General features: G+C 39.1%; 3 protein-coding genes across 10 annotated transcripts; 2 read left to right on the top strand and 1 right to left on the bottom strand.

The window, feature by feature from the left end:
- The first annotated feature begins 23,298 nt into the window (after positions 1-23,298).
- Positions 23,299-31,291, top strand: LOC107781837 (LEAF RUST 10 DISEASE-RESISTANCE LOCUS RECEPTOR-LIKE PROTEIN KINASE-like 2.5). The gene is made up of 4 exons (XM_016602627.2): positions 23,299-24,329; positions 29,457-29,477; positions 29,677-29,709; positions 29,813-31,291. Exons 1-4 carry the CDS (start codon positions 23,552-23,554, stop codon positions 30,913-30,915), a joined length of 1,935 nt encoding a protein of 644 aa, XP_016458113.2. The 5' UTR covers positions 23,299-23,551; the 3' UTR covers positions 30,916-31,291.
- On the bottom strand, positions 27,602-33,774 carry LOC107781838 (rust resistance kinase Lr10). Of its 8 annotated transcripts, none has more exons than XR_012710785.1 (4): positions 32,884-33,774; positions 31,544-32,708; positions 30,969-31,049; positions 27,602-28,335 (listed from the first exon to the last, which is right to left on the bottom strand). XR_012710785.1 is itself a non-coding variant. In XM_016602629.2 (3 exons), the coding sequence occupies exons 1-2, from the start codon at positions 33,626-33,628 to the stop codon at positions 31,555-31,557; spliced, it is 1,899 nt and encodes a 632-aa protein (XP_016458115.1). In that variant the 5' UTR covers positions 33,629-33,773; the 3' UTR covers positions 29,992-31,069; positions 31,544-31,554. The 8 variants fall into 8 exon arrangements, 3 of the variants coding, with proteins under 3 accessions (XP_016458115.1, XP_016458118.1, XP_016458117.1); XR_012710784.1 differs by having other exon boundaries at positions 30,969-31,041; XR_012710783.1 differs by having other exon boundaries at positions 30,969-31,069; positions 32,884-33,773.
- A 303-nt stretch (positions 33,775-34,077) lies between these two features.
- Positions 34,078-35,670, top strand: LOC107781839 (uncharacterized). Its single transcript, XM_016602633.2, has 3 exons — positions 34,078-35,010; positions 35,133-35,165; positions 35,258-35,670. The coding sequence occupies exons 1-3, from the start codon at positions 34,227-34,229 to the stop codon at positions 35,368-35,370; spliced, it is 930 nt and encodes a 309-aa protein (XP_016458119.1). The 5' UTR covers positions 34,078-34,226; the 3' UTR covers positions 35,371-35,670.
- Positions 35,671-72,089: the final 36,419 nt, after the last annotated feature.

Below are 72,089 nucleotides of genomic sequence, written 5' to 3'. Positions count from 1 at the left end.
GTTTACGATGTTGGAATATTGCGAATGGTTCAGATGTATAACTATGTTACATGTAATGTCATTTTATTAAATCATTTTGTAGATTAGTTCTCTTTCCAAACAACAAATGGTCCATTTATTTAAGAAACTTGTTTAACTCATTTCTTAAAAATAGTATATAAAAAATAATGTCAATAATTTTTACAAAGTGTAGATTTAGTGTTTGTAAATAGCTTGCATAGGCCGAGAATAAAAATTGGTTTGATTTTATCTATCCCAAACTCAATCATCGTAAGCGAATTAATCAAATAATTAGAACTTTGGACTAAGAACAAGTTGATGAGAAAGGGGTGAGATTTATAAATACGAATTGCAACATTTTAAGTCAAAGATATACAAAAAGAATCTGTTCCGAATAGAACAATGAAAATTCTTCGAAAACTATTAGTTTGCTTATCAATTATTTTTTATCCTAGTTTTTATACGTAATTCGCTTTTGGTAAGTTTTCGAATGTATACACTTAGTCTTAAGCCTAGGAAAATAACAGACAAATTGTGCATATAATTATCAAGTACTAAAAATACATAAACAAAATACGGATATTATATTCACGATAAAAATGGTAGTTTTAGTTGCACGTTGTTTGTTTTTCATATCATTAATTCTTTAAATTTGAATTGTTTTGAGGTATATAATTCATACGTGTAAAATATGACCTGCGGTCAACACCTAATAAATTTTGAATTCTTTTCAAGAAATTTGGAGGCGTCCCAATCGGTGATTTCCCATGACTTTCACATTTAAAAATAGATGGACATAATAAACATTTGCAGAGAATTTATATTACCATCAAGAATATTTTGTGTAATTAGGGATGCGTTCGCGTGACCTGATTATACTTATAAAGGCAATTCGGATTATGCGTTCGCACAAATTCGAGCAAAATTTTTAAATAAAAAGGGGTTCTTCAGAGGATATTAAATTAATTTCATATAACCCGAGATGTGCAGTTCACTATTTAGTCATACAAGAGCGACAAACGTTCTTAACTTTATTTTAAGCACAATTTCGAACACAAGTTTTTTTTATATAATAAAAAATATAAAAAAATATTATCAATCTTATTGTGTACTTGTATGCGTGACATGATTCTTTACATTTATAAAAATGTATAATACGAATATATGTACGCGTGATTCGTTTTAAGAAGGGTCTATAATTGTAAACAATCTAAACAAAAGCGGTAACAAAATCAGGCAACAAGAAAAATGTATTTAATAAATCGAGATAATCAAGCCAAGTATAAAAATGGTTAAGCGACCGTGCTAGAAACACGAAATTCGGGAATGCCTAACACCTTCTCCTGAATTAACAGAATTCCTTACTCGGATTTCTGGTTCGCAGAATGACAAACAGAGTCATATTCTCCTCGATTCGGGATTAAAACCGGTGACTTGGGACGCCATAAAATTCCCAGGCGGCGACTCTGAAATAAATAAACAAATCCCGTTTCGACTGTCCTTTAATTGGAGAAAACTCCTTATACCCTCGCGGGGCCGGAAGAAGGAGGTGTGACATTCCCTGACTGAGAACACCTCGATTAAAGTCTATTAGACCCCAATCTGTTGTTGATTTGGACGGGACCTCATGGATTCGATTTTTAGGGTTCTTGAGCTCAGATTTGGGGTTCGAAGAGTTCTACCTAGATTCGACCGGAACCAAAGGCATCTGGGGTATGAGGGAGGCCAAGGGGTGTTGTGGTGCAAGTTTGGAGTCAGTTGGGTCAGATTTGTGTTTGGCTCAAACCTTAGAATGATTATTCGAGACGTTCTAGGAAGATTCGAGCCAAACCATCACCATATCGGGGTTGAGGGTGGTCTTGTGTCTTAAGGGTGTTAGTCTGGTGGTCATCGGCGTTGTTGCCGCCGGGTTTGCATGAAAGGGGAGCTACGACGGCTGCTAGGGTTTGGGGTGTTTGGGATTGTCTCTGGGAGATGATGAAACCGGGGGGGTGTTTGGATAGATAGGGGGCGGGGTAACAGGGTTGGGTTTATATATGACTTAGGGGTTTAGATCCTGGCCGTTGGATCAAGTGAGATCGATGGCCAGGATCTATTCACTAAAGAGGGATGACGTTGTTTGGGTGTGATGGTGGGTGAGACCGGATAGGGGAATGGATCGGATCAAGTCAACGGGTCTAGGGGATGTGATCCTGGCCGTCGATCCATTTGAGATCAACGGCCCTGCTCAACTGGGACAGAAACGGTGTCGTTCGGGCACCTCTGAGGAGACGGACCAGTTTAACTCATTGGGCCAGCTCGTTTGGGCCAATTTTTATTTTAATTTCTTGGCCCAAACCGAGTATTCTTACTATTTTTAACTCTTTTTCTTTTCTACTTTAATTAACAAACCACAAAATTCTAAAAATATTTTTTTGTAAAACCAAAATTAACCTACAACAATGTTAAACCTTAACAACAATTAACACACAAGGTCCCATATTTAATTAAAAATAAAATTACACCACGACACACATAAATGACAAAATACAACAAAAATGCATATTTTTGTGATTTTCTTTCTTTTAAAATAAAACAGGTTTTAATTGACTCCACAATGCACAATTAAATCTTGAATGTGTATGCAACATGTATTTATATATATATCAATCACACCAACGGCAAGCTTTTACGGACCAAATAATTACCAAAATGTCACGTAAATTCTAAAAATCGTACACAGATGGATTTTGTTACCAACGGAAAGCTTTTACGGACCAAATAATTACCAAAATGTCACGTAAATTCTAAAAATCGTACACAGATGGATTATGTTTTTATTTTTTGATTTCTTTTGGAGTAATTTCCGTGATGCAAAAATCACATGCTCATAGCTGCCCCTCTTTGCCTGAAAGCACAAAGAGCTTTCGCGCAAAGATAAAGTGAGAATCTATGAGTGATTTTGCCCTGTTGGAGTACTCCGTGTGAAGCATTTTTTGAAAAAATAAAATAAAAAATTAACCGAACCTTTGCTTCAAAGGTCTCCTACATATCCCCGGCTAAAAGGGAATCAGGTTAATGTAGTTCGGGAAGTTTTGGTAGCTGGGACTACCATGTGACTGTAGTGCTTGCTGCTGTTGCTGTTGTATGCCGTTACTGTTGATCTACTGGTCTCCTTATTACACCGTGCTAAAAAGAAAACAAAATGCTAGACTAGACTACGGATCACAAGATCTTATCTATCTTCAACTTGTTTTTGTTGTCTTGCTTTCTTGTCGGCTTGTGTTTCTTCTGGTGCTTCTCTTTTCTGACAATTGCTAGTGATGACACTGGTCTTTTGCTTTTCCGAATACCAGTATTCATCATTTTGTTCTGTCCGCTGAGGATGCGGTTTTCTTCATTCTGCTAGGGACTTTTGTTGTAACCTTCTGCCTTCCGGTGGGTTACTGCTTGATCTTGTAAGATATTCCTCTGTTCTGCAGGCGGGCTCCTGACTTCATCAATCTTCAACATATAACAACCTCCGTTCTACAGGCAGGCTCCTGACTTCAACAACTTGAATTTAACAACCTCCGTTCTACAGGCGGGCTCCTGACTCCAACAACTTTCTCAAAATAATTCAACCTCCATTCTCCAAGCGGGCTCCTGACTTCACCAATTTTCTTAAAATAGTTCACCTCCATTCTCCAGGCGGGCTCCTGACTTCTTCAACTTCTTAAAATAAAACAGCCTCCACTCTCCAGGCGGGCTCCTGACTTCTTCAACTTCTTAAAATAAACACCTCCATTCTCCAGGCAGGCTCCTGACTTCTACAACTTCTTAAAATAAATCAGCCTCCATTCTCCAGGCGGGCTCCTGACTTCGACGATTTCCTATATTCTATCACCTCCATTCTCCAGGCGGGCTCCTGACTTCTACAACTTCTTAAAATAAATCAGCCTCCATTCTCTAGGCGGGCTCCTGACTTCTTCAACTTCTTAAAATAAAACGGCCTCCATTCTCCAGGCGGTCTCCTGACTTCTACAACTTCTTAAAATAAAACGGCCTCCATTCTCCAGGCGGGCTCCTGACCTCTACAACTTCTTAAAATAAACACCTCCATTCTCCAGGCGGGCTCCTGACTTCTACAACTTCTTAAAATAAATCAGCCTCCATTCTCCATGCGGGCTCCTGACTTCTTCAACTTCTTAAAATAAAACGGCCTCCATTCTCCAGGCGGGCTCCTGACTTCACCAATTTCTTAAAATAAAACGGCCTCCATTCTCCAGGCGGGCTCCTGACTTCTACAACTTCTTAAAATAAACACCTCCATTCTCCAGGCGGGCTCCTGACTTCTACAACTTCTTAAAATAAATCAGCCTCCATTCTCCAGGCGGGCTCCTGACTTCTTCAACTTCTTAAAATAAATCGGCCTCCATTCTCCAGGCGGGCTCCTGACTTCACCAATTTCTTAAAATAAAACGGCCTCCATTCTCCAGGCGGGCTCCTGACTTCTACAACTTCTTAAAATAAACACCTCCATTCTCCAGGCGGGCTCCTGACTTCTACAACTTCTTAAAATAAATCAGCCTCCATTCTCCAGGCGGGCTCCTGACTTCTTCAACTTCTTAAAATAAAACGGCCTCCATTCTCCAGGCGAGCTCCTGACTTCTACAACTTCTTAAAATAAAACGGCCTCCATTCTCCAGGCGGGTTCCTGACTTCACCAATTTCTTAATCTATCACCTCCATTCTCCAGGCGGGCTCCTGACTTCTACAACTTCTTATTGAGAGAAAATTTTCGTAATGGGAGAAAATTTTCCTGCCCCAGTTTGATAATCTGCTTTGTGACTCTGTCTTCCTGCGGTCAATAATATTTCTTTTCCCTGTTTCAAATCAAAGAAAAATTTGTTAGTTTAACATGGGGCGAGGGGTCGTGTCACTTCTGCTGAGGATGGTTTTTCCCTTTTCTTTTCCTTGTATTGCTATAAAACTTGCTGGGGCTGATATTCCCGCTGGGGATGGTCGTCGGAGTTGTTCTCGTATCTTGCAAATATCTTGCGGATCATCTTGGAATTTGATCCATAACTTCCCTTGGAAATTTGGGCCTTTTAGGATCTAGACCCATTCATTATTTGGTCTTTGCGACAAACTTCTTTTGTTTCGTCGCCTTATCTTGGGCTTGTCCTTTTCGCATTTCGCCTTGCACCATTTTGGCAGCTGGTAGTAGACTCTGAAAATCTTTTTTCAAAAATAAATTGTTGGGGGGGGGGGGGGGGGAATAAAATCCAAAAATGAAAGAGTGATAATTTTAAAGATAGAAAAAGAAATCTTTCTGAACAAACGCTGGGAAAAAGAAAAGAAAAGAACTTATCTGAATGATATAACTAATCCCAACGATCAAGTCGTGCATTCCAGATTGATCAACCCAGTCTATTTGTATCAATCGACTTTTCGTATGGTCTCATCTCGCTGGGGATAAATTAATATTCGACTTTTGCCAAAGGCGGACCCTTTCCGTCAATCTTGCCTTGTCGCCTCATAGTGCCCTTCGAGGGGTTTTCACTAATAAGACTCTCTCATTTCTCTCAACTCATGTCGCCTCATGGTGCCCGTGAAGGTTTTCACCAATGAGACTCTCTCATTTTATTTTATTTTTCAGCTGGGGATTGGAGCGTGTCGATACGACGCTCTTTGGTGGGGATTCTTTCGGCTATCAGTTCATTTCCAGTTTTTTGATCCTTTTCTCTGCTGGGGATCAGAGTGTTGCTCCTGACTTCCACGTGCATGAACTTGGCACTTCTCGAATACTGATCGGGAGGTCTTTTTTGGATATCAATATGGTTTTTTGTGTATGGCTAAAAAAGGAAAATGGGTATCAAAAGGCTCAAAATAATTTTGACGGGTAAAATATTACAACTCTTGGAATCCAACTTTCCTTCCCAAAATTATAAACACAACTTCTACCCCAGTTTTCTTGCTTGGGGATTCTTATTTTCTGTTACACTATGTTGAGCTATGCGCATTATGCACACTATGACCGAGCCGTGAGGCGCCTACGTATCCTTCTTCGAGGAATCATGTCAAACGTAGTTCCCATTTTCTTTGTTTTTTTCTTGTGATTTTTCTTTTGTCTTTATTATTGTTTTTCTCTCTTTTTATCTTTTGTTTTAATTTCTGATCTCCAAAAGAGGGATATGAAAGAATAAATAAGGCTCAAAAAGGGTAAGCAAGGGTTAAAGTGTTTTGATAGAAGAAAGAAATGCCTCCGTCATCTCATTCTCCGATAAATGCCAACCCCAAACAAATGTCAATTACAATCAAAAGAGATCATACATAATATCTCTTAACTGCGTCGGAATTGATAGCCATGTCGACGCATTTTCCTTCGATATCTGTTAGACATAGAGCGCCATTGGACAATACTCTGGTTACAATGAATGGTCCTTGCCAATTCGGAGCGAACTTGCCTTTTGCTTCCGCTTGGTGTGGCAGGATTCGTTTCAACACTTGTTGCCCCACTTCAAATTTTCTGGGGCGCACCCTCTTGTTGTAGACTCTTGCCATTCTCCTTTGATATAACTGGCCATGACATACGGCTGCCAATCTCTTTTCATCAATCAATCTCAACTGTTCCAAACGGGTTTTGACCCACTCATCATCATCAATCTCAGCCTCGGCGACAATCCGAAGGGATGGAATTTCCACTTCCGCCGGTATTACTGCTTCAGTTCCATACACCAACAAATAAGGGGTTGCACCTACTGAAGTTCGGACGGCAGTGCGATAACCCAACAATGCGAATGGTAATTTTTCATTCCATTGCCTGGATCCTTCTACCATCTTCCTCAGTATCTTTTTGATGTTCTTGTTGGCCGCTTCAACAGCTCTATTTGCCTTGGGACGATATGGTGTGGAATTACGGTGTGTAATCTTAAACTGTTCGCATACTTCTCTCATCAAACTGCTGTTAAGATTAGCACCATTGTCCGTGATTATCACTTTCGGGATCCCAAATCTATAGATGATATGGGAATGGACAAAATCCACCACTGCCTTCTTGGTGATTGACTTGAAAGTTTTGGATTCAACCCACTTAGTAAAATAATCGATGGTCACCAGAATGAACCTGTGAATGTTCGAAGCTGCCGGCTTAATAGGCCCAATGACGTCCATCCTCCATGCCACAAATGGCCATGGTGCTGACATTGTGTGCAATTCCGTTGGTAGAGAATGAATCAGATCGCCGTGTATCTGACACTGATGGCATTTCCGCACGAATTTGATACAATCATGCTCCATGGTGAGCCAATAATACCCTGCTCGAAGAATCTTCTTCGCCAATACATATCCGCTCATATGGGCCCCACAACTCCAGTATGTACCTCTGTCATAACCGTCGTGGCTTGCCTGGCGTCTACACATCTCAGCAATCCCAAATCTGGGGTTCTCTTGTATAACACTCCTCCACTGAGGAAGAAACCACTAGACAATCGCCGAATGGCTCTTTTTTGGTCTCCGGTGGCCTGCTCCGGGTATATCCCCATCCTGAGATATTCTTTGACGTCATAAAACCATGGCTCGCCATCCACTTCTTCCTCTATCATGTTGCAATAGGCATGCTGATCGTGAACCTGGATGTGCAATGGGTCAACATGAATTTTGTCTGGGTGGTGCAACATTGATGCTAAAGTGGCCAATGCACCGACAACCTCATTGTGAACTCTCGGGATGTTTCTGAACTCTACTGATCGAAATCGCTTGCTCAGATCGTGCAAACATTGTCGATATGGTATGAGCTTCAAATCCCGTGTTTCCCATTCACCCTGAATTTGATGCAACAGGAGGTCCGAGTCTCCCAAGACCAAGCCGTCCTGGACGTCCATGTCTGCCGCTAATCGCAAACCCAAAATGCATGCCTCGTACTCAGCCATGTTGTTGGTACAATAGAAATGCAGTTGGGCTGTAACAGGGTAATGATGTCCTGTTTTAGAAATAAGCACTGCTCTTATTCCAACTCCTTTCGCATTTGCGGCTCCATCAAAGAAAAGCTTCCAACCGGGTTCCTCAGGTAACTCCAACTCATCTATCTGCATTACTTCCTCGTCGGGAAAATACGTCTTCAAAGGCTCGTATTCTTCGTCAACAGGATTCTCAGCCAAGTGATCTGCCAATGCTTGGGCCTTCATGGCTGTCCTCGTTACATAGATAATATCGAACTCCGTGAGTAATATTTGCCATTTTTCTAACCTTCTTATGGGCATAGGTTTCTGGAAAATATACTTTAACGGATCCAAGCGGGAAATGAGATAAGTAGTATATGAGGATAAATAATGTTTCAACTTCTGGGCCACCCAAGTTAGGGCGCAACATGTCTTCTCGAGTTGAGTGTACTTAACCTCATATACTGTAAACTTCTTGCTGAGATAATAGATGGCTTGCTGTTTTCTTCCCGTAATGTCGTGTTGCCCCAACACGCAGCCAAAAGAATTCTCCAAGACCGTCAGATAAAGAATTAACGGTCTTTCCGGCTCAGGGGGAACCAATACAGGTGGATTTGATAAATATTCTTTGATCTGGTCGAATGCCACCTGGCATTCCGCCGTCCATCCTATTGCAGCATCCTTCTTCAACAACTAAAAAATGGGTTCACAGGTTGCTGTGAGTTGAGCAATAAATCTGCTGATGTAATTCAACCTTCCCAACAGACTCATTACTTCTGTTTTGTTCTTCGGCGGTGGAAACTCTTGGATAGATTTGATTTTTGATGGATTCAGTTCAATACCTCGCCAACTGACAATGAATCCCAAAAGCTTCCCAGATGGAACACCAAATGCGCATTTGGCCGGGTTGAGCTTAATATCATACCTTCGAAGTCTTTGAAAGAACTTCCTTAGGTCTGCTACGTGGTCTTCCTGATGTTTGGACTTTATGATTACATCGTCTACGTACACTTAAATTTCTTTGTGTATCATGTCATGAAACACAGTAGTCATTGCTCTCATGTATGTTGCCCCAGCATTCTTCAAACCAAATGGCATTACCCGGTAGCAATAAGTTCCCCACGGCGTAATGAAGGCTGTCTTTTCCGCATCTTCCTCATCCATCAGAATCTGATGATACCCAACATAGCAATCCACAAAAGATCCGATCTCACGTCCAGCACAATTGTCGATTAAGATATGGATGTTGGGTAAAGGAAAGTTGTCTTTAGGGCTTGCCCTGTTCAGATTGCGGTAATCGACACATACCCTGATCCTTCCATCTTTCTTTGGTACCGGCACCACATTAGCCAACCAATCAGGATATCGAGTAACACGAATAACCTTTGCTTGCAGCTGCTTGGTTACTTCTTCTTTGATCTTCACACTCATATCCGTTTTGAATTTCCTCAATTTTTGCTTGACGGGAGGGCACGCCGGGTCAGTGGGCAATTTATGAACCACTAAATCTGTGCTTAACCCCGGTATGTCATCATACGACCATGCAAAAACATCTTTGAACTCAATAAGTGTTTTGACCAATTCCTCCCTGATATTTGGTGCAATGTGGATGCTTATTTTAGTTTCTCTGATATCGCCGACATCCCCTAAATTGATGGCTTCTGTGTCATTTAAGTTGGGTTTGTATTTTTCTTCAAACTGGCTCAACTCCCTGTTTATCTCCTCGAATGCTTCATCCTCATTGTATTCCGATTCATTATCATAATCGACCTCTTGTATGTTTAGCTCGGAATTAGATTGATCTTTTAGACTAGGTTGAAGATCTGTTGTGCATGCCATGTCATTAGAATCAATATGAAAAGAACTGTTCAGAGAAAGAAATGAAAGAAACAAAATTAAAATAAATAAATAAAAGAAGATAAGAAATAAAGAAGAAACTCTTCGTTTTATTGAATTACAGGATAACAAGGTTTCACACTGTATTTGATATAATAAAAAAAAATCTGGATTACAACCCTGTATAATCCAGAAAACAGAAAAGGAAAATTAGAGTCAACTACCAAGACTCCCTCCAGGTAGGAAGAGGAGTAGCCATCCAATTGTTGACCTTGACCTTGGGACCCACAAACTGTATGTCTTCCTTACTGGAACCCTCTCCAGCTTCTATCATGTTGACGTCGGCAAACACTCTTCCAAAGCTTTCATTCAAATCTCCGTTTGGCCCCATCAGAGGTCCAAGAACTTCCGGGACTGACAACTTTCTGCACCCTGCTTTGACAAATGACCTGGACAGGCGTGGGACTGGTTTAGGAAGGACCCAAACTCTTTTCTTCAATTTGTAGGCTCGCTTCACATCCGCTGCGGTGGGCTTGAATCCCAACACAAAAGTTTCCAAGTTCTTAGGCAGAGAAACTGGCTGGATCATTCCCTGCAGATCAACCCCCAGACCTTTCCCTGGTACAAACCCGTTATTCAACATTTCTGACGCTATCATGACGGTTGCGGCTGTGATTCTGGGAAGTGGAAGGCCCTTGCCCTCAGGAATTTTGTCCACCGAGACTGCATCAAAAACCTGATAAACCCATGGGCCCTTATCGTCTTCGATTTCTATCAATGACACAATAGTATCACTGGCGGCGTGTGTGCTGTCATCCCCGTGTACCACAATCTCTTGTCTATCCCACTCAAATTTGACCACCTGATGTAGCGTAGAAGGCACTGCCTTAGCTTCATGGATCCATGGTCGCCCCAACAAAAGATTGTACGACACTGCCACATCTATTACTTGAAATTCCATGGTGAACTCGACTGGGCCAATGGTTAGTTCCAGTACGATATCACCTACTGTGTTAATGCCTCCCCCGTCAAAACCTCGGACGCAGATACTGTTCTGGTGGATCCTATCATCAGCAACCTTTAGCTTGTTGAGAGTGGCCAGAGGACAGATATTGGCACTTGACCCGTTATCAATTAATGCTCGAGTGACCACCGATTCTTCGCACTTTACCGTCAGATAGAGTGCTCTTTTGTGTTCAGTACCCTCTACCGGTTACTCATCGTCCGAGAATGTCACTCGGTTTGCTTCAAAGATCTTGTGCGCTACTTTCTCCAAATGGTTCACTGAGAGCTTGTCCGGGACATAGGCCTCGTTCAGAATCTTCATTAAGGCCTGACAGTGATCGTTTGAATGGATTAACAAGGATAGCAACGAAATCTAGGCTGGGGTCTTTCTCAATTGCTCTATAATTGAGTAATCCCGTGCCTTCATCTTCTTCAGAAATTCCTCTGCCTCTTCCTCTGTTACAGGTTTCTTTATTGCTTCAGGATTGACCTTTCTCAACTCTGCGGGAGCAAAACACCTTCCCGATCGAGTTAACCCTTGTGCTTCGCATACGTCTTCCACAACCTCCTTCCCCTTATGCGTCACCGTCACTTGACTGTAGTTCCACGGCACAACCTTCTCACTTGTCATCGGCAACTGTATGACTGGCCTGATAGCAACTGGTCCCACATGGACCCCTTTTACTACCAACCTTGGTTTGTTTGCTACTCCCTGCAACACTGCGCTGACTGACTCTGGCCTCTTCGCAGTAATAGATGACCCTTTCCCTGCTATCACAAAGGGCTTGTCATATACCTCCCCCGATTGTACCACTGCCTTTCCACTGGTCGACTCTTCATTATTACTGGCGCGAATCATCATTACCGTTTGTGAGGGTGTCTTGGGTTTCCCTCCCTCGTGCACTAGTTTGATCATGTGAGCTTCATGGTGCATCGGTAACGGATTTTCATTGATGTTGGGTGCCCCTGGTGCCTGAACCTCGATCCTATTTGTGTCAATAAGATCTTGTATGGCAGTCTTCAACCTCCAACATTTCTCAGTATCATGCCCGGGAGCACCCGAACAATATTCGCAACTCACTGAATGGTTCAGATTTCCGGGGAGGGGACTTGGCAATTTGGCTTAAACAGGACTTAGTAGGCCTATCTGCTTCAACTTGTGAAACAGAGTAGTATAGGTTTCTCCCAACGGGGTGAATGTTCTTGGCTTCTGCATCCTTTCATTCCTGAAAGCCTGATTTCCGCGGAAGCTCGGCCCTGAAGGATTCCTGTAGGTCCTTGGCGGCGGATACGTGTTTTGTGAAGGTGAATGTGTGTTTTGTGGAGGTGGATATGTATGTTGGGGAGCCGGTGCACGCCATTGCAGACGAGCCGGAGGCTAGGTGTAAGTTTGGGCGTGATGGACGGAAAAATGTTGTTCTTGTGGTGGGTAGTAGGGTTGTGGCGGGCTGTATGGGTAGTTTGGCCTGTGGGGTCTGGGTTGGTTGTAGTGTGGTTTGCCGGACCTGGACCAACTGCTTGCCTCAATCATGGCAATTTTTTCCTTCTTCCTCCTTCCTAACGCACCTCCTGTGCCGCTCTGAATAGCCTAGGTCGTTGCCTTGAGCGCTGAGTAATTCAGGATTTTGTCAGACCTCAGACCCTCCTCTATCATGACCCCTATCTTTACTACTTCATTGAAGGATTTTCCAACCGTCGTCACCAAGTGACCAAAGTAAGTTAGATCCAGTGTTTGCAAGAAATAGTCCACCATTTCTCCCTCTCTGATGGGAGGATCAACTCTGGCTGCTTGTTCTCTCCAGCGGAAACCGAACTCACGAAAGCTTTCCCCAGGCTTCTTTCCGGTCCTCAGCAATGTGATACGGTCAGGGACTATCTCGAGATTGTATTGAAAGTGACCCGCGAAAGCTTGCGCCAGATCATCCCAAGTGTATCATCTGCTGGAATCTTGCCTGGTATACCATTCCAGTGCCGATCCAGTTAAGCTTTGACCGAAATAAGCTATCAGTAGCTCATCTTTGCCGCCTGCCCCTCTCATTTTGCTACAAAAGCCCCGCAAATGTGCCATAGGATCACCGTGCCCTTCATATAAATCAAACTTAGGCATCTTGAACCCAACCGGGAGTTGGACGTCCAGGAAAGGGCATAGATCCTTGTAGGCGACGCTGACCTGGTTGCCCAATCCGTGCAGGTTCCTGAAGGACTGCTCCAGGCTTTTGAACTTCCTCATTACCTCATCTTGTTCTGGGACCTTAACTGGTTTTTCAATTTCCGCCGGTACCTCCAAGTGTGGATTGTAAGTGTGGGGTTTTGGTGCATGGAATGTGGGCTCAGGGGGATAGTATTGCGTATCGTGAGCCTGAAACAACGGCTCACTGGTTGATCTTTGCAGGGTGGCTGAGGTGGGTCCCATAAAAGTGGGAACATTTGGTGTTGGGAGAGGTTGATGTGGTGATGGAGCTTGGGAATCATGGGGGTTTCTCTCCTGATGATAACAGTGATTTGGGAGGCTTGTTGAAGGGCCGGAGTGAGGGTATTCCGGCATGTGCCCCAGTGGCTCAGGGCTCTTTTGTGCTTTGGCTAGAGCTAACTGCATTGCATTCATCTCTAGTCCCATCCTTTCTATCTTCTTCGTCGCTTCTTTTAACAACTGGCTCAACGGCCTTTCTTCCTCGGTACTATTTTCTGAAGTAGTCATGCTCGTTGTTACCGGTCCTTTGGATCTGGTTTGGTAAGGGTGTGTTGCCAGAATGCTTTAACAACTAACTATCTGGATGTTGTGGAAAACAACAAACTGGTCAGCGTTAGAGTTTAACAGATTTGATAACAGCACATTGTGGATGCAATGCTCCTAGGCAGTAAACCATTTCTAAAATGCTTTGCTTCAAACCCATGCGTCATCCCGGCTTGCTTATTTGCCCCTTTAAAATACTTTGGGAACCCCTGTATTATTATTTTATTTTTATATTTTCTTCTTCTTTCTTTTCTCTCTTTTTATTAATGGCGGTCGAATCTTATGTGTATTGCCTACGTATCACGTCACCGCGTGAATCAGACCGGGCGTAGTTCTGCCCTAAAGTAAAGACACACACAAATTCTTTTGGAATCAATTAATTCATCATCAAAATTTGCTATTACAGATTACTTATCTTAAACCAAGAACAACAATAGTACAGATTCCAAAGTTCTTAACCGGACTCGACGAAAGAAAAGAAAACAACACATAGGAAGACAACAAAGCTAATTAAACAAGACTTGAACTAGGGGCTACAATTCCAACTTAAGGGCTCACGAGGCATCGTTCGGCCATTCCGCAGCCTTTGGTGTAAGGTCTCTCTGCAAGCTCTTCAACTCATTCATGATCTGGTGAACACAGCCCATGATGGAAGCAAGGAGGGTTTTCCGAGGTATTTGCTCACATGCTAGGCATCTCATGTAGATGTAGTGCCCAATCTCATCAATCCTTCCTCGAATGTTGTCCCTTTCCGCGAACAATTGTTCTATGCGCCGGTTCTTTAATCCTAGTGCTTGAGCATTGTCGGCGAGTTGATCCTGGAACTTCTCCATTTGTCTTTTCATTCTGGTCATCGCCTCGTAACAGCGTCTTCTGTCTGCTTGGGCATCTCGTGTTTGCTTGAAGATCCGCTCCTGAAGAGTGGAGTTCGTTTCCCTTAATATCCCGATGCTCAGTTCATAATCCCTTATGATTTGTTGCAGACGCTGCCTACGGGCCATTGTACCTTTTTCCCATTTGGTCCGTAATCTTGCCACGCTAGCTTTGGACCTTTCCAAATCTTTCTGGCCTTTAGCAACCTGATTCCTTAACCTTGCTATCAACCTTTTATCAGCCCGGCTTCTCAGTTGGTTGTCGGCATCCCTTTTCATCTTTCGGATCTGGGCTTTGAGGATCTCGCTTTCTCTGGCTAATCTGTTCTTTTCTCCCTTGTTGGCAGCAAACTGCACTTGGTTTTCAAACTTCATATCCTGAATCTGTTGTTTCAGTTTGCCTGCTTCGGCAAGATATTCTTGCTCTTTTGCCAACCAGCCCCAATGCTCTTGTGAGGACCTGACAAATTCTTGAAGGTGAGGTCTTTTAGCCGGCCTTCCCGATGACATTTCCCCTTTGTACCAAGCCTGATATCCGGGCGAAACTTCCCCTTTTGCCCGGTTCAATACACAAGTATTTGCCTCTAAGTATTGACATTGGCTCCAAATCTGGCGGACCCTTGCTTCAGGAAACTGGCCATCAGAACTGATCTCAATCACTTGGGTGCTTAGATCCTCGTCTTTTGGCACTATATAACACCTCCCAAGTTGCCTTAAAACCCGATGCGGCGCATAAGGTTGAATGCTCTTAAGTCCCATCAAGAGAAAATGGGGCCTGGCTGCTGGCATGTATATGACTTCGTCGATCGGTAACCACCCCAGCGTCCACTGTATTTGACTGGCGTTGAGGGTCCGAAAATATGGGGTCCATGCTGAGACTCTTTCAGGTAGGTAGGCCTCATTAATTCTGGTATAGAACTCCTTTATGCAGGTCTTTTCAGAGGATCCATGGCTCAGAAACTGGGCTCGATGACATAGGTGTTCAGTCATCCACATTTGCAACAACAAGTTGCAACCTTCGAAAAAGTTTCCTCCGGCTTTGCAGGCCGTGAGAGCTTGGAACATATCAAATACAATCATGGGTTCCAGCGTGCTATCTTTCTGCGTGAGCAAAGTACTGACGACCCCCGCTATCTTTATGTCGATATTCCTGTCTTTTCTTGGGAATACTAGAGCCCTAAGAAAGTTATCATGAAAGCAACTCGTCTATGTTCATCCCACTTTCGACGGTTACTTTTGCTGCACAACTGGTTTTCTGGCTTGTCGAATCCTCCTATGTGACCATATCTTTGGTATATGAAACTCATAGTGCAAAAACCTTTTGCCAAGTCAGGGTTATGAATTGTTCTGACTATCTTTAATGAGTCCAGAAACCGGTGTACCGCCACGACTCTTGGAGCAACCGGGTATTTATGCCTCAATGGAACCTCAGCACTGCCGATGTACCCTGCTATTTCCTCTAAAGTTGGGGTAAGTTCAAAGTCCGAGAAGTGGAAGACATTGTGCGCAGGATCCCAGTGAGGGACCAGTGCCCTTATAATATCTTCTCGCGGCCTGATATCCAACAAACTCGTGAGGCCTTTCAGATGTTTCTTGATTTAGTCATGCCCTTCTTTACCTAAATCATTCCACAGAGCCGCAATTGGAGGGGAATTTTATTCATGATTGAAAAGGGCTCATTTTGAGTCGTTCTCATTCTGCACATTTATTAATAAGATTTAACAAACGAAATTTATTTGACAAAACAAAAAAACATATGATCATTTTTCTCAAAAAGGATTTATGAACACGACCTCTCAGCACTTCAGGGACGAAGATTTTAAGGTTGTGCGATTTAACCAAAAATAAATAAGAAGTGTCCGTTTGTACAAAGGCAGCCTTCCGGAGTTCTTTTTGGGAACATTTGGCTATTTTTGATATAAACGTCATCACCCGACTCTATGACAGAAAAATACAACTTTTGACATTTTCACCATTTATTAATATTTTACAAAATAGGAGGTTGGACCCGACGAGGGTTGCCTACGTATCTCACACCCTATGAGAATCAAACCGGCATAGTTCGCCCAACACAAACTTAAACTTGTAAACAAGGTTTTTTTTTTTCGAACTAAAAACATATTCATTTTTTCCAAAATTTCGACAGGGTTTTGATACTACTCGGACATCGGTTTTATTTTCTAAAAGTAGTTATCTCCATACACTGCTATTTTTCTCCTCCTTATTTTCAGAAATTCTTGATTTCAGAAACCGGTCAGCATGCAGATCTGAAACAAACAAATGCGTACAACACATATGATGCAGCAGGATGGTCTTTTTCCATTTCAGGTTGCTAGTCCTAGACGAACCCAACCCCTGTGTTGAGTCCCCTAAGTCAAATGCAACATGATGCAAATAAGCGTTCCTATGAGGGATCCGACATGAAGTCACGTTATTCTATGTTCAAAACCTGGGTCTTTGTTCTAGACAGTGTACCCGAGCGGACAACTCGAGCTGAGGAAGGATCTCCTTTCCGGGAACCAAAAGGCCAGCCGGCTTAGAAACTTTCTGAGCCTCTTTTATTTCAAGGTATGACATTAACAGAATAGGGAGTCTCAACCAGTAAGCACATCCCCGGAGGTAAAAAGAGAAAGGTTTCGGCACAGTTTATATACAATTCAAATAATATCAAAGCGGTAAAAGCATCATTTAGCACATTGAGCCCAAACATATAACAAAATCAGGTAAAACCAAATATAACAATTTATCTAAGCTCAAATTTCTAACCCTGAACCAGAGATTCTGGGTATCTAGTCCCCAGCAGAGTCGCCAGAGCTGTCACACCTCCTTTTTCCGCCCCGCGGGGGCGTAGGAGTTTTTTCCAGTTAAAGGACAATCGAAACGGAATTTGTTTGTTTATTTCAGAGTCGCCACTTGGGAGATTTTAGGATGTCCCAAGTCACTAATTTAATCCCGAATCGAGGAAAAGAATGACTCCATATTACAGTCTGCGTACCAGAAATCCGGATAAGGAATTCTGTTAACCCAGGAGAAGGTGTAAGGCATTCCCGAGTTCCGTGGTTCTAGCACGGTCGCTCAACTGTCATATTCGGCTTGATTATCTGATTTTATACAAGTATAACTTATGTGCAAAATTTCACTTTTAACCGCTTTTATCATTTACTGTTATTTTTATCACGAATTGCAACATCGTGGAAACATATCTCGAACCACGTCACAATCAATGTACCCGTGATTATTGACACATCTCGACTCTGTTGATATTTGGATTTGGGTCACATAAATGTGCACCCGAGTTTAAGAAAATTAAATTATTAAAGGCGCACCTAAAGTGACTAGCGTATCATTTACTTTGGGTAGGGCCATGGAATTTTGCTAAATGGTCCATCCCGAAGTCTAAGAAATTTTAAAATCAAATATTTACTAAGGCCCCCGCAATTTTGTATTTTTCATTCGACGAGGCTCATCTCATTCTTATTTTTCTTTTAAAAGGAATTTGCAACGTCATGGACACGCATCTCGAACCACGTCACAATCAATGTACCCGTGATTAGAGACGCATTTCGATTCTGTTGAGATTTGGATTTGGGTCACATAAATGTGCACCCGAGTTTAAGAAGGTAAGATTTATTAAAGCGCGTCCTAAAGAGACTAACATATTGTTATTTTGGGAAAACCGTGAAATTTGCTAAACGGCTCGTCCCGAAGGCTAAATAATTAAAGCAATACATTTTGTGAGGGCCCCGCAATCTACGCGTTTTATTTGGCGAGGCTCGTCTCATTTTTATTTTAAAAGGATATCCTAAAATGACTACATTTTCTCTATTAAATCCGTCTCTGGAATAAAACAAACGGGAAGTACTTTTCAATTACCTGCTCGCAAAATGTGATAACCAGTTGATTGGATCGGAAAAGTAGACATGCATATGGCAACCTTGTTCATCGATGGGCATACGTATGAGGTTCAGTTAATTATTCCATACACGCTTAACACTTAAAGGCGAAAAGACTGAAACTGACCCTATCTAACTTAGGTGATACCACTACATGTTTCAGGCGACATTTATCCAATAACATGGCCTACGCGATTTTTATCTTTTTGCGATAATCCAAACTGCCTAGCATGCCTTTGAAATATACATTATCTACTGATGAACCAAGGTGAAACAAACGCGATTACTGCATTGTCATTCTTAACCGACCCTATGTGAAACCATTGTTGGCCGAACATCACTACTACACCACTAGTTTCTTCTTGATTAACATACACCTACAAATTACTGGACCAAACTCTTATAGACTGAAAACTGTTCCATTACACAGTTTGGAGGTCAAACTTTACATGTCGGGTATACAGAATGTTCTAAACTGCAAACAGCAAAAAGATAAAAATCACTACACTAAGTTCAGACTGCAATTCTTCTTATACTCTTATTCATGCTCCAAGTTCATCATTACACCAGTGAAATTAGAATGTGTACCTGGATGTTGGACAATAAGAACGAGAAGAAGAAGAATGATATCAGCAGCAATCAAACAGACAACAGTAATACAGCAGTAGCACAGCAGCAACAAACGGCAACAACAGTTCCACAATAACAACAGCTCAATGAACAGCCAATAACCACTTTAATAGCAATGAAAACCAGAAACAGTCCGGCAGTAAATAACAAACAGCAACAAGCAAACGGACAACAATAACACAGCAGCAACAAACAGATTTAAACCCAACAGCAGCTCAGTTATACCACGCAGCTACACCAAATGCAACAGAAGAATCCCAGACTGCAACCCAAATGCCCAACAGCACAAGATGACCAAATTTTGAATTGGCAACAAAAGATGGACCAAACAAACTTTCAGAAAATTTCTGGCAACTCTCAATGCAACAGTAACAGAGGTGAACACTAATTTCAATAATAAAAGCAAAACAGATTTTTTCTTCTTTCAATTTCTCTCTCGACCCTTAATGATATTCCAACCTTTCTTATTTTTTTTTCTCTCTCCTAAATCCCCCCCTCTAGTAAAAACAATGAGCTCATTTATAGGCCCAAAGGACCTTCACAGGACAGCCTCGTATCCAGACTTCCTCTCCATACCCTTCAACTTCCCATGCCTAAGCATCTTCTTGATACCAGTCATTTGGTTCCCCATGCTTGGCCTATTGCTCTAATCAAGAGTTATGGGTTCATTAAAGTATTCATTTTAAACTCCCATGCTCTTATGTTTTGTCCACACTAATACTAGATTAATAGTATTTTTGACTAACCATTTGACAGCCCATTAACCCTAAACATTTAATCAGTCTTTGTCAAACCAAAATTACCCAACAAACCCCTGATCATTACTGCCTTGCCCCACCTTTTCATTCTGTTGAATCTGCCAGTTATAACTATGTGAAACCTAGTTCGAACCCCCACAACTAACAAACAATAACCTATAATTAGTTCACCACAACCATTCAACAAAAGTCAGATAGTAAGAGTTAAGTTGATTCTAGTTGATTAGCGACTAATTAGTATACGACGACGTTACTCAGGTCGACTATACAAACTATTATATGAACAATCAATCGACAAACAACATAGACTAAACAGGCCACCAAATTATTTCAATACTCGGGACATTTAACAGGGAGTTCACGAAACTTAACTATTCGATGACATTAGTCGAAGCGAATAGATATCTCATAACATACACCTAACACTGAAAATAGAAAAGAAATCGACCAAATAAAAGGGTCTTTGAGATGGGGAGGATTGATAGAAAAATAATCAAAAATCCAAAACAAATCTACGGACATACGAATAACACATAAACAGAAGGAAAGAAAAGAAAATTACCCCGGAAGCTTACAGCAAAAACGAACCAGGCCTGAACCGGACTTGACTTCTTTGAGGTCGAATGGACTTTAATCGAAGTGTTCCCTGACTGAGAACACCTCGATTAAAGTCTATTAGACCCCAATCTGTTGTTGATTTGGACGGGCCCTCATGGATTCGATTTTTAGGGTTCTTGAGCTCAGATTTGGGGTTCGAAGAGTTCTACCTAGATTCGACCGGAACCAAAGGCATCTGGGGTATGAGGGAGGCCAGTGGGTATTGTGGTGTAAGTTTGGAGTCAGTTGGTTCAGATTTGTGTTTGGCTCAAACCTTCGAATGATTATTCGAGACGTTCTAGGAAGATTCGAGCCGAACCATCACCATATTGGGGTTGAGGGTGGTCTTGTGTCTTAAGGGTGTTAGTCTGGTGGTCATCGGCGTTGTTGCCGCCGGGTTTACATGAAAGGGGAGCTACGACGACTGCTAGGGTTTGGGGTGTTTGGGATTGTCTCTGGGGGTGTTTGGATAGGGGGAGGGGTAACAGGGTTGGGTTTATATATGACTTAGGGGTTTAGATCCTGGCCGTTGGATCAAGTGAGATCGATGGCCAGGATCTATTCACTAAAGAGGGACGACGTTGTTTGGGTGTGATGGTGGGTGAGACCGGATAGGGGAATGGATCGGATCAAGTCAACGGGTCTAGGGGATGTGATCCTGGCCGTCGATCCATTTGAGATCAACGGCCCTGCTCAACTGGGACAGAAACGGTGTCGTTCGGGCACCTCTGAGGAGACGGACCAGTTTAACTCATTGGGCCAGCTCGTTTGGGCCTATTTTTATTTTAATTTCTTGGCCCAAACCGAGTATTCTTACTATTTTTAACTCTTTTTCTTTTCTACTTTAATTAACAAACCACAAAATTCTAAAAATATTTTTTTGTAAAACCAAAATTAACCTACAACAATGTTAAACCTTAACAACAATTAACACACAAGGTCCCATATTTAATTAAAAATAAAATTACACCACGACACACATAAATGACAAAATACAACAAAAATGCATATTTTTGTGATTTTCTTTCTTTTAAAATAAAACAGGTTTTAATTGACTCCACAATGCACAATTAAATCTTGAATGTGTATGAAACATGTATTTATACATACATACATATATATAAATTAAATCTTGAATGTGTATGCAACATGTATTTATATATATATCAATCACACCAACGGCAAGCTTTTACGGACCAAATAATTACCAAAATGTCACGTAAATTCTAAAAATCGTACACAGATGGATTTTGTTTTTATTTTTTGATTTCTTTTGGAGTAATTTCCGTGACGCAAAAATCACGTGCTCACACCTACATCTCACGACACTCTTTTACGTTGTGTATTTTACAAGCCCTGCTTAAGCGCGTTTTATCAGGAAAAAGCATCCCCTTTGCAAGCACCGTTGGTCTAGACTCATCCCACATTGCTGTCCGAATTTCATCAAAATCCCTTGTTAGAGCTTCCACATCCGGCACGGTTGGCAAGTTATCAATGTAAGGAATCTCCCTTGAATGAATCGACACTTCAGACTCATACACACTTCGTCTAGGGGGGTCTCTCTTCAAATCAGGTCCTTACTCCTCATCCTGCTCATCATCATCCTCACGAAAAAGGGTATCTCGTCTCCGAATTCATCGGCATTGTTATCGTAATCACTATTCTATTCCTCATTCTGTGCATCTGCCAGATCCCGATGTAATACGTCGTTTTCGGTCAATTGAGTGAGTACGGGTGGTTCAACTTGCTCGTTTTCACTGCACAACCAACAAAAATATAAGCTACTGAATTAATAAATGATTTTCATATGGCTATATCACTTCACTTACAAGTCGTAATGTGATGAAATTTCATGATGGGCGTTTTCAATTAAGTGACGACTACCAGATGGGCCAATTGTAAAATTCATATTCGGCCGGTACCCCCTATTAAATATATGAGCGTTAATACAAATTCAATACGCCAAAATATACATAATTAACACAAATGAAAATTAAAGTTTACCACTCGTCTTGTGAATTATGGAAAACAGAGTATAAATTATTTTCTCGCTGCTCATTTGCCGGCGGTGATAAGTTTAAATCAAGAAAAACTCTTTCATTCGAAACCTTTCCGGCAAAAACTGCTCCATAATAACCACCCGATGACTGGGGGTTATCTCTGCTACGCACAACCTCGTTTTTTGGAACGTCTTCGACCTTCACGTACATCTCCAACATTGTGATTACAAGAAACTCCCGGCATTCATCTGGAGTCCTCAAAAAATCACTCAAAGTTTCATCATCGTCGATGTTAAACTCCGAGTAAAAAGCAACCCCTTGCGGAGTGACGGAATACAGATATCTTCCGGTTACTTTAAGTATCACTGAACGTTTCCTCACACTCAGTTTTTTACATAACAACGATATCAATTTATCGTACTCTATTGTAAGTGGCAATTTAACATGACACTGAGCAGGTAAACTGTAGCCCACGGAGTTATTCTCCATCACAACCTCCCCCCCCCCCCAATATAATGAAACTCTTATTCTACGTTTTTCAGACATAATGAAAAAATGCTGGAGAATTTAAGAACAATAAACATTTCAACAAGAGGTATCAAATTTTTTGAATGAATTTCTATACAATCCTAACCTCTTTATATAGGAAATGGCTAGCTGTGATTTTTTTTTTATATAGGTATAGCGCCCAAAAAGTTGGCATTATACGCTTTTGAATTATTGAAGTCGCGAATTATTGGTGGAGCCAGAAAAATCTATGTATAACGCCACTATACCTGGCGCTATACATTAATAATGTATATATAGCGCCATGTATTGTGGCGCTATACCTGGCCATGTCAGCTTTTACAGTATAGCGCCACAATACCTGGCGCTATACCTTAACGGTGCCGTTACTGTTAGTATATAGCGCCAGGTATTATGACGCTATATATAAAAAGGTCATTTTTTTTACCACCTATTTGTGTAGTTTGAGTCCAAAAAAACTACATTTTGATTCCGGACTCTAAATTTTAGCATCTTAAAACGATTTCCCATGACTATTGCTAAAAAAAAAAAAAGGACTACTCTACTTAGCCTACCTTCCACGTGCAAGCGACCAAAGGGTGAATTTTCTTTTTAATTAAAATTAAAAGATGACAGTGTGTACTTGTTGACTGAAGAAAGAAAAAGAAAAGGGGGTACTACCAAGAAAAGGGATATTCCCACGCGACCCACCACGGAGACGCGCAGAACCAATAAAACAAACAGTGCACGGCCAATCATAGAGTGCATTTGACATCACATCAGACCAGTACCAGTGTAGCCTCGTTCCATTTGCAGATATGATGTTGGGAAGACGACTCTGGATTGCTACTCTTGTAATCTGCATAACCATTGTCAAAGCCCAAAATGTTACTCACTGTTCTTCTTCTTGCGGTGATATTCATAACATCAGTTTTCCTTTTCGATTGAAAGCTGATCCCCACGACTGTGGAGATTCCAGGTTCGAGCTCGATTGCCAGAACAACCGTACTGTCATAAGTTTGGGTACTCTCATAGGTTCGGACGCAGGAATATATAACGTGCTAGAAATCAACTATGATAATTTCATTATCAGAGCAATTGACCCTGGTGTGGAGCATCAAATTAGTAGGAACTGCACTACTTCTCCTAATAACTTCCACATGTTTGCTCCCACCGCCCCAGCTTTTTCCAGTACTGATTCGAGCAGTCCCATTCTTTACGTCAATTGTTTATCCACTGCAAATTCTTCCAGCTATGTGGAGACTACTTTCTGTGGTTCACAGAACAAGACTACTTCTTCTTCTTCTCAGAGTCATAGCTATCTCACCGTTGGACAGGACATGACAATTTCGGATTTGGCAGAGAATTGCAGCGTTGAAATGGTTGCCTGGACTTCGGCTAGGGGGCTTTCAGCGGACAATAATTCTCTATCGAGCATTAATGCGGCTCTGACAGATGGGTTTGAGCTTTCTTGGAAACGTGCCTTACTGTGCAGAGAATGTGACGTGAGAGGAGCCTTCTGTTTTGAAGACGACGGTTATAGATGCAGCAACCCCTGCTATAGCTACTATGTGATGGAGAGAATTCCCCTCCCTTGTAAGTCAATATTTTTTCTGTTCAAATCTAAGTCACCATCCATTTGCGTTTCAGATGTTCTGTTTTATAAAATCCCATGTTGACTAAGGGATATTTTAGACTCAAAATACCTTTATACAGTTAAAAAAAAAATTATATTTCTAATTAAAACGCAATATTATACTGTATTTTAGTTTAATGAAAAGTTCGCCGTTAAAGAAAATCGTAGTATAATGCATCCAAACTTAAAGCATTTATGAATGTTCCAAACTTATCCAAAAGTAAATGTTGTCCTCTACTGCATCCGCATTTATTAGATCTTTTAGTGTAATGTTTGATCAATTAAAATTTTACCTTAAATAAATAATTAAGAAGTCAATTATTTGGATCATTAGTACAAATTTTGTAGCCGTTCTTTTGAAGTAATTTCTATATGGTAATTGAAAAATGAGTACTTTTTTTAGAAGAAATTTGTTTACTTCAATTAGTATTTGCGACCAAGTATATTAATTTTATAGTAATTACGTGGTAAATAAAAATTAAAAACTACTAAATATATTTTATCTTCGTCAATCAATCCAGACTATTATAAAAGTATGAAACTTAAACGCAAAATTAGTCGACCTTTTTTATCATATAAAATAAATTTACATTGGATAAAATTAATATTAAATTAATATTTTTAATATTTAGGACGCTAAAATTAACTAAAATTTTGATTATTAAATTTTTCCTTATTTGAACTATATAAGAACTCCTAATATTTAGGAACGTAATCCCAATAATATTACCTATATAAGTTGATTAAATTAATTTTCACAAGAATAGATAAGAAATTATTATTTCACCTGGAATAACAATAATTAAGGTGATATTAAAAGTCTTCCACTTCAATATACCAAGTGATGAAAACTTAAAGCAAAACTCAGGAATTCATAATTATTTTCAAATTAGCTAAAATTTCAAAGATTTAAGGTGAATAATGTTAAAAATGTAAGCTATTTCAAACTATTCTTTTTTAAAAAAATTGTTAATAAAACACTCTCCAAAAATGTTGTCATAAATTTCGTAATTTTTTATAGTGTCGATAAATCTATCTAGCGGATAAATATTGCATGTAATTGCAAATAAATATCAAATTAGGGATATGTGACTAATTGATATACCCATCATTATTGACCTAAGAAAGTAACGATGTTTATTTTTATGTATAATATCTTTATCATGATAATGATTGAATCTATGTAATTTTTATAAAATTTATATTTATTGATATAAAATATACGCGCAACACGCATATTCTAAGACTAGTATATATATATATATATCAAATTAAGTATTAATTCTTATGTGTAAATTAGTCAAGTCCAGATTTTTTCGGTCATTCATAAATGCTTTAAGTTTGGATGCAGTGGAGGACAACGTTTACTTTTGGATAAGTTTGGACGCAGTAAAGGACAACATTCATAAATGCTTTAAGTTTGTGGCTTTAAGTTTGGATGCATTAAAACGCATTATAATACAACATTTTACTAAAATGTTGTTCCCTCTATTCCAATTTACGTGAACTTGTTTGATTGGGCACAGAGTTTAAGAAAAAATGAAGACTTTTAAAATTTATGGTCCTAAACAAGTTAAAAAGGGACTCAGAGTATTTGTGTGGTTATAAAAGCTTCTCATTAAGGGTAAGTTTATACTAAATTGTTTCCAAATTTAGAAAGGGTTCATTCTTTTTGGAACAGACCAAAAAGGAAATAGGTTCACATAAACTGGAACGGAGGGAGTATTATAATGCGGTTTACATTAAAAAAAAAATTTATTAATTAAAATGCAGTATTATACTATATTTTTCTTTAACGGCTAACTTTCCGTTAAACTAAAACGAAGTATAATACTGCGTTTTAGTTAGAAATATAACTTTTTTTAACTGTATAAAGATATTTTGAGTCCAAAATACCATTATTTAAGTTTCGGACTCGGGGCAGACGCACCTTGACTCAAGCGGTGTCATCCGACACCGCTTGGTCGGAAAATTTTACTAAATATATGAATACTAACTGATATGCAAAGATAAATGCATACAAATAAAATAAAGTTATACTGCCTAACAGAAAGTGCTCCTAGCTCGGTTAGTCGAGCGCTGTTCCTTTGTTAGAGTGATCTGGAGTACGATTCCTAGTTGCGGTAGTTCTTTGTAATTTTAAATTTTTTTAATCCATATAGTTTACGATTAAAAAGATAAAAGGGAAACAAAACCTGTAAATCATGATGTGCTTACAATATCTGAGCCACAATAAATTATTTTAAATGTAATTATTTATTTTAGCCATTAGGTGCAAGTTGTGATTTTGAGAATTGGGCATGCTATTTGCAGAATCAAATGAATTGTGTGTTTTTGAGTGAGGTGTTTGATGCATTATATAAAAAAGTATTTAGTATTAATTCTAACAAGACTATTATAATACATTTAAAATATTAAAAACTTGTCGAGTAGAATTGTAGTAATGTACATGAATTGTGTTTTATTCATATAAGTTTATGTTTTTAAAATTTTAATATGATATCATTACAATGATTCGTTCAGTTGATCATGTCTTTAAATGTCGACACCGCTTATAAAAATTTCTGTGAACGCCCCTGGGTGGTTTGATTTGGGTTCTTGAAGAACTACTAAAGTTATGTGATCACGCCCAACTCTAATCCTAAAAAGGATAAGCGGTCGCTGCAAATATAATTCGGTTTAAAAGTCCGGAGTCGAATCCCACATAGAACTAATCACTAAAAAGACAAGTTTGAATAATTTTCTAAATTATAAAGATTGACATTTATATTTCTAACTAATTAACTAGCAAATACTAGAAAGCGGTAAAATTATCAACTAACGAGACAAAGGGTTGGGGACTAAATTAAGGAGGTCTAGAGTTATGATTTCCCCAATTGTCGGAATCCTTCTAACTCTGTTCCCTACAATTTTTGCCAATGTATTCTCTACTGATCGTGAGCACTTTAGGTGCTGTAATTCCTTCTCGAGCGACTACAACAATTTACTAGACATATTCTCTCGAACTACGCTAGTTGACTTCATCTAACCGCTTATTATGACCACGTCAAGGCTTTGTTATTTCTAAACCTGCCTTTAAACCCGTTGTATTGATTTCTCACATACGTTAGGAGTGACGTTGTTCAACAACCACCTAAATATGTATCCTTTCTCAAGCAACACATAATAAATAGGCATAGTCAATTGATGACCATTCAATCAACTGAAATAAACACGTAGCTGAACAAATAGATAAATTCAAAGGCTAAATTATATTAAAACCTAACAAGAATTCATCCTACAAAAGGTTCTATCAAAACTCTATATAACAAATTGGCTATTCATAATAGTATGTAAAACTACAATACTAAAAGTCATAACCAATCATGAAAATAGGAAGAAGGAAGTGAAAAACTCGTAGAAGAATTCTCCGCCTTGCTCCTAGTGTGGTCTTGCCTCCTTAGGTCGAATCTCTAGTCCCCTTGGTCTCCTTAGGTCTAAATTATGTCAAAAGTATGTCAAAGGTGCTCAAAATACCATTTTTTCATGTATATATACCAAGTAGGGTCGGGCCCAAATAATTATACCTTCTCCTACGCTAAAAAGGACACTTTTCCAGGTCAGGACGTCCGCGGTCACGGATCTGACCGCGGATTTTGCATAGTATTCTGACCGCGGAGCACTTGTTGCGCATTTTTCATACTGTTATGTTTGGAATTTAGAAAAACGTAAAACATCAAAGTTGTAGCTCTTTGAGTTAGCTTTCCAACCATATATTGTGGAGCCCAAATGGAGTTTTGAGCGGAAAGTTATGTGCATTTTACTAGACAGTGCGCAATATGCCCACTCGATTCTTTGTTTCGTTGATCTATCATCCGTTGATCCCCGAATACGATCCCGGCTTAATTCCTTGGGCTTTTTCTCAAACGTCAAAGCTCCAAATCACTTGAATTCATTCCATAACATCTACATAGCTCAGAATCACTCCTACAAGGCATAAAACACACAATTAGTGCAAAACACTAGCGATTAAAACGCAAACTCAACTAAAGTGCAGTAAATTAGAGTGTAATAATCGACTAAAATACGTAATTATACCCTATCATCATTATGGATTTTAGAAGACCCACGTAAAAATCAGCATAAGTTTATACAATGTTTGGTTGGGATTTGAGGAGATTTAATTAATCTCCACATAAAAATCAACATTAATTATTTAATAATATGAATATAGTGTGTTAGTAATACTGAAATTAGTAATATTGAGATTAATTATGCTGGATTATTTCTTATAGATCGTTTGATTTGGTATATTAAAAGTTTTGAAAGGACAGTTCTATCTTTTATACATGCTTATCCATGTATTAAAAACTATAGTATTGTTAATGTCATGGTTTCCTTGCATTAGTTATAAATATATATGTAGAAAAATACTACTATCAAATAAGGAATTAATAATATCAAAGTTAATATATATATATATATATATATATATATATATATATATATATATATATAATTTCCCCTAATACATCCCCTAATTGTGAAAGAGATGGAAATACAGAACATTGAAACTTTTTTAGTGCTGCAAAGACCATGTTAAAACTCCCAGCAACTTTACTGTATTCAAATTCTAATCTTTAGGTGTCAATCAACAACAACAACGACCCAGTATAATCCCACAAGGGGGGTCTGGGGAGGGTAATATGTACGCAGACCTTACCCCTATCCCGAAGGGTAGAGAGGCTGTTTCCAGGAGACCCTCGGCTCAAAAAAATAATAGGAGATGATATATTAGTACCATAAAAATGCGTAATAAAAATAACAACAATATATAAGAGATATGAAATATGAAATACAGGATACGAAATACGAAATACGAAATAGATGGCTGATATAGTACAACTAGAAGGTGTCAATCTTTACGACAAATGAGATCTCCATCTGAAAGCAGTCAAAGATGTGGTCAATTTTCTTTCTTTCTTATGTTGTTGTTACTTATTTTTGTCTGCTCTGTGTTTTAGTCCTAAGTTTCACTATACAACAATTTATTTTAAGATGTAGTAGCATCTCTATTTTGCTGAAATTCTATATTTGTGATAATGCAGGTCGCCTCTCCCACAATGGTGGTAAGTATTTCGATACTGGAGTAGTAGACTGCAATAACTTTATTACAGCGTAAGCATTTTGTTGAAAGGAAAACTTTAAAATCAATAAGTCTGTTAATTATGATTTCCTTTCATTACATCACACAGCTGTAAACCTTTCTTGAAGTATTTAGCAAATCTATTTCCTCTTTAATGCTTTGTGATTTGCCTGTTTTGACAGTTCTTACAACAATATACGTTGGAAGTGTTACATGTGAGTCTTTATCTTACCCTACGAGGATTAGGATTCTTGATCACCTCTGAAAACAATATACAACAATTTAATGTTTTCCATTTATCTTTGTAAAACTATGCAGTTTCAATTCTGTCATTGCGCTTTCTCTTTGGATTGGTTTTCCTGATTGCATTAGTTGTGCATAAATGGAGAAGACGACACTTATCTATGTACCAATCAATTGAAGATTTCCTGCAAATCCAGGGTACCCTCGTGCCAATTAAGTACTCGTATTCTGAGATTAAGAAGATGACTAATAAATTCAAGGAAAAACTAGGCGAAGGAGCCTATGGAACTGTCTTTAAAGGAAAGCTCCGTAGTGGTCCTTTTGTTGCAGTGAAGATGATGCACAAATCTATGACTAGTGGCCAAGAATTTATCAGTGAAGTTTCCACAATTGGAAGGATTCATCATGTTAATGTTGTGCAGCTCATTGGATTCTGTGTTGAGGGCTCGAAACGTGCTTTGGTATATGACTTCATGCCTAATGGTTCCTTGGACAAGTACATATTCCAGCAAGAAGGAACTATTTCCTTGAGTTACAAACAAATGTTCGATATATCTCTTGGAGTGGCCCGTGGGGTAGAATACCTACATCGGGGCTGTGACATGCAGATCTTACATTTTGATATTAAGCCACATAACATTCTTCTTGACGAAAATTTCAGCCCCAAAATATCTGACTTTGGGCTTGCCAAATTGTATCCAACAGATGATAGTATAGTGAGTCTAACTGCAGCAAGAGGGACAATGGGTTACATGGCTCCTGAGTTGTTTTATAAAAATATTGGAGGAATCTCATACAAAGCCGATGTATATAGTTATGGCATGTTGTTGATGGAAATGGCAGGCAGAAGGAAGAACATGAACCCATTTGACGACCACTTAAGCCAGATTTACTTTCCTACCTGGGTTTATGACCAATTTAATGAAGGAAATGATATAGAGATACATGATACCACCGATGAAGAAAGGAGGATGGTAAAGAGGATGATAATTGTGGCGTTGTGGTGCATACAGATGAAGCCAGCTGATCGTCCTGCAATGAACAAAGTTGTTGAAATGCTTGAAGGAGATGATGAACTCCTACAGATGCCCCCAAGACCTTTTATAGCTCCCCGTGAGATTAATGCTGGAGATGTTATTGAGACAATAAGAATATCCAGTGACATTCTAGGTTGTTAAGGTTAACTCACCATGTTGTGCAAACCATGATAAGAAGACCTTAAGGAGAATACCTGAATGCCAACACTGCTTCCATGCAAACCGTATAGATGAATGGCTACGATTAAATGCTTCCTGTCCAGTTTGCTGCAAATCTCCAGGCCCAAGCCATTATCTGTTAGTGAGGCTCCCTAATTATTTCTCATATGAATGTAAACTTTATCTTTTAATCAACAGCATGACTACACGAGATGAACCTTAGTTTAGTATATTGAAGTTGGTCTCGTGTAATAATGAGGTGCTCACAGGCTTTTATTTTATGAGAATAGATGGTTGGAAGTCATACTTATATTCTTGAGGAAATCAGACAGAAATACCCATAAACTTCTTTTTTTCATTGTTTTTGGTGTATGGGCTGGTATTAATTCCTTCCCAACCACAACCTTCTTCTAACAACATGAAGTCTTGCATGCTGTTTTGTATAGTAAATTCGCTGGTTGAGAAACTCAGCTTTATTTAAATTCTACTCAGTATAATTTACAGCAACCGAATTGATATAGAAATATACCAAAGAAGTACTAGCTAGTAACATTTACATGAGTCTTATTCTGGTTATTTGTTTCTTTCTTTATGAAGAGAAATGTTATACCTCAGATTTACTCAATTCGAACTTGTACCAGTTTCAAAACTGCTTCCGAGCTCACTGCTGAATTGGCTTCCTTCTGCAGTTGTCCTCTTGTTTGGCGAATTCAGAGAGCCGAAAGGATTAGGTGGCATGATGGGACAGCCTTCTCCTTCTAGCATTTGAATCACAACTTTCATTGATGGCCTATCCGCTGGATACCATTGAATGCACCAAAGTCCTACAATTGCTAGTTTCTTGATTATGCTGCTGTCATCTTCATTGTCAATTTGGATTTCTATTTCTTCTCCTTTCTCCAGTTGTTTGTACATCCACTCGGGGTAGTAAATCTGACTACTGCTGTTCTCCTCATTTGCAGCATCAAATTTCTTCCTTCCACCAATCATATCAAGCAACAGCATTCCAAAACTATAGATATCTGCTTTGTACGACACATTTCCATAGTTCCTGGAGAACACTTCAGGGGCAATATAGCCAATGGTGCCTCGAGCAGCTGTCATTGACACAGCACTTTGCTCCTTTGAGCACAACTTTGCCAGACCAAAATCCGCAACTTTTGGATTGAAATCTTGGTCTAGCAAGATGTTATGAGGTTTAATATCAAAATGTACAATTCGTTGGTTGCACCCCTGATGCAAATACTCGATACCTTTGGCGATTCCTACAGCTATTTGTTGCATTTTCTCCCAACATAGTGATGAACCTCTCCCGTTCCCTGACGATATGATCTTTTGAAGCGTGTCATTTTGTAAATATTCGTACACAAGAGCGCGTCTATATCCATCAGCACAATATCCAACTAAGCGCACAACATTCACATGATGAATTCTACCTATGCTTCCCACTTCATTAATGAAGTCTTCGCCGTCGCCCTTGAAATTGTTAAGGACCTTAATTGCAACAAGAATTTCATTGGTTAGCTTCCCTTTGTATACTTTTCCATAGCCTCCTTGACCTAGTTTATACTTGAATTGCTCTGTTATCTTCTTAATATCTGCATAACTGTATCTTGTAGGTCTGAGAGCTTTATAATCCTCTAAAAATCTCTCAATCCTTTTCTGATCCTCTTTCTTTATTTTCAATTTGACTATTTTGTACACTACTAAAATGATTAACGCGAAGGCAAACACACTACCTAGTACACTTGCGACAATAACTTTCTTTGACGGCCCTGTAAAATAAAGATGGTAGCATTATTAGCTTGTTGAACAAATCAATCTTGATTTCTTAGGACAATAACTCTCTTTGATTGCCCTATAAATTATTCACTGATTATTATTCAGAAAATGCTCTAAAAGGTAAAAGTTGTGCCAATTGAAAAGGGAAAGACAATTCTAAAGATGTACCTTTGCTAGGAATGTCAGCGCATTCAGTTTCACTGCCTGAACCATTGGATTTCAACTTGCAGTACTTTCCATCAGCTTCACAATTTCCACAAAATGGTTCGGACCAATGCAAATAAATCTGGGTGGGACTATATTCTGGTCGCCCAAAAAGTACCTCGTTTGGAACATCTGAAATATTGTACATCTTTGTACACGAAGATGGAAACTGAGAGATACTATAGTAAGATCGAAAGGCAAGAACGTCATAATGAGGGCCGCTAAGGCAGTTGATCCGATCAGAAGACGTTGAGTACTCCTTATTTGAGGAACAATTGAATAAAGTGAAGCCACCATATGAGTTCGGATCAAAAGTAAACAGCGAAGCAGACGAGTTTATGTTTGAAATTTGCCTGGGAAGACACGAAGCATTGAGTTCTGATAATCTTATTGTCTGTGAGTTGTAATCAATTTCCTGAACAGAAACATTGGCTGATATTGGAATGACAATGTTCTTGATAGATGCCTGCAATGGAAACTGGAGCATGAATTGACTAACATTGTCTTTGGTACAAGACAGTTCAAAACCAGGGTAGCCACAGTTGGTTGGCTGACGATTTTTAAGGCGAAAAGGGAATCGAATTACTGGACCGAAATCGCCACATCTTGTTGGCAAGCATTGATCTTGGATTGTTATTACTTGTCCTAGAGCTACTCCCAAGAATATTAGATGCAGAAACAAGTGAATTAGGATTTGGGTCATTCTCATTTCTCTCTTGGGAAGAGAAGCAACAGTCTCCAACAATGGTTGCTGAGTTGCAAAATGCTTAGCTTAGTTGCCAATTAGGAATCATTCTTGTAAGAGTGGTCCTTTTGCCATAGAAACTGATTGTGCTTTAAAGTCAACACGCTACAACATGTACTTAACAAGTTGCTGAGTTGTTGAATCTTTCAATATCTTTGACTATCAAATATGGCGACTAAAATATCAATTCTGCTAATTTATCTTGGAAATGTCATAATCCCACTCTATCAAATTAAAAGCAACGTTAGTGGATAAGACTCGGCCATATATTGCTTGTCATAATCAATGATCAATCCACTTGTTTTTTTTTTCAAATCATTCCACTTAATTTTAACAAATAATTAATCCAAGGACGAGGTCATATATGTCAAAGTCCAGTCAAACTTCCTTATCTTTTGACAACCATTTGGCCCGGGCCTAAAATTTTATTGGCCGCGCTGAAGAGAACGGTCATATCGTCTATCAAAGAACAAGGAAACTTGATCAGGTACATATAACCACATCAAGAAAAAAGAAGATCACAGTATCTTTTTATTTCCTCTCTCTATATTCAATTGAAAACATGTTGACAAGAGGGCTGCTTTTCGCTTGTGTTTTGTTACTTGTGACATTCATAACCAGTTCTAAAGCGCAGGATATTTCTCAATGTATCCCTTCTTCCTGCGGCCATATTTCAGAAATAAAATTTCCCTTCCGATTGAGGACTGATCCTGAGCATTGTGGTAGACACGGATATGAGCTCGATTGCCAGAACAACCAAACCGTGTTCAATTATAAGTCCAGAATTTTCTACGTACAGGAAATTAACTACAGAAGCTACTCAATAAGGCTACTTGATCCCGGCCTAAAAGATCAGAGAGAAAATTGCACAGTTTTTCCAAATCACAGGGCAAGTTATGATGCCATGACTAGCCAAATCTTTGAATGGGTTCGCGTTAACAATGATATCAACTATGTCAACTGTCGAGCTCCTATCAACTCGTCACAGTATATTCCTACAAGTTTTTGTAGCAAAAATACAACGAGTTTTAGCTACCTTGTCATAAGAGAAATATTGCAAGCTTCGGATTTGGTTGGCGGCTGCAGAGTTGAAACTGTTGCATGGTCCTCTGCTCCTGGCATTTCATCAAACAAGTCGTCTACGTTAACAAGCACACATCAAGGCCTGGCGTATGGGTTTGAGCTCTCTTGGAAGCGTAATCTGTTATGTAGAAATTGCGACCCGAGTCGTGGCGGCGAGTGCACTATTGAAGAAAACAGCGACAGAGCTACTTGCCGTTATTGGTGCAAAGAGGACATTCACGTTTCGAAACTTACGTTCCGATGCAAAGTCGAGTACTATTCTGGTAAATTAAAGTTTCACTATACTCCACCTGCCTTGTTCTTTTCATATTGATAAGGCATCATATATGTTGGAGAATTTTACTAACTCGATTTTTCTTTGTTTTCTTGTTTGTGGCATTGGCAGTTTTTGTATTGTTCTTTGGCGGTATAGGAATAGGTAAGGCTCTACAATTAAGATCCAACCAATTGTTTTTCAAATAAAACTGCAGATTTTTCTAACTAGGGCTGTTATTTTCTGAAATTGTGCAGGTGGAGTTTTGGTGCTGAGATTTCTACTGGGAATTCCGATCTTGATTGCAGCAGTGCTGTGGCAGTGCAAAAGACGGAATTTGCATACATCCTCCAATGAACAGAACTGTTAGGATTTTTGCCACTCAAGCTACTGTAACAGAAGTTTAATTTGTCTATTTTGTTGAAAATATCTAGGCCAAGGTCAGCCTGTGCTGGCGATTAATTACTAGGATTTTTCTTTCCAGTTTAGTCCTGTATATTTTGATATTCTTACCTATTTGATTGTGTATGATTTTTTCTTAAATTTTATAATTTTCCTAATTCATGTAAGTAATTGAATGGATATTTGTACTTTCTGTCCAATAATAGGACATGACATTCGTTAGTTTTGTAATACTCCTCAAATTTATAAAAGTTTCGAGATACGCTAACTATAGAACTAAATTATTACTATTTTTATTATTTTTATCTTGCCTAAAGTGATATATATATATATACAATTAGAGGAATATTAGTAATTTTAATATTGTTAATTATTAAAAGTGGGTATCATTAAGTATTAGTTTAAAAAGAAAAAAAAGAAAAACAAAAGGAAATAAACAAACAAAACAAAGAAAAAAAAAATGTGACCTAACCCATAAAGTGGATTTTCAAAAGGAAAACATAATACCCTGCACAAAACAGAACACTTTCTGTTTTAAAACACAAGAACAAAATCAAAAGCCTTCTGCGAAACGAAGGCAGTCATAAGTTAATCACGCACAGAAAATTTTAGGGTTCTTTACCAATCATTGATTTTTGAACTCAGGTAAGTAAATTTCCTTATTGTCAATTATCGTATAGTGGTAATAGGTAAGAATTGAATAGCTAATCCCCTTCTTCCTCCATATCAACAATAAATTTCATATTTAAGTGTAGTACTTTAGAAATTAATTAGAATGCACTGGTTGTTGTAGAAATGATTGTTTGACTGGTGTCAATTGGACTGGGGCCTACGTATTGACTCGAGAAGTTTTGAGGTGAGTTGATATAACTCTTTACTAAAGTGGTTTAACTCACAAAAGCACGCATACAAGGTGTTTGATGAATTGCTTAAAAGAGTTTATCTTTATTTAATTAGAGCGAGTGAGTACCCATTAATTTAGAATTGTTCTAGCAAAAGTTTAGATGATCTATTATGCTATATGTGCTTAAATTTTTAGATTTTTGTGTTATTCTTATATGCTATTTTTATGTTGAAAATTATGAAGAAGAAAGAATCTTTAGAAATATTTTTATATGTTTATTTCATTCTTATGCCATGCTTTACATTTAAGGACACCAATATGAGCATGTACATAATGTTCTATAAAGAAAAGATTTACACTGGAAAAGTCACAAGAAGAAGTTTTAGAAAGAAAAGATTTTTGGGGAGTATCCTTTATTTTGAGAAGGGGTCATCGTCCAAGCCGAGGGTCCTGACCAAGGCGTTGACTTCCTGAAACTACTTGTGCCAAAGTAGGGAGCACACGAGCCGAGGGTCTCGTTGCTGAGAATTTACTTAGTCATGCTAAGGTATGATACATGAGCGCTGAGAACCATGAAGCGAGTGACACCTCGTGGATTGGGCCTATTCGATCAGGTTGGGATCGAACCCGTGCCGATCACACGGTGACTGAGACAGAATTAAGTCAGAATAGTTGGAACTCCCAAAGTATAAAGTGAAGTATTTTTTTTAAAGAAAGAAAAAGGAAAGAATTTCTTTTAGAATATTCATAAATTGCTATTATGCAATTATTTTAGAATCATTCTTATAAGCTTTATGTTTTACATGCATTTAAAACTTTTGCTCGTAATGTATATGTTATTAAAGTTTCTTCCCCAGTTATTGAGACTCACTGAGTACAATGAATGGTACTGACGTTCTCTTTTGGGAACCTATGTTGGTCTGCGGTACAACGTAGGAACCAGATTTGCAGGCGAGCAGGCTACGAGTTAGGACTTTTTTCCCTTCCAGTGATATTGGTGAGCTCCGCTTTTGTTCGTGGAGTATTCTTAGAGTCATTTTCATTTAGATATTTCTTTGTTTATTTAGAGAACTGGCCAGGAAATCTCATGTCCTGAGCAGTGTGTCAGTTTATCAGTAGAGGCTTCATAGACATAGTCATTGGGTTGAGATTTAGATGTTATTTTATAATAACTTAGCAGTAATTCAGTAGTTACTACGAATAAAGCTTTGGAGTTGATTTATTTAAATATTTGAATTAATCAAAAGTATCTGTTTAGAGTATTGCTTTGTTGCATATAAAGTTTCGAGTTGTAATAGGGTTGATACGCAGAGATGGTTCGCTCGGTCATGTTTAGTGATCGAGTGCCGGTCTCGGCTTGTTCAGAAAATGGGTCGTGACAAACTTGGTATCAGAGCCAGGTTTATGGAGTCCTAGGGGTCTATGAAGCCGTGTTAGTAGAGTCTTGTTTATGTGTATAAAGCGCGCCATACTTATAAACATGAGGCTACAAGCATTTAGGAAAAGTGTATTTTTTTTTCATACTTTAGATCGTGCAATAGAGTCTACCTCTAAGAAATTATCTAATTTATTCGTTTCTCCAAAACTCGCTGAAATGGCTCGTACTCGCAACTCTGACACCGACACTCAAGATGATTCTCAAGAAACCATCGCTACCATTGTGGCTCAAGGTAGAACTAAGAAGGTTTCGACTCAGAAAAGGAGGGGAAATCCACAAAGGGAGTCCAAGTACCCCGGGTCGAACAAGAAGAAAGGGTGGAGCATAATGATCCAGTACCTCAGGATCCAGTACTGCCCCCAATAGCAGCCCCGGCTCAGGCAACTATATCTCCCGAGGTGGGTCAGATGTTTAATGCTGTCAACAGTGCTATGGAGATGTTTAAAGCCTTTATGGCCAACCAGAACGAGAGAAGAGATGAGATTCCACCTCAATCAAATAGACAGATCAATTCTGAGTCCTCAAGAGTGAATGAATTTTTGAAGTTGAGCCCTCCAGTGTTCCATGGTTCTATAGTTGATGAAGATCCGATGTTGTGGCTGGAGGGTGTCAAGAAAGCCCTTCGAGTGATGAAAGCATTTGATGATAAAGCTGTAGAGCTAGCTGCTTACCAGCTTAGAGATGTGGCCGGCGCTTGGTTTGAGATGTGGGAAAAAGAAAGAGATGAAGATGATGGTCCGCCTACTTGGGAAGAATTTGAAGAGGCCTTCATGGCTAAATTTATCCCAGAAGAGGATAGGGAAGCTAAGGCTACAGAGTTCGAATAGCTCAAGCAAGGGTATAAAAGTGTGCAAGAGTATTACATGGAATTCATAAGGTTAGCTAAGCATTCTCCTCACATGGATAAGACTGAAAAAGCAAAGATTCGCAGGTTTGTGGGCGGTTTAGCTTACCACATTAAGGATACGACATCAGCTGCAACAGTAGGGATGGAAGCCTTCTCTTCTGTTGTGGGATTTGCCAAGCACTTAGAGAAAGACAGACAACTAAGGAGAGAAGAAAAAGAGCATAACAAGAAAGCCCGTACAACGGGCAGGTTTAATGGTACATCCAGCGAAGGTGGAAGGGATTCCTCTAATAAGGAGTCATTAGCACCAGCTCAATTCAGTCATCAGTCAGGTGGTGGGTCTTCCTTCAGACGTACTCAGAGTAATGGAAATCAGTCTCGCCAGAATCAGAATTTTAGGACATCATCCTCACATAGCCAAAATCATGCTGAGCAACATTCACACCAGCAAAGTCTTTGTGGAACATGTAAGCGGCAACATTCAGGTCAGTGCAAGCTCGGGTTTCATGGTTGCTACCATTGTGGAGACATTGGTCATATAAAGGCCAACTACCCAAAGTTGTGACGTAATCTCAGTGGTGGACCAACTCGTCCTTCTAGTTCCTCAGCTACTTCAGTTGCACCACCTCAGGCTCGTGGTTCTCATAATCAGATCGGGCATGGAGCAGGCAGAGGTGCAGACCGAGTTACTCAGGGAGGGGGACAACCCCGTTTGTTTGCTACACTTGATCGTCAGAGTGCAGAGGCATCTGCAGAAGTTATTACAGGTATACTTTTAGTCTGCTCACATAATGCTTATGCCATAATGGATCCAGGTTCAACATTTTCATATGTGACTCCATACTTTGCAATTAACCTCGGACTAGAACCTGAACAACTTAGTGAGCCATTCCTAGTATCTACTCCAGTTGGCGAGTCAGTGAAAGTCACCAGAGTCTATAGAGGTTGTATAGTTTCAGTCCAAGGTCGCAACACCAAAGCCGATCTCATAGAGTTAGAAATGGTGGATTTTGATGTGATCATGGGTATGGATTGGTTGTCTTCCTGCTATGCCATGTTAGATTGTCATGCTAAGATAGTCAGGTTCCAATTTCCAAATGAAGAAGTCTTAGAGTGGAAGGGTAGTTCAGCATCACTTGTAGGTAAGTTTATTTCTTACCTTAAGGCACAACGAATGATCGGTAAGGGGTGTCTCGCCTATTTGGCTCACATTATTAATCCAGAATCAGAACCACCAGCTCTTCAGCCAGTGCCAATTGTTAGAAAATTTCCATAAGTTTTCCCAGATGACCTTCCCGGACTTCCTCGCGAAAGAATCATAGACTTCGGCATTGATCTCATGCCAGGCACTCAGCCCATATCTATACCTCCTTATAGGATGGCTCCAGCAGAACTTAATGAGTTGAGAGAACAGTTGAAAGACCTTCTTAACAAGGGTTTCATCAGACTGAGTGTTTCACCGTGGGGTGCCCCGGTCCTGTTTGTAAAGAAGAATGATGGGTCTCTCAGAATGTGTGTCGACTATCGGCAGTTGAATAAAGTTACCATTAAAAACAAGTACTCACTGCCAAGAATTGATGATTTATTTGATCAACTTCAAGGTACAAAGTACTTTTCAAAAATAGACTTGAGGTCAGGGTACCATCAGTTAAGAATCAGAAAAGAGGATATATCTAAAACAGCCTTTAGAACTCGCTACGGGCACTAGGAATTTCTAGTTATGTCCTTCGGGTTGACAAATGCTCCAGCTGCATTCATGGACCTCATGAATAGAGTTTTCAAGCCATTCCTGGATACCTTTATTATTATGTTTATAGATGATATTTTGGTGTACTCTAAGAGCAAGAAAGATCATGCAGAACACCTCAGAATAGCCTTGCAGACCTTGAAGGGGAATGAGCTTTATGCCAAGTTTTCAAAATATGAGTTCTGGTTGCAGTTGTGAGCACGTGATTTTTGCCTCACGAAAAATACTCTAAAATAAATCAAAAAAATAAAACAAAATTCTCTTAGTATGCAATTTTTTAGAATTTATGTGGCGTTTATTAATTGTTTGTGTTTGTCCGTAAATGTTTGCTTTGATATAATTAAACGAAAATAAAATAAAAATACATGTTGCATGCATATCTAGGTTTTAATTATGCATTTAAAATTGATTAAAAATAAAATCACAAAAATATGCATTTGTTCTAGTTTTAATGTTTCACTATGTGATTAATGTTTTGTCTATGTGTTAATAGTTGTTGAAAAGTAATTAATATTTTGTAAGAGTAATTTTGTTTTTATAATTTTAATTAGGATTTTAATAATTAAGGAATAAAATTGGAAATTGAGAAGAGTTAATTAAATGGGCAAAACGGATCTGGGCCAAAATCTTAAACAAAATCAGGCCCAAACAAATCAAACCCCTCAGCCCAATCCAAACCCCATGTCCGGTCCAATTTAATCGAACCAAACAACGACGTTTTGTCGCGTTTCATCAAGGACCGTTGGATCAAATCCATCCAACGGCTGAGATCTCACACCCCTTACCCATAACCCTTACCCGACCCATTGCCCCGATTCAACCCGTCCCCCCAACTTAAACCAAACGACATCGTTTGGTTAAGTGAATTAATCCAGGCCTTTGATCTCGGCTAATCCGACGGCCCTGATCCATCCACCCCATCCCTATATAAGTCCAAATCCCTACCCCGGCCCCCTAACTAAACACCCCCCTCTCCACTGTTCACCATCATCTCCGAAAAAACACACCCCTAACCCTAGCTGCCCTAATTCCTCATTGCCTGAAACCCGGCGGCAACAACGCCACCGGTCACCACCTTAACACCCTCGACTCCTCACAACCCCCTCTTCACAGATCTGGTGTTAGTTTCCTTCGAATCATGCCCCAACTCTTTGAATCTTAAATCGAAGGTTGGTCTGAAAACTCAACCCTTTCCGATGACTTCCAAATTAACACCATAGCTTCCCCTAACTACCCTAGCTATGGATCTGGTGTTTGTTTGGCTTGAATCACCTCAGAGCTCTTCGAATCTTCTTTTGAAGGTTCGAGCCAAACATGAACTCACCCAGTTTCATTCCAAACTGACACCAAATGACCCCTAGGCCTCCCTCACCCTTGTGTCATCTTTAGTTTCCCTCGAATCTGACCAGAAATGGTTGAGCCCCAAATCAAACCTTTAAGAACCCTAGAAACACCAAATTTTTGGATTCTGCCCAAATTAAATAGAAGATTGGGGTTTAATCGACCTTAGTCGAAGTATTTTCAGTTGAAAATACTTCGACTAAGGTCTGTTTGATCTCAAAAAGGTCCGAATTCAAAGTCAAGCTTGGGTCCGTATAATTTAAAGATTCCGAGGTATTTTTCCTATTTTTTTTTCTTTTGTTTACTACATATATTGTTGCCTATTTGTCTGTAATTTTTCATATTTGTTTAGATTAATTCTGTGATTCTGCCTCATACCTGATTAGTTGATCAGAATTATATCATTGTTTCTGTTGGTTATGATTGTTTATAATATGTGTAATTGACTCGATTAAGTTCGTCGATTAGTTGTTTTGTAAATTCTTATTGCCATTAATGCTGATTGTAATACCCTGTTTATCTGTTTTGGATTGATTATTGTCATTTTGTTGAAGTCAGTTAATTAGTTCTTCCCAATTAGTTGCTTCTTGTTTAATAAGTCAGAAAGTTTGTCAATCATTTGTGTATTGATTTCTGGGCAGTTAGTTTCAAAACTGACAATGCCCCTGCTTTCATGCCAACTTCAATTTCGATTCAAATTTTGTTCTGTTGAAATTGTTAATAGGTTTGTATGCAAGTTCAGTGTTCAATCTGAATTTAGCTTTTGTACATTAGCTATTGCATTTCCCTGTTTAGCATAATCTGTAAAGACAGAATTGTTTGTTAATAGGATTGGTTATAGCTATTTAATTCAGAAAGATAATCGAGTTTGAACAGATTTTAAAATCTGTTTTGTATCAGATACTGATTTCTTTGAGGGCAGTAATAACGGTAGGCTTTCAGGGGTACTATTGGGAATGAAACAGTGAGGGTAGTAGTGTGCTGATAGTGGAGTGTTAATGGCTCTTATTTAATGAAATAATGGGAAACAAAAGGTAATGGGAATGCTGAAAATCAGGAAAAAGATCACTTAATGAGATTTAAAGTAGTAAAAGCAGTTTTTAATGGGATTTTCTAATTTTTAAAAGAAGAAGGGGGTCCAGGCAGCACTGAAAAGAAAAGGGGCAGACATGTATAAGATAGAGGGGATTGGGACTGATTGAAGGAACCAGATTTTAATACACACAGATATAGACATTGAGAGAAAAAGAGAGAGAGAGAAGAGGAGAACCAGAGAAAGAGAGAGAATACAAAAGAAAAAAAACAGAGAAGAGAAAAATCTGAACAGAAATTAAGAGAGGAAAAACACACAGAAGCAGAAATAGAAATCTGATTCAAGAAAAAGAAAGAAAACAGAAATAAAGAAAGAAAAATCAGAAGCAGGAAAAAACAGATTTCTACAATAGAAGCAAGTGTTAAGGTTGAATTTCTGCGATTGAAATTGTCAGTTTGTCTTCTCCTAAGTCTTGAAAAATCAGAAATACTGTGTTTTATCTGTCTGGATTTGTTCAAATCCCATTGTTGAGTTTAAAATCTGAAATTTCTTAAAGAGTCATTCTACGTTGTGTCTGGGTTCTCGGGTTCTGTATTGTTGTTCAAATCTGTTGAAACGTTGGGGTTTTCTACTGGATTTTGTTACTGCTGCTACTGCTGAAATCTACTCCTTCTACCTTCATTTCCAGGTACATATCTGTAAACTCATGTCATGAAAATCTTCAACATGACAAATAAATGAAGTTCGGGAATTATAATTCTGTTTTCCATTCGTCCAAGTTCATTAGTTTAAAATTTGGTTTTGTTTCAGTTGATTAATATAGTAGTACGTTTGACGTGATGAATATACGATAATTGTTACTTCTTGAAGTTCGTATAAGTGTTGTAATAATGTCACCTATTTCGGAATTTTCATTAAGTGAAGTCATGATTGAATTATCAAGGTAGGGAACATGGCATAAAATGGGCCATTAATTACATCCCGTAACATTGTTAGCTAAATGTAAAGTAGAATGGAAGTATCAAGAAATTACATTATTAGTATATCTTGTAAAAAATCTGATTTTTGTTTAGATTGATATAAGTTGTATGTTCATATATGGCATGATGACGGGTATATATATAATCATATGTGGAAGGTGAGTTGATATAGCTCGTTACGATGTTAGAATGTTATGAACGGTTCAGACGTACAACTATGTTGCATGTAATGCAATTTTATTAAGTCAATTTGTATAATAACCCCTTTTTCATCAATTTGATTATTTATCGTCATAAACAAATTAACTAAGCAATTATAACTTTGGATTAAAAACAAGTATATGAGAATGAGATGGGATGTATAAGCACGAATTGCAACATTTTATATCAATGGTATGTAGAAATAGAGTTTGCACTAAATATAAATAATGAAAATTCTTCGGAAACTGTTAATTTGTTTATCGAATTAATTCTTTTCCTAGTTATATATATGATTCGAAATTTTTATATACTAGTGTTGTATTCATGATAAAAAAAAATGGTAGTATTACCCACAAACAATATTCTTGTTCTACTCGTTAAATGCGAATGGTTTTTGAGGAATATAATTCATACGAAAAAAATATATATATAATTTGTGGTTGACACTTAAATAATTGAGAATCCTTTTCAAGAAATTTAGAAGCGTCTCAAATAGTGATTTACCATGACTTTCACATAAAAATAATATGGATGTAATAAACAATTTGTAAACAAATTTATACTACCATCAAGAATATTTTTTGTGATTAGGGATACGTTCGCGTAACCTGATTATATTTCTAAAAGCAATTCGGATTATGCGTTCGCGCAACTTCGAGCGAATATTTAATAATAAGGGATTTGTCGGAGAATATCAAATTAATTTCATAAAAACCCGAGATGTGCAGTTCATTGTTTAATCATACAAGGGCGACGATGTTCTTAATTTTATTTTTAATTTCGAACGTATGGTATTTTTTATAATAAAAATATAAAAAATATTATCAACCTTTTTGTGTACACGTATGCGTGACACGATTCCTCACGTTAAAAAAAAATATATAATATATAATACGAATATACGTACGCGTGATTCGATTCAAAGAAAATCTTTAACTAAAAAACAATCTAAACAAAAGCGGTAATAAAGTCGAGCAACAAGAAAAATGTATTTAGTAAATCAAGATAATTAAGCCAAGTATAAAAATGGTTAAGCGACCGTGCTAGAACCACGGAATTCGGGAATGCCTAACACCTTCTCCCGGGTTAACAGAATTCCTTATCCGGATTTCTGGTTCGCAGAATGACAAACAGAGTCATATTCTCCTCGATTCAGGGATTAAAACCGGTGACTTTGGACGCCTTAAAATTCCCAGGTGGCGACTCTGAAACAAATAAACAAATCCCGTTTCGATTGTCCTTTAATTGGAGAAAACTCCCTACGCCCCTCCTGCGGGCGCGGAAAAAGGAGTTGCGACAGCTCTGGCGACTCTGCTGGGAACAAAAGTTTTTCTTCTCGGGAAAACTATAACCCAGAACCACTGGTTCAGGGTTTAAAGAATTCGAGCTTAAAATAACTGTTATAGTTGGCTTTATTTATTATATAATTTTTACATGTTTATGCTTAATATGCTAAATGTTGCTTTTTACCGCTTTAATATTATTTGAATTATGAATATATACAACTGCTACGAAACCCCCTTCTTTCTGAGTCTTCTGAATTTATGGTGCACACGTGCGCGTGGCCCACCTTTCTGTTAAAGTCACACCAAATAAGACGAAGTCGGGACAAGTAACTAGGCCGGGTAGACTTTCGTGCTCCCGGTACGTTGCCCCCACTTCGGCTCAAACTATCCGTTTGGGTGAGCCAGGTTTAGAACAATATGCCTCAGGTTTTTTTACCTAGAATAACTCAGCCATGTACCGGATCCCTAGTAGGAACGTCTATTTTCATCATGTACATTTGGACCTTGGAGACTCAACACAGGGGTTGGGTCTGTCTAGGACAGGTGAACCCGAAATAAAAAGACCATCCTGATACATCCTACTTGCTACCTGTGCATTCATTTGCCTCGGATTTGCTTGTTGACCAGCTTAATCGAAATCATTGTGAGAGCCGAGGAATAAAATGGGTTGTTTTAGAAAATTCCCAAAAATAGTTTTAAATCTTGAAATGAAAAGTGTTTAATAAATAAAAAATTGAAAATGATTTTTTTTGTATATTTTCAAAATGAGTCTTGATTTTGTTAAAATTAAATTTCAGATACAAAATGAGCACCACACAAAACCCCCCATCCACGAATACAGACGAGTTTCTATTTCAGCTTCAAATGTGGTGGTATGAGTTAGGCGAAGATGGTCAAAAATGGGTCGTCGAGCATTTGGGAAATCTCACGGATATTATGAAAGTTAAACCACGTGATGATCTGATTGCGGCGTTAGTAACTTTTTGGGACCCTGTTCACAATGTCTTTCGTTTCTCTGATTTCGAGCTTACTCCTACATTAGAGGAGATAGCTGGATATGCTGGTTTTGACGGAAGTCTAAGAAATCAAAACCTGATATTCACAAAGGCTCCTCGGTACATCGATTCTTCGGTCTTCTGAACATTAGTAATCAAATCAGGAAAAGCAATGTCATCAATGGATGTTGTTCTTTCCACTTCTTGTATTCAAGGTTTGGAAAGCCAGATGGATTTGAAATTCATGAGAAAGACCTTACTAACAAGCAAAACAAAGACACCTGGCAGATTCACCGTCGCTTCGCCTTCATAGTGGCTTTTCTAGGAATCATGGTCTTCCCAAACAAAGAGCGAACAATTGATATTTGCACCGCGAAAGTTATGCAGGTCCTCACCACCAAGGAAAATCACACCTTTGTCCCAATCATTCTCTCAGACATTTATCGGGCGTTGACTTTATGTAAATCAGGAGCAAAAGTCTTCGAAGGATGCAAAATTTTGTTGCAAATGTGGGTGATTGAACATCTCCAACATCAGCCCAAGATCATACAGTATGGGCCAAGCAATGATAATTTCATCGAGAGTTATGAGGAAAGAATAAAAGATTATAAGTCTCCAGAAGGGATAGAAGCATGGGTATCTCATCTAAGGGCTTTAACGACAAATCAAATTGAGTGGACTTTGGGATGGCTCCCGATGAGGGAAGTGATACATATGTCAACCTCAAATAGTTATTTGCTACTATTGGGATTGAGAAGCATCCAGCCATATGCGCCACTAAGAGTCCTAAGACAACTAGGGAGATACCAAGTAGTTCTTGATGATGAAGATTTGAGTATGCAAGTAATCGAATTACACCCTGAAGCCACTATTCCCGAGGCTCTAATTCAGCAGATGTGGAATGGATGTCGATACTTGAAAAGTGATACTCAAGTCCCAGACACTACAAGGGGTGAGATAAATCCTGGATATGCAAGGTGGTTCGAGAAACGGTCTCGCGTGGATGATGTACCAGAACCCGAGCTAAGAAGGCCAACAAAAAGACCCCATGTTCAAAACTTTAATGATAAAATCCAAGAGCGGTTGATTTGGGGAGAAAAGGAAAAAGGGTACAAAGCAACTATCCATGCCCTAAAGGAAAATCTGAGGAGCCTCAGTCTGGAGAAAGATTTGCAAGCACAAGAAGCCGAAGGCGAGAAGAAGAATCTAGCTTTTGAGAATGAAAATCTTCACGCTCGATTTCAAAAAATAAAAAAAGCTTCTGAAACACCAACGAGGAGTTGGAAGGATCAAAAAACCATCGCCAATCTTTTTGAAAGAATGCAAGATTATGATTCCATTCTTGCTAATAATGAAAGGGCATTGAGCAAAGCAAAAGAAAGAATCCAACAATTAAACGAAGAAGCCAGATCTAATAAGGAACGCCAAGTAAGGCAATCCGAAGAAGACAGGGCACAATTCAAGAAGGAAAAGGACCATTGGATACGTTCAGAAGACCAACTGCGTGCACAACTGGAAGAGGCGAGAAGATACAACAGAGAACATCAACAAGCAGACATCGACAGAGAAAGAGCGCAGGCAAGACTAGAGCAGGCCAGACTCCAAGCTCTATTAGAGTCAACTCTAGATCGTGAAGACTGTATCAGAGATATAGCCACCACTCGCCAGCAGCAATTGCAGAACCAAGACCAACATCTCCAAGATTTCAGGGCACAAATCCACGACCTGGCGGTCTACACCTCTCAAAGTTATGTAAACTGCCAAGGAATGGATTATGAAAGGTTTACAGAGCATGTACCTATTTTTGCCTGTCATCTAGCAATGGAGTTGGAAAGAATGTATCGTACGCTGGGAGGTCATCCAGGTCAAGCCCCACATTGAGCAGATAATCCAATGATTGACAACAAAAGTAGAAAGTGGGGCATGTTGAGAGATATTAAGAGTTGTATCTTTTATTTTGATTTGAGTGTGTGTGTTTCAAACCATTTTCTTATAAGGTTTTCAAATGTAATGTCTGTTCCATCTTTGTATAATGAATAAAAGTGTTTGCCTTACGACCGAACTACGCAAGGTCTGATTCATGCGGGGACATGATACGTAGGCAATCTCTATAAGATTTGACCACAATAAAGAACATATAAAATAAATTAAGAGTGAGTAACAATAAAAATTTCAAGAAAGCTGGGACGACACAAGCAGCCGAGCAAATGCATAATAGAAAGGGGTTATTTGTCTAGGAGAATTGCATCTCAACGTGTAATTATATATGTGTTAAACTATCAAAACTAACAAGTTTGTTCATTTCCAGAATTCAAGCAGTTAGTTTCTCTAAAGAGTATACTGGCATATTATCATTATCACACGAGATCAAAAGGACCAATACCCGAAAGTATGTCTATCCCAGATGTTGACACAGGTATTGAGCTAGAGGAGATGGATGTCGGGAAAATGAAAGAAGAGATATTTAAACTCAAGCAACAAATGGTTGAGATGTACCAGGCCTGGTCTACAGGGCAGTTACCCCCATCTTACCCAACTAACCCTGCTCCATCAATGGCCCAAACTCAGGATAATCTTACCACTGAATTATCCCCAAATTTCCCCATCTACCAACACTACCGAGGCACCACCTCTCAGACACCGCAGTCTCCCCCTCCTAAACCAGTTCTATACTTTCCTCCGCCTGTAACTCCTGTCTTTGTGACACCTCCCACAGCTACACTCCACAAATCTCCTAGTGAGCCTATATTCCAGGCCCAGGACAACCAATATTACCCCACGGAGCCCACCCTCAAAGCCTCCGAAATCCATTCAACTACTCCTCGTTTTGACCTCCCAACCGAAATTGACAAGCCAACCAAAAATGCTGAACAAGAAGAGATGTTCAGGAAGGTCAAAAGTCTAGAACAATCGTTCCGATACATGCGAGGGTTAGGTGGGCAAGTCAGTGTAGCATACAAGGATCTGTGCTTGTTCCTAAATGTACAATTACCAGTTGGCTTCAAGATGCCTAAATTTGACCTATACAATGGGCACGACGACCCAGTAGCCCACTTAAGGGGTTTCTGCAGCAAGATGCGAGGAGCTGGGGGAAAGGATGAATTATTGATGGCTTACTTCAGTCAAAGTTTAAGAGGATCAGCTTTGGAGTGGTATACACGCCAGGACCATGAGAGATGGTACACCTGGGATGACCTGGCACAGGCATTTGCATACCATTTCCAATACAATCTGGAAATCATCCCAGATCGACTATCTTTGACAAAATTTGAGAAAAAACACAATGAAAGTTTCAGAGAGTATGGCTTCCGGTGGAGAGAACAGGCAGCAAGAGTGGATCCTCCTATGAAGGAGAGTGAAATGGTAGACTACTTCCTCCAAGCCTTGGAACCAACTTACTATGCCCATTTGGTTTCAGCAGTAGGGAAATCATTCAACGAAGTAGTGAAGATGGGAGGTATGGTGGAAGAAGGCCTCAAGACAAATAAAATCATGAGCTATTCGGCTATTAAGGCGACTACTCAAGCTATTCAAGGCGGGGTAGGAGGAATCGGAAGAAAGAAGAGGGAGGAAGCAGCGGTAGTTGATTCAGGAACTTGGTCGGGATCCAGAGGTTCACCTCCTTACTATAATCAACATCGACCTCACCAACACAATTCATCTCAACACTACTATCACCCTTCGGAACCTCATTTTTCCATCAACCATGCACAAGCATACAATCATCCACCTGCACACGCTAACTGGCGTGCTCCTGTCATACCAGGTACTTACCCACGAGCCTATCCCAGACCAGGTTTCAGGCCTAGACCAGCATTCATGGGAGAAAGGGAACAGAAAAAGAAAACCTACACTCCATTGGGAGAGTCCTACACTAGTCTGTTCCACAGGCTGAGACAGCTGGACATGCTAAGACCAATACAATCCAAGCTACCCAATCCTCCTCCAAAGAATCTGGACTACACCATTAGCTGTGAGTATTGTTCCGGTACACCAGGCCATGATACGGAAAAATGCTGGCATTTAAAAAATGCAATACAAGAGCTGATTGATACTAATAAAATCGAGGTTCAAACCCCCGAAGCTCCCAATATCAATAGAAATCCAATGCCAGCCCATCAGGAGGCTAATATGATAGAAATAGTACAAGCTGATGGGGAGACAAAGAAGCCGTCACAAACTGTCATGATGATCAGGTCTCATGAAGCCAAGCCAGATAAGTAGTTAACAGAGGAGAAGCCGGTACCTAAGCAGAACAGAAATGGTGATGAACCATCTGTGGTAGTCGAGAAGGGATCTTCGAGCAAAGTTGCCACAAAGCAAGAAAGGCCGAAAGTGATAGTACCAGGGGTTGCCAGCAAACCCATTGTATTCGTGGAAGGAGCCCGTATAGATCGGGTTATTATCAAACCTGTAACCCAGCTACCAGTGATCAACAACAAGGCCATTCCATGGAACTATGAACGGGTGATTGTAATGTACAAGGGAAAAGAAGTCAAGGAAGAAGTCTGTGAGGTGCAAGGCTTGACTCGTTCGAGAAGATGTTTTACTCCCGAAGAGTTAAGAAAAACTAAAAATAATCCAACATCAATAAAGAGAGCTGTGACGGAAGAAGAAGCGGAAGAGTTTTTAAGAAAAATGAAGCTCCATGACTATTCTGTTGTGGATCAACTGAAAAAGACGCCCGCTCAAATTTCATTATTGTCATTACTGATCCATTCAGAGGAGCACCGTCTGGCTTTGATGAAAATCCTGAATGAGGCTCACGTTCCCGATAAAATCTCTGTAAATCATTTGGGAAGAATAGCCAACAGAATATTTGAAGCAAACAAAATTACATTTTCTGATGATGAATTACCTGTGGAAGGGACTGAGCACAACAAAGATCTTTACCTCACCGTGAAATGTGAAAACTCCGTAGTAACCCGGGTATTGGTTGACAACGGGTCAAGTGCAAACATCTGCCCTCTCTCCACTTTAAGTAAATTGAAAATCAAAGAGGAGAGGATCCAGAAGAATAGCATTTGCGTACGGGGGTTTGACGGTGGAAGCAGAGATTCGTTTGGCGACATAGTGTTGGAACTGACAATAGGGCCAGTTGAATTCACGATGGAGTTTCAAGTACTGGACATAACTGTTTCTTATAATTTGTTGTTGGGTCGACCGTGGATCCATGCTGCTAAAGCAGTCCCGTCAACACTACATCAGGCGGTCAAGTTTGAATGGGACCATCAAGAAATAGTTGTGCATGGGGAAGAAAGTTTAAATGCTCACAGCAGTGCCATTGTACCGGTCGAGGGAATATAAAATGACCAGGGACCATGGGTATACCAAGTGTCCGACACAGTATCGGTAGAGAAAATTCCAGAGGGGAAGTACCTTCCGAATCCAAAGATAACCTCTGCATCAGTCATGGTAGCCTATGAAATGTTAAAAAATGGTTTTATACCCGGCAAAGGTCTGGGCTCATCTTTGCAAGGAGTTATACAACCAGTATCTCTCCTCGAGAACTGGGGAACATTTGGTTTGGGATTTATACCCACTGTCACTAACGTGAGAAAGGCCAGAAAGCTGAAACAAAAGGCATGGGTTCTTCCAAAACCAGTCCGATATCTATCAAAGTCTTTTGTCAAGACCGGTGCTAAAAATCGCCCGATAACAACAATTCCTAAATCCCTGGTCAATCCTGAGGAGGAATTAATTGAAAGATTCGAGAAATTGTTTGACGATGTGAATATGGTGGAAAGCGGGGAAGGTTGTAGCAACGCAGAAGTTCAAGTCGTTGGGCCAGAAACAAAGCTTAATAATTGGAAAGCCACTCCTCTCCCCATTCGAAAGGAGTCTTGGTAGTTTATTTTTGATTTTCCTTCAGTTTGTTTGGGGTCACCTCAGGGTTGTAATCCCAATGCTTATCTTACAGTTTGTTTGAAGTGTGCAAACCATGTTATCTTTCATCATCCAATAAAATACAGTTTCCTTTTTCATTATCATTCCTGATAGTTTTCTTTTCCTTTTCTTTTTCTGTACAGTTCTTTTTACGCTGGCTCTAGTGATATGGCATGCATGAGGAATCCTCAGCCCAATCTTAAAAATCAATCTGGTTCCGAAATAATAATTCAAGAAATATATTGTGATTATGAATCAGAATATGATGAAGATGAGTTTTTTGAAGAGATTAGTAAAGAGTTAATTCACTTTGAGGAAAAAACCAAACCTAACCTGAGTGATACCGAGGACATCAATATAGGGGACACGAGTAATATCCGGGAAACTAAAATAAGTGTCCATCTCGAACCAAGGATCCGAGAAGAGTTAATTAAAGCACTCATAGAATTCAAAGATGTTTTTGCATGGTCATATGACGACATGCCGGGCCTGAGCACTGATTTAGTGGTTCACAAATTGCCCACCGATCCAATGGTGCCTCCTGTCAAGCAGAGGGTGAGAAAATTCAAGCCTGATATGAGTGTGAGAATTAAGGAAGAAATCACCAAACAGTTGGAAGCAAAGGTCATTCGAGTTACTCGATATCCTGTTTGGTTAGCTAATATTGTTCCTGTACCAAAGAAAGACGGCAAAATTAGAGTATGCTTCAACTACCGCAATCTCAACAAAGCAAGTCCGAAGGATAATTTCCCATTACCCAATATCCATATTTTGATCGATAATTGTGCCAAGCATGATATAGGATCTTTCGTGGATTGTTATGACGGGTATCATCAAATTCTAATGGATGAAGAAGATGCAGAAAAGACGGCATTCATCACACCATGGGGAACTTATTTCTACCGGGTAATGCCATTCGGTTTGAAGAATGCCGGAGCAACTTACATGAGAGCAATGACCACAATATTTCATGATATGATACACAAGGAGATTGAGGTATACGTGGACGATGTGATCATAAAATCAAAGCATCAGGACAACCACGTTGGGGATTTGAAGAAATTCTTCTTAAGACTTCGCAGGTACAACATCAAGCTTAACCCTGCCAAATGCGCATTTGGAGTTCCATTTGGAAAGTTGCTGGGATTCATAGTCAGTCGGCGAGGCATCGAGTTAGACCCATCAAAAATCAAAGCCATCCAAGAATTTCCACCTCCAAGGAACAAAACTGAAGTAATGAGTTTGTTGGGGAGGTTGAATTACATCAGCAGGTTTATTACTCAGCTCACAACAACCTGTGAGCCTATTTTCAAATTGTTGAAAAAAGATATCGCGGTCAAATGGACCGATGAGTGTCAGGAGGCGTTTGATAAGATAAAAGGATACCTGTCAAACCCACCCGTGTTGGTCCCGCCAGAGCCAGGAAGACCTCTGATTCTTTACTTAACGGTTTTGGAAAATTCATTTGGTTGTGTATTGGGGCAACATGACCTCACCGGCAGAAAAGAACAGGCCATCTACTACTTTAGCAAGAAATTCACAGCTTATGAGGTTAAATATACTCATCTGGAGAAGACATGTTGCGCCCTGACTTGGGTAGCTCAAAAATTGAAACACTATTTGTCGTCCTACACTACTTACCTCATTTCGCGTCTGGATCCGTTGAAATATATTTTTCAAAAGCCTATGCCAACGGGAAGACTTGCAAAGTGGCAAATATTGCTCACAGAATTTGACATCATCTATGTGACTCGAACTGCAATGAAAGCCCAAGCACTGGCTGATCATTTAGCTGAAAACCCGGTCGACGAGTAGTACGAGCCGTTGAAAACCTATTTTCCCAATGAAGAAATAATGCATATCGATGAGATGGAGCAAATTGAAAAAACTGGCTGGAAACTTTTCTTTGATGGGGCCGCTAACATGAAAGGAGTCGGGATAGGAGCTGTAATCATTTCTGAAACAGGGCATCACTATCCTGTTACGGCTCAACTACGATTTTATTACACCAATAATATGGCTGAATATGAAGCCTGTATTTTGGGGTTAAGGCTAGCCGCAGACATGTGTATCCAAGAAATCTTAGTCATGGGAGATTCAGATCTTCTGGTACATCAAATTCAAGGAGAATGGGAAACCCGAGACTTGAAGCTCATACCATACCGACAATGTCTACATGATCTTTGTCAGCGGTTTCAATCAGTGGAGTTCCGGCATATTCCAAGGATCCATAATGAGGTTGCCGATGCATTGGCTACCCTGGCATCAATGTTGCACCATCCAGACAAAGCTTATGTGGATCCACTACATATTCGAGTCCACGATCAGCACGCTTATTGCAATATTGTTGAAAAAGAATTTGATGGTAAACCATGGTTCCACGACATCAAGGAGTATATCAGAATGGGAATATATCCAGCACAAGCCACAGGAGATCAAAAGAGGACCATTAGGCGATTGACAAATGGATTCTTCTTAAGCGGAGGAGTTTTGTATAAAAGAACACCAGACCTTGGATTATTAAGATGCATAGATGCTAGACAATCTACGGCTGTCATGTCTGAAGTACATTCGGGAGTTTGTGGACCCCACATGAGCGGATATGTGTTGGCAAAGAAAATCCTCCGAGCCGGTTTCTATTGGCTTACCATGGAGCGAGATTGTATCAGTTTTGTGCGCAAGTGTCATCAATGCCAGATACACGGGGATTTGATTCATTCTCCACCATCCGAGTTGCACACAATGTCGGCACCGTGGCCTTTCGTCGCCTGGGGCATGGATGTGATTGGACCAATTGAGCCGGCAGCATCCAATGGGCACAGGTTCATTCTGGTAGCCATTGATTATTTTACCAAATGGGTTGAGGCCAAAACATTCAAATCAGTAACCAAGAAAGCTGTGGCCGATTTTGTCCACTCAAATATCATATGTCGATTCGGAATCCCAAAGGTGATCATCACAGATAACGGTGCTAATCTTAACAGTAACTTAATGAAGGAAGTATGTCAACAGTTTAAGATTACACATCGCAACTCTACCCCATATCGGCCCAAGGCGAATGGAGCAGTCGAGGCAGCCAACAAAAACATAAAGAAGATACTTCGAAAAATGGTAGAAGGTTCAAGACAATGGCACGAAAAACTACCATTTGCGTTATTGGGATATCGCACTACTGTTCGCACTTCAGTAGGAGCAACTCCTTATTTGTTGGTATATGGCACTGAGGCAGTAATTCCTGCAAAAGTTGAAATTCCTTCCCTTCGGATCATCGCCGAAGCAAAGATTGATGATGATGAATGGGTCAAAACCCATCTGGAACAGTTAAACTTGATTAATGAAAAACGATTGGCCGCAGTATGTCATGGCCAATTGTATCAAAGAAGAATAGCAAGAGCATACAACCAAAAGGTGCGTCCCCGGAAGTTTGAAGTGGGTCAACATGTACTGAAACGTATTCTTCCACATCAGGTTGAGGCAAAAGGCAAATTTGCCCCGAATTGGCAAGGACCATTCATCATGACCAGAATATTATCCAATGGTGCATTATGTTTAACAGATATTGAAGGCAAATGCATAGACATGGCTATCAATTCTGATGCGGTAAAGAGATATTATGCATGATTTTTTTTGGCATAGTTATTAAATGTTTGTATTCGGCATTATTTCAAAGATTGGAATGACAAAGGCAATTTATTCTGCTATCCAAACACTAAACCCTTTTGCTTCCCCTTTGAGCCACATTCGTTTCTTTCTTACCCTCTCTTGGAATCAGTAAAAAAATAATAGAAAATCACTATTATTGTAGTGAACTACGTTTGACCTGATTCCTCAAAAAGGATACGTAGGCGCCTCACGGCTCGGTCATAGGGTGCACGATATGCATAATGTGCACAAAAAGAAACATCAAGAAACCCCAATCAAGAAACTGGGGTAGGAATTGTATTGGAAATAAGAAAAAGATTCCAAGAGTTGTAATTTTTAAACCCATATCAAAACTGTTTAACTTTTTGATACCTTTCCATTCCAACCACATACCAAAAAGACCTTTCGATCAATCTTAGAAAAATGCCGAGTCAAGCAAATGAAGATGGTTCATAACACTCTGGTCCAAACAAGAAAAGAAAGTAAAAATGAGAGAGTCTTATAGGTGAAAACCCACACGGGCACCATGAGACGACGGAAGTTGAGAGAAAGTAAAATGAGAGAGTCTTATAGGTGAAAACCCACACGGGCACCATAAGACGACGAAAGTTGAGAGAAAGTAAAATTAAAGAGTCTTATTGGTGAAAACCTTCGCAGGCACCATAAGGCGAAAAGGAATTGAGAAATGAACAAATGAGGAAGGTTTGTCGGTGAAAACTCTTTAAGATATTGCAAGTCAAACAGGTCTGTAAAATAAAAAAAAATAAAAAAAGGATGAATTTGGGTTATGGAAATTTTGGGAAAACAAAATGAGACAATGGAAAGGAGATTGATTAAAAGACCGGGTTGATTAATCCAAAATGCATACCATAATCATTGGTGCCAGTAATTCCAATCAGATAAGTTCTTTATTCTTTCTCCAACAGTCATCCAAATTGGGATTTTTCTTTTCATTCTAGATTGTCGAAATCGTCATGTTTTCGTCACTAATAATCTTACTCTTCTAAAGCTTTTGAGATGAGTTTTGTTCCAAACAAATAAGAAGGAATGTCAAGGTATACTACCAAAATTCAAGGTTGCATAGGACAAAAATACGGCCATGATGGGCAGCAGGTAATAGGATAAAAAAAAATAAGATATGAGTGTAAGAAAAGTGGAATCAAAAGTGGATCAGCAATGTCAGAAAAACATATGATTACGGTTAAAAGGGTTTGAAGGAAAACATACAGTTGGGGATCCTATAGTTAAGGATCAATTACAAGGACAAACAGTCTTTTCAACCATTCCAAGGCAATAAAACAAGACGAAGAGAAGCCCCACCGTCGGCGAGAATGCCCCAGTTAACCACCCTGCTTTAAAACTAACAAAGTTTTCTTTGATTTAAAACAGGGGCAAAAACAACATTTGTGTCAGGAAACACCCGATGAAGAATTGAAAAAGAAATCAGGCGTCCACCTGGAGAATGAGGATGAAGAAATAAAGAAGAAATCAGGCGTCCACCTGGAGAATGAGGATGAAGAAATAAAGAAGAAATCAGGCGTCCACCTGGAGAATGAGGATGAAGAAATAAAGAAGAAATCAGGCGTCCACCTGGAGAATGAGGATGAAGAGATAAAGAATAAATAAGGCGTCCACCTGGAGAATGAGGATGAAGAATTTAAGAAGAAGTCAGGCGTCCACCTGGAGAACGAGGATGAGGAATTAAAGAAGAAGTCAGGCGTCCACCTGGAGAATGAGGATGAAGAAATAAACAAGAAATCAGGCGTCCACCTAGAGAATGAGGATGAAGAGATAACAAAGAAATCAGGCGTCCACCTGGAGAATGAGGATGAAGAGATAAAGAAGAAATCAGGCATCCACCTGGAGAATAAGGATGAAAAATTAAAGAAGAAATCAGGCGTCCACCTGGAGAATGAGGATGAGGAATTAAAGAAGAAATCAGGCGTCCACCTGGAGAATGAGGATGAAGAATTGAAGAAGAAATCAGGCGTCCACCTGGAGAATGAGGATGAAGAATTAAAGAAGAAATCAGGCGTCCACCTGGAGAATGAGGATGAAGAATTAAAGAAGAAATCAGGCGTCCACCTGGAGAATGAGGATGAAGAATTAAAGAAGAAATCAGGCGTCCACCTGGAGAATGAGGATGAAGAATTGAAGAAGAAATCAGGCGTCCACCTGGAGAATGAGGATGAAGAATTGAAGAAGAAATCAGGCGTCCACCTGGAGAATGAGGATGAAGAATTAAAGAAGAAATCAGGCGTCCACCTGGAGAATGAGGATGAAGAATTAAAGAAGAAATCAGGCGTCCACCTGGAGAATGAGGATGAAGAATTGAAGAAGAAATCAGGCGTCCACCTGGAGAATGAGGATGAAGAACTGAAGAAGAAATCAGGCGTCCACCTGGAGAATGAGGATGAAGAGATAAAGAAGAAATCAGGCGTCCACCTGGAGAATGAGGATGAAGAGATAAAGAAGAAATCACGCGTCCACCTGGAGAATGAGGATGAAGAGATAAAGAAGAAATCAGGCGTCCACCTGGAGAATGAGGATGAAGAATTAAAGAAGAAATCAGACGTCCACCTGGAGAATGAGGATGAAGAATTGAAGAAGAAATCAGGCGTCCACCTGGAGAATGAGGATGAGGAATTAAAGAAGAAATCAGGCGTCCACCTGGAGAATGAGGATGAAGAATTTAAGAAGAAGTCAGGCGTCCACCTGGAGAATGAGGATGAAGAAATAAAGAGGAAATCAGGCGTCCACCTGGAGAATGAGGATGAAGAGATAAAGAAGAAATCAGGCGTCCACCTGGAGAATGAGGATGAAGAATTAAAGAAGAAATCAGGCGTCCACCTGGAGAATGAGGATGAAGAATTTAAGAAGAAGTCAGGCGTCCACCTGGAGAATGAGGATGAAGAATTAAAGAAGAAATCAGGCATCCACCTGGAGAATGAGGATGAAGAATTGAAGAAGAAATCAGGCGTCCACCTGGAGAATGAGGATGAAGAAATAAAGAGGAAATCAGGCGTCCACCTGGAGAATGAGGATGAAGAGATAAAGAAGAAATCAGGCGTCCACCTGGAGAATGAGGATGAAGAAATAAAGAAGAAATCAGGCGTCCACCTGGAGAATGAAGGATGAAGAGATAAAGAAGAAATCAGGCGTCCACCTGGAGAATGAGGATGAAGAATTAAAGAAGAAATCAGACGTCCACCTGGAGAATGAGGATGAAGAATTGAAGAAGAAATCAGGCGTCCACCTGGAGAATGAGGATGAGGAATTAAAGAAGAAATCAGGCGTCCACCTGGAGAATGAGGATGAAGAATTAAAGAAGAAGTCAGGCGTCCACCTGGAGAATGAGGATGAAGAAATAAAGAAGAAATCAGGCGTCCACCTGGAGAATGAGGATGAAGAATTAAAGAAGAAATCAGGCATCCACCTGGAGAATGAGAATGAAGAATTGAAGAAGAAATCAGGCGTCCACCTGGAGAATGAGGATGAAAAATTGAAGAAGAAATCAGGCGTCCACCTGGAGAATGAGGATGAAGAATTAAAGAAGAAATCAGGCGTCCACCTGGAGAATGAGGATGAAGAAATAAAGAAGAAATCAGGCGTCCACCTGGAGAATGAGGATGAAGAATTAAAGAAGAAATCAGGCATCCACCTCGAGAATGAGGATGAAGAATTGAAGAAGAAATCAGGCGACCACCTGGAGAATGAGGATGAAGAATTGAAGAAGAAATCAGGCGTCCACCTAGAGAATGAGGATGAAGAAATAAAGAAGAAATCAGGCGTCCACCTGGAGAATGAGGATGAAGAATTAAAGAAGAAATCAGGCATCCACCTTGAGAATGAGGATGAAGAATTGAAGAATAAATCAGGCGTCCACCTGGAGAATGAGGATGAAGAATTGAAGAAGAAATCAGGTGTCCATCTGGAGAATGAGGATGAAGAGATAAAGAAGAAATCAGGCGTCCACCTGGAGAATGAGGATGAAGAAATAAAGAAGAAGTCAGGCGTCCACCTGGAGAATGAGGATGAAGAAATAAAGAAGAAATCAGGCGTCCACCTGGAGAATGAGGATGAAGAGATAAAGAAGAAATCAGGCGTCCACCTGGAGAATGAGGATGAAGAATTGAAGAAGAAATCAGGCGTCCACCCGGAGAATGAGGATGAGGAATTAAAGAAGAAATCAGGCGTCCACCTGGAGAATGAGGATGAAGAATTTAAGAAGAAGTCAGGCGTCCACCTGGAGAAAGAGAATGAAGAAATAAAGAAGAATTCAGGCGTCCACCTGGAGAATGAGGATGAAGAGATAAAGAAGAAATCAGGCGTCCACCTGGAGAATGAGGATGAAGAATTAAAGAAGAAATCAGGCGTCCACCTGGAGAATGAGGATGAAGAATTTAAGAAGAAGTCAGGCGTCCACCTGGAGAATGAGGATGAAGAATTGAAGAAGAAATCAGGCGTCCACCTGGAGAATGAGGATGAAGAATTTAAGAAGAAATCAGGCGTCCACCTGGAGAATGAGGATGAAGAATTAAAGAAGAAATCAGGCATCCACCTGGAGAATGAGGATGAAGAATTGAAGAAGAAATCAGGCGTCCACCTGGAGAATGAGGATGAAGAACTGAAGAAGAAATCAGGCGTCCACCTGGAGAATGAGGATGAAGAGATAAAGAAGAAATCAGGCGTCCACCTGGAGAATGAGGATGAAGAAATAAAGAAGAAATCAGGCGTCCACCTGGAGAATGAGGATGAAGAGATAAAGAAGAAATCAGGCGTCCACCTGGAGAATGAGGATGAAGAATTAAAGAAGAAATCAGACGTCCACCTGGAGAATGAGGATGAAGAATTGAAGAAGAAATCAGGCGTCCACCTGGAGAATGAGGATGAGGAATTAAAGAAGAAATCAGGCGTCCACCTGGAGAATGAGGATGAAGAATTAAATAAGAAATCAGGCGTCCACCTGGAGAATGAGGATGAAGAATTAAAGAAGAAATCAGGCGTCCACCTGGAGAATGAGGATGAAGAATTAAAGAAGAAATCAGGCATCCACCTGGAGAATGAGGATGAAGAATTGAAGAAGAAATCAGGTGTCCACCTGGAGAATGAGGATGAAGAATTGAAGAGGAAATCAGGCGTCCACCTGGAGAATGAGGATGAAGAATTAAAGAAGAAATCAGGCGTCCACCTGGAGAATGAGGATGAAGAAATAAAGAAGAAATCAGGCGTCCACCTGGAGAATGAGGATGAAGAATTAAAGAAGAAATCAGGCATCCACCTCGAGAATGAGGATGAAGAATTGAAGAAGAAATCAGGCGTCCACCTGGAGAATGAGGATGAAGAATTGAAGAAGAAATCAGGCGTCCACCTGGAGAATGAGGATGAAGAGATAAAGAAGAAATCAGGCGTCCACCTGGAGAATGAGGATGAAAAAATAAAGAAGAAATCACGCGTCCACCTGGAGAATGAGGATGAAGAGATAAAGAAGAAATCAGGCGTCCACCTGGAGAATGAGGATGAAGAATTAAAGAAGAAATCAGACGTCCACCTGGAGAATGAGGATGAAGAATTGAAGAAGAAATCAGGCGTCCACCTGGAGAATTAGGATGAGGAATTAAAGAAGAAATCAGGCGTCCACCTGGAGAATGAGGATGAAGAATTTAAGAAGAAGTCAGGCGTCCACCTGGAGAATGAGGATGAAGAAATAAAGAAGAAATCAGGCGTCCACCTGGAGAATGAGGATGAAGAGATAAAGAAGAAATCAGGCGTCCACCTGGAGAATGAGGATGAAGAATTAAAGAAGAAATCAGGCGTCCACCTGGAGAATGAGGATGAAGAATTTAAGAAGAAGTCAGGCGTCCACCTGGAGAATGAGGATGAAGAATTAAAGAAGAAATCAGGCGTCCACCTGGAGAATGAGGATGAAGAATTGAAGAAGAAATCAGGCGTCCACCTGGAGAATGAGGATGAAGAGTTAAAGAAGAAATCAGGCGTCCACCTGGAGAACAATGATGAAGAATTGAAATGGCAATCAGGCGTCCACCTGGATAACAAGGATGAAGGATCGAAAAGGCAATCAGGCGTCCACCTGGAGGATAAGGGAATACAATTGAAGGATCAGCAGTCAGGCGCCCACCTGAAGAACAGAATGACAATATAGTTTGACATTACGGGTTGAAGTCAAAAGCCCGCCCATATGAGAAAGGAGCACATGTAAAGTCAATAAAGCAGAGGAGTCCAACCAAATCCCCAGCAAGAACAACAAGAAGTCCCAAACAAATAAAGGAAATATGGGGCATAATGAAAGGAAATGCGGAACAAGTCAGAAGCAAAAGATGCCCGAGTGTCACCGAGACATCAAGACAACAAGAAACGCAAGGGCATGATCTAGATAAGATCTTGTAATTCATATACCATAGTCTAGTTTAGCTTTTGTTTTACCTTTAAAGCAGGGGGTAATAAGGAGGTCAGCAAGCAGTAAAAGCAGCACGAAACAGCAGTAGCATCACAGTCCCATGGTAGTCCCAGCTACCCAAAACTTCCCGAACTACATTGACCTGATTCCTTTATAGCCAAGGATATGTAGGAAACCTTTGAAGCAGAGGTTCGGTCAAATCTTTCAAAAATGCTTCTCACAGAGTATTCGAACAGGCAAAAATCGCTCGTATCCGCTCACTTTATCTTTGCACGCAAACTCTTCGAGTTTCCGCACAAAGAGGAGCAGCTGTGAGCACGTGATTTTTGCCTCACGAAAAATACTCTAAAATAAATCAAAAAAAATAAAACAAAATTCTCTTAGTATGCAATTTTTTAGAAAGTTTGTGGCGTTTATTAATTGTTTGTGTTTGTCCGTAAATGTTTGCTTTGATATAATTAAACGAAAATAAAATAAAAATACATGTTGCATGCATATCTAGGTTTTAATTATGCATTTAAAATTGATTAAAAATAAAATCACAAAAATATGCATTTGTTCTAGTTTTAATGTTTCACTATGTGATTAATGTTTTGTCTATGTGTTAATAGTTGTTGAAAAGTAATTAATATTTTGTAAGAGTAATTTTGTTTTTATAATTTTAATTAGGATTTTAATAATTAAGGAATAAAATTGGAAATTGAGAAGAGTTAATTAAATGGGCAAAACGGATCTGCGCCAAAAATCTTAAACAAAATCAGGCCCAAACAAATCAAACCCCTCAGCCCAATCCAAACCCCATGTCCGGTCCAATTTAATCGAACCAAACGACGACGTTTTGTTGCGTTTCATCAAGGACCGTTGGATCAAATCCATCCAACGGCTGAGATCTCACACCCCTTACCCATAACCCTTACCCGACCCATTGCCCCGATTCAACCCGTCCCCCCAACTTAAACCAAACGACATCGTTTGGTTAAGTGAATTAATCCAGGCCTTTGATCTCGGCTAATCCGACGGCCCTGATCCATCCACCCCATCCCTATATAAGTCCAAATCCCTACCCCGGCCCCCTAACTAAACACCCCCCTCTCCATTGTTCATCATCATCTCCGAAAAAACACACCCCTAACCCTAGCCGCCCTAATTCCCCATTGCCTGAAACCCAGCGGCAACAATGCCGCCGGTCACCACCTTAACACCCTCGACTCCTCACAACCCCCTCTTCACAGATCTGGTGTTAGTTTCCTTCGAATCAGGCCCCAACTCTTCGAATCTTAAATCGAAGGTTGGTCTGAAAACTCAACCCTTTCCGATGACTTCCAAATTAACACCGTAGCTTCCCCTAACTACCCTAGCTATGGATCTGGTGTTTGTTTGGCTCGAATCACCTCAGAGCTCTTCGAATCTTCTTTTGAAGGTTTGAGCCAAACATGAACTCACCCAGTTTCGTTCCAAACTGACACCAAATGACCCCTAGGCCTCCCTCACCCTTGTGTCATCTTTAGTTTCCCTCGAATCTGACCAGAAATGGTTGAGCCCCAAATCGAACCTTTAAGAACCCTAGAAACACCAAATTTTTGGATTCTGCCCAAATTAAATAGAAGATTGGGGTTTAATCGACCTTAGTCGAAGTATTTTCAGTTGAAAATACTTTGACAAAGGTCTGTTTGATCTCAAAAAGGTCCGAATTCAAAGTCAAGCTTGGGTCCGTATAATTTAAAGATTCCGAGGTATTTTTCCTATTTTTTTTCTTTTTGTTTACTACATATATTGTTGCCTATTTGTCTGTAATTTTTCATATTTGTTTAGATTAATTCTGTGATTCTGCCTCATACCTGATTAGTTGATCAGAATTATATCATTGTTTCTGTTGGTTATGATTGTTTATAATATATGTAATTGACTCGATTAAGTTCGTCGATTAGTTGTTTTGTAAATTTTTATTGCCATTAATGCTGATTGTAATACCCTGTTTATCTGTTTTGGATTGATTATTGTCATTTTGTTGAAGTCAGTTAATTAGTTCTTCCCAATTAGTTGCTTCTTGTTTAATAAGTCAGAAAGTTTGTCAATCATTTGTGTATTGATTTCTGGGCAGTTAGTTTCAAAACTGACAATGCCCCTGCTTTCATGCCAACTTCAATTTCGATTCAAATTTTGTTCTGTTGAAATTGTTAATAGGTTTGTATGCAAGTTCAGTGTTCAATCTGAATTTAGCTTTTGTACATTAGCTATTGCATTTCCCTGTTTAGCATAATCTGTAAAGACAGAATTGTTTGTTAATAGGATTGGTTATAGCTATTTAATTCAGAAAGATAATCGAGTTTGAACAGATTTTAAAATCTGTTTTGTATCAGATTCTGATTTCTTTGAGGGCAGTAATAACAGTAGGCTTTTAGGGGTACTATTGGGAATGAAACAGTGAGGGTAGTAGTGTGCTGATAGTGGAGTGTTAATGGCTTTTATTTAATGAAATAATGGGAAACAAAAGGTAATGGGAATGCTGAAAATCAGGAAAAAGATCACTTAATGGGATTTAAAGTAGTAAAAGCAGTTTTTAATGGGATTTTCTGATTTTTAAAAGAAGAAGGGGGTCTAGGCAGCACTGAAAAGAAAAGGGGCAGACATGTATAAGATAGAGGGGATTGAGACTGATTGAAGGAACCAGATTTTAATACACACAGATATAGACATTGAGAGAAAAAGAGAGAGAGAAGAGGAGAACCAGAGAAAGAGAGAGAATACAAAAGAAAAAAAAACAGAGAAGAGAAAAATCTGAACAGAAATTAAGAGAGGAAAAACACACAGAAGCAGAAATAGAAATCTGATTCAAGAAAAAGAAAGAAAACAGAAATAAAGAAAGAAAAATCAGAAGCAGGAAAAAACAGATTTCTACAATAGAAGCTAGTGTTAAGGTTGAATTTCTGCGATTGAAATTGTCAGTTTGCCTTCTCCTAAGTCTTGAAAAATCAGAAATACTGTGTTTTATCTGTCTGGATTTGTTCAAATCCCATTGTTGAGTTTAAAATCTGAAATTTCTTAAAGAGTCATTCTACGTTGTGTCTGGGTTCTCGGGTTCTGTATTGTTGTTCAAATCTGTTGAAACGTTGGGGTTTTCTACTGGATTTTGTTACTGCTGCTACTGCTGAAATCTACTCCTTCTACCTTCATTTCCAGGTACATATCTATAAACTCCTGTCATGAAAATCTTCAACATGACAAATAAATGAAGTTCGAGAATTATAATTCTGTTTTCCATTCGTCCAAGTTCATTAGTTTAAAATTTGGTTTTGTTTCAGTTGATTAATATAGTAGTACGTTTGACGTGATGAATATACGATAATTGTTACCTCTTGAAGTTCGTATAAGTGTTGTAATAATGTCACCTATTTCGGAATTTTCATTAAGTGAAGTCATGATTGAATTATCAAGGTAGGGAACATGGCATAAAATGGGCCATTAATTACATCCCGTAACATTGTTAGCTAAATGTAAAGTAGAATGGAAGTATCAAGAAATTACATTATTAGTATATCTTGTAAAAAATCTGATTTTTGTTTAGATTGATATAAGTTGTATGTTCATATATGGCATGATGACGGGTATATATATAATCATATGTGGAAGGTGAGTTGATATAGCTCGTTACGATGTTAGAATGTTATGAACGGTTCAGACGTACAACTATGTTGCATGTAATGCAATTTTATTAAGTCAATTTGTATAATAACCCCTTTTTCATCAATTTGATTATTTATAGTCATAAACAAATTAACTAAGCAATTATAACTTTGGATTAAAAATAAGTATATGAGAATGAGATGGGATGTATAAGCACGAATTGCAACATTTTATATCAATGGTATGTAGAAATAGAGTTTGCACTAAATATAAATAATGAAAATTCTTCGGAAACTGTTAATTTGTTTATCGAATTAATTCTTTTCCCAGTTATATATATGATTCGAAATTTTTATATACTAGTGTTGTATTCATGATAAAAAAAATGGTAGTATTACCCACAAACAATATTCTTGTTCTACTCGTTAAATGCGAATGATTTTTGAGGAATATAATTCATACGAAAAAAAATATATATATAATTTGTGGTTGAAACTTAAATAATTGAGAATCATTTTCAAGAAATTTAGAGGCGTCTCAAATAGTGATTTACCATGACTTTCACATAAAAATAATATGGATGTAATAAACAATTTGTAAACAAATTTATACTACCATCAAGAATATTTTTTGTGATTAGGGATACGTTCGCGTAACCTGATTATATTTCTAAAAGCAATTCGGATTATGCGTTCGCGCAACTTCGAGCGAATATTTAATAAAAAGGGATTTGTCGGAGAATATCAAATTAATTTCATAAAAACCCGAGATGTGCAGTTCATTGTTTAATCATACAAGGGCGACGATGTTCTTAATTTTATTTTTAATTTCGAACGTATGGTATTTTTTATAATAAAAATATAAAAAATATTATCAACCTTGTTGTGTACACGTATGCGTGACACGATTCCTCACGTTAAAAAAAAATATATATAATATATAATACGAATATACTTACGCGTGATTCGATTTAAAGAAAATCTTTAACTAAAAAACAATCTAAACAAAAGCGGTAATAAAGTCGAGCAACAAGAAAAATGTATTTAGTAAATCAAGATAATTAAGCCAAGTATAAAAATGGTTAAGCGACCGTGCTAGAACCACGGAATTCGGGAATGCCTAACACCTTCTCCCGAGTTAACAGAATTCCTTATCCGGATTTCTGGTTCGCAGAATGAAAAACAGAGTCATATTCTCCTCGATTCAGGGATTAAAACCGGTGACTTGGGACGCCTTAAAATTCTCAGGTGGCGACTCTGAAACAAATAAACAAATCCCGTTTCGACTGTCCTTTAATTGGAGAAAACTCCCTACGCCCCTCCTGCGGGCGCGGAAAAAGGAGGTGCGACAGCAGTCAGTGGCGTTCTTAGGCCACGTGGTATCTAGTGAAGGAATAAAAGTAGACCCTTAGAAGACAGAAGTAGTCAAGAACTGGCCTAGGCCAACAATGCCAACCGAAATCAGGAGTTTCTTGGGGTTATCTGGCTACTATAGAAGGTTTGTGGAGGGGTTTTCCTTACTTGCAGCTCCATTAACTAAGTTGACTCAGAAAGCAGTTAAGTTCCAATGGTCAGACGCTTGTGAGCAGAGTTTTCAATAGTTAAAGAAGAGGTTGACCACTTCACCTGTGTTAACCTTGCCGATAGGCTCAGGTGGTTTCACAGTGTATTGTGATGCCTCCAAAGTGGGCCTGGGTTGTGTTCTTATGCAAAATAAAAAAGTTATTGTTTATGCTTCCAGGTAGTTAAAGAATCATGAAAAGAACTACCCCACACACGACTTGGAGCTTGCAGCAGTGGTGTTTGCATTAAAGATATGGCGACATTACCTTTATGGCGAGCATTCTGAAGTGTTTACAGACCACAAAAGCCTCCATTACATTTTCAAGCAAAAAGAACTAAATTTGAGACAGAGAAGATGGCTCAAGCTATTGAAAGAATATGACATCAATATCCTTTATCACCCGGGCAAAGCTAATGTGGTAGCAGATGCACTTAGTAGGAAGTCAATGGGCGTTTTGGCCCATCTTGCAGAACAAAGGCGATCTTTGGGTCGAGAAATTCAAAAACTAGCAAATGATGGAATTAGATTGGATGAGACCGAAGAAGGAGATATAACTGCTTATGCCTTAGTGCAATCCTCCCTTGTTGCGCATGTTAAGGCTAAGCAAGACGAAGATCCGTACTTAGTGAAATTAAAAGAAGGAGTCAGAAGCAACGAAATCACTGCTTTCACTCTAGGAAGTGACAGAGTTTTGAAGTTGAATGATCGGTTATGTGTGCCTGATGTAGGTGGTCTTAGGAAGGCCATAATGGAGGAAGCTCATAGTTCGAGGTACTCTATCCACCCAGGTACTACCAAAATGTATCTAGATTTGAAAGAGTTGTATTGGTGGAAAGGCATGAAGAAACAAGTAGCAGATCATGTGGCTAAATGTTTAAATTGCCAGCAAGTCAAAGCCGAGCATCAGAGGCCTGGTGGCCTAGCTCAAGACATAGAGATACCACAGTGGAAGTGGGAGATGATTAATATGGATTTCGTAGTAGGTCTACCTCGCACATACCGTAAGCATGATTCAATCTGGGTTATTGTAGACCGACTGACAAAGTCCGCACATTTCCTACCAGTAAAGACGACAGATTCTGTAGAGCAATATGCGCAGTTGTACATCAAAGAAATAGTCCGATTGCATGGTAATCCAGTTTCAATCATATCTGACAGAGGCCCTCAGTTCACGACGCATTTTTGGCAGGCATTTCAGAAAAGATTAGGTACCAAGGTCAATTTAAGCACTGCTTTCCATCCACAGACCGATGGCCAGGCAGAAAGGACCATTCAGACTCTCGAAGATATGTTGCGTGTGTGTGTTATAGATTTTGGAGGTAATTGAGATGATCACTTGCCACTTATAGAATTTGCTTACAATAACAGCTATCAGGCCAGCATTGGTATGGCTCCCTATGAGGCGTTGTATGGGCGGAGATGTAGGTCTCCATTGGGTTTATTTGAACCAGCAGAGGTGCCGTTGATTGGTCCAGAGTTTGTTTGTGAGGCCTTGGAAAAAGTTCAGCTAATTAGAGAAAGACTTAAAGCGGCTCAGAGTCGTCAAAAGTCTTATTCTGACAAGAGGCATCGTGAGTTAGAGTTCATGGTTGGTGATAAGGTATTTTTGAAAGTTTCACCGATGAAAGGAGTTATGAGGTTTGGTAAGAAAAGGAAACTTAGCCCTAGATTTATCGGACCTTATGAAATTCTAGAAAAGAAAGGAAATGTGGCTTATAAGCTAGCGCTACCCGTTGAGTTGTCCTCTGTTCATCCTGTCTTTCATGTGTCTATGCTTAGAAAGTACATTCATGATGAGTCACATATAATATCTGCTGATACTATAGAAATTAAAGAAGGCTTGACTTATGAAGAGGTACCTATAGAAAGTCTCGATAGGCAAGTAAGAAGGTTGAGAACAAAAGATTTAGCATCGGTAAAAGTTTTGTGGAGTAATCATGATTCAAAAGAGGCTACATGGGAGGTCGAGAAAGATATGAGAAAGAAATATCCATATTTATTTGAGGAAAAAAGTATGTGAACCTAAGTTCGATTTTACATTTATATTCCAGTTATTAAATACAAGTTAGCAAGTGTTTATGTCCTTCCTAGATTATATTTAGTTGTCTTAGTGATTTAGTTTATGTCAGAGTATATTTAATTCGTTAAAGTGATTTACTTTTGCTAAAGTGTTGTGCTTTAGATTCTTGTTGGTTATTGTGGTACCTCCTTGCCGGAGTGTGAGTAATTAATTTATGAGCTGCGTAGGGTGCCTATGAATGACCTGTTATGGTATATTTGGTTGTTGTTGATGTATTTGTGGTATTTGTGACAGGGATATTTTTGGATAGTCCAATTTACAAGGAAAACTCTGGCGAAATTTTTTAAAACTTAGGGAGTTAGCCAAAATTTTGAGTCACTTGGAAGAGTGAGTAGTGCTAAGAAAAATTTAAGAGGTTCAAGGACCTAAGGGGCGATTGTTAGCTTAAGAATATGGCCCTAGCAACATTCGAGGACGAATGTTTTTAAGGAGGGAAGATTGTAACACTCCTCAAATTTATAAAAGTTTCGAGATACGCTAACTATAGAACTAAATTATTACTATTTTTATTATTTTTATCTTGCCTAAAGTGATATATATATACAATTAGAGGAATATTAGTAATTTTAATATTGTTAATTATTAAAAGTGGATATCATTAAGTATTAGTTTAAAAAGAAAAAAAAAGAAAAAAAAATAAACAAACAAAACAAAGAAAAAAAAACGTGACCTAACCCATAAAGTGGGTTTTCAAAAGGAAGACATAAGGGGCTTAATGCCCTGCACAAAACAGAACACCTTTTGTTTTAAAACACAAGAACAAAATCAAAAGCCTTCTGCGAAACGAAGGCAGTCACAAGTTAATCACGCACAGAAAACTTTAGGGTTCTTTACCAATCATTGATTTTTGAACTCAGGTAAGTAAATTTCCTTATTGTCAATTATCGTATAGTGGTAATAGGTAAGAATTGAATAGCTAATCCCCTTCTTCCTCCATATCAACAATAAATTTCATATTTAAGTGTAGTACTTTAAAAATTGATTAGAATGCACTGGTTGTTGTAGAAGCGATTGTTTGACTGGTGTCAATTGGACTGAGGCCTACGTATTGGCTCGAGAAGTTTTGAGGTGAGTTGATATAACTCTTTACTAAAGTGGTTTAACTCACAAAAGCACGCATACAAGGTGTTTGATGAATTGCTTAAAAGAGTTTATCTTTATTTAATTAGAGCGAGTGAGTACCCATTAATTTAGAATTGTTCTAGCAAAAGTTTAGATGATCTATTATGCTATATGTGCTTAAATTTTTAGATTTTTGTGTTATTCTTATATGCTATTTTTATGTTGAAAATTATGAAGAAGAAAGAATCTTTAGAAATATTTTTATATGTTTATTTCATTCTTATGTCATGCTTTACATTTAAGGACACCAATATGAGCATGTACATAATGTTCTATAAAGAAAAGATTTACACTAGAAAAGTCACAAGAAGAACTTTTAGAAAGAAAAGATTTTTGGGGAGTATCATTTATTCTGAGAAGGGGTCATCGTCCAGGCCGAGGGTCCTGACCAAGGTGTTGACTTCCTGAAACTACTTGTGCCAAAGTAGGGAGCACACGAGCCGATGGTCTCGTTGCTGAGAATTTACTTAGCCATGCTAAGGTATGATACATGAGCGCTGAGAACCATGAAGTGAGTGACACCTCGTGGATTGGGCCTATTCGATCAGGTTAGGATCGAACCTGTGCCGATCACACGGTGACTGAGACAGAATTAAGTCAGGATAGTTGGAACTCCCAAAGTATAAAGTGAAGTATTTTTTTTAAAGAAAGAAAAAGGAAAGAATTTCTTTTAGAATATTCATAAATTGCTATTATGCAATTATTTTAGAATCATTCTTATAAGCTTTATGTTTTACATGCATTTAAAACTTTTGCTCGTAATGTATATGTTATTAAAGTTTCTCCCCCTGTTATTGAGACTCACTGAGTACAATGGATGGTACTGACGTTCTCTTTTGGGAGCCTACGTTGGTCTGCGGTACAACGTAAGAACCGGATTTGCAGGCGAGCAGGCTACGAGTTAGGACTTCTTTCCCTTCCAGTGATATTGGTGAGCTCCGCTTTTGTTCGTGTAGTATTCTTAGAGTCATTTTCATTTAGCTATTTCTTTGTTTATTTAGAGAACTGGCCAGGAAATCTCATGTCCTGAGCAGTGCGTCAGTTTATCAGTAGAGGCTTCATAGACATAGTCATTGGGTTGAGATTCAGATGTTATTTTATAATAACTTAGCAGTAATTCAGTAGTTACTATGAATAAATCTTTGGAGTTGATTTATTTAAATATTTGAATTAATCAAAAGTATTTGTTTAGAGTATTGCTTTGTTGCATATAAAGTTTGGAGTTATAATAGGGTTGATAAGCAGAGATGGTTCGCTCGGTCATGTTTAGTGATCGAGTGCCGGTCTCGGCTTGTTCAGAAAATGGGTCGTGACAAGTTTGTGGATCAAAAGCAATACTCCCTCTATCTCAAACTATATATCGTGATTTCTAAAAATAGTTATCTCAAATTATTTATCGTTTTAGAAGTTTAACACAAAATAAATTATATTTTTCCTATTTTATCCTTAATAGATGTCACAACCCATTTTCTGAACAAGCCGGGACCGGCACCCAATTACTAAACATGACCGAGCGAACCATCTGTGCTTATCAGATCTATTATAACTTCAAACTTTATATGCTAGAAGACAATACTGTAACCAAATACTTTTAATTAATTTAAATATCTAAAATAAATCAACTCCAAAACTTTGTTTGT

The sequence above is a fragment of the Nicotiana tabacum genome, chromosome 6 (assembly GCF_000715075.1).
Source record: "Nicotiana tabacum cultivar K326 chromosome 6, ASM71507v2, whole genome shotgun sequence".
In the NCBI taxonomy this organism is placed as follows: Eukaryota; Viridiplantae; Streptophyta; class Magnoliopsida; order Solanales; family Solanaceae; genus Nicotiana; species Nicotiana tabacum.
The sequence above is the reverse complement of the archived record's forward strand: the minus strand, read 5'-3'. Positions and strand labels throughout refer to the sequence as shown.

Excerpts from the sequence above, each read along its gene's own strand:
- LOC107781837 (XM_016602627.2), top strand. The coding sequence starts at position 23,552 with ATGATGTTGGGAAGACGACTCTGGATTGCTACTCTTGTAATCTGCATA. Across the intron at positions 24,330-29,456 it reads GGAGAGAATTCCCCTCCCTT|GTCGCCTCTCCCACAATGGT; the intron begins GTAAGTCAATAT and ends GTGATAATGCAG. Across the intron at positions 29,478-29,676 it reads TCGCCTCTCCCACAATGGTG|TTCTTACAACAATATACGTT; the intron begins GTAAGTATTTCG and ends CTGTTTTGACAG.
- LOC107781838 (XM_016602632.2), bottom strand. The coding sequence starts at position 33,628 with ATGAGAATGACCCAAATCCTAATTCACTTGTTTCTGCATCTAATATTC. Across the intron at positions 32,709-32,883 it reads CGCTGACATTCCTAGCAAAG|GGCCGTCAAAGAAAGTTATT; the intron begins GTACATCTTTAG and ends TTTATTTTACAG.
- LOC107781839 (XM_016602633.2), top strand. The coding sequence starts at position 34,227 with ATGTTGACAAGAGGGCTGCTTTTCGCTTGTGTTTTGTTACTTGTGACA. Across the intron at positions 35,011-35,132 it reads CAAAGTCGAGTACTATTCTG|TTTTTGTATTGTTCTTTGGC; the intron begins GTAAATTAAAGT and ends TGGCATTGGCAG. Across the intron at positions 35,166-35,257 it reads CTTTGGCGGTATAGGAATAG|GTGGAGTTTTGGTGCTGAGA; the intron begins GTAAGGCTCTAC and ends GAAATTGTGCAG.